The sequence below is a fragment of the Dendropsophus ebraccatus genome, chromosome 5 (assembly GCF_027789765.1).
Source record: "Dendropsophus ebraccatus isolate aDenEbr1 chromosome 5, aDenEbr1.pat, whole genome shotgun sequence".
NCBI lineage: Eukaryota > Metazoa > Chordata > Amphibia > Anura > Hylidae > Dendropsophus > Dendropsophus ebraccatus.
In genome coordinates this window covers 54314210-54386298 of record NC_091458.1, presented here as the reverse complement: position 1 = coordinate 54386298, position 72089 = coordinate 54314210, and the positions used below count along the sequence as shown (strand labels likewise).

General features: G+C 40.5%; 1 long non-coding RNA gene across 3 annotated transcripts; it reads right to left on the bottom strand.

Moving 5' to 3' along the window:
* Nucleotides 1-28114: 28114 nt before the first annotated feature.
* LOC138793570 (uncharacterized) lies at nt 28115-59685 on the bottom strand. 3 transcript variants are annotated; one of them, XR_011363301.1, is made up of 3 exons: nt 59590-59685; nt 51513-51577; nt 28115-28804 (listed from the first exon to the last, which is right to left on the bottom strand). It is a non-coding gene; the product is annotated as an uncharacterized lncRNA (long non-coding RNA). The 3 variants fall into 3 exon arrangements; XR_011363300.1 differs by having other exon boundaries at nt 59516-59601; XR_011363299.1 differs by lacking the exon at nt 59590-59685 and adding an exon at nt 59318-59373.
* Between the last annotated feature and the right edge of the window lie 12404 nt (nt 59686-72089).

Here is a 72089-nt window from a genome sequence, read left to right as displayed (position 1 = left end):
TTTTTTGACTGGATTTTGCTCAATGTGAGCTTAGAGGTCTGCACTAGCAACTAAAAGGAAACCTCAAAGGAAACTACAAGAATGGAGGCCAAAATGACACTTTTGTGGACTCCATGAAAGGGTACGGGGAAGGGTCTGTCAATATCTTTGCCATATTTAGTTTAGAAAAAAGACGTCTTAGGGGCGATCTGATTACAACGTACATATATATTAATGGGCAGTACAGAGATGTTTGTAGCGGTCTTTTTACTGCTAGGTCTGTAACCATGACAAGGGGGCATCCTAGAGAAAAGAAGATTTCATTATCAGCACAGACGCGGATTCTTTACTGTCAGAGCAGTGAGACTGTGGAACTCTCTGCACACGATGTTGTCATGGCTGATTCCTTAATAATATGTAAGTTCAAGGGAGGCGTGGATGCTTTTCTTGAAAAATATAATATTTGCAAGTTATGGGCATTAGAATTCTGGTGATACGTTGATCCAGGGATTATTCTGATTGCCATTGGAGTCAGGCAGGAAATTTCTCCCTCTGATAGGGCATCTGCCTCATAGGGGTTTTTGCCTTCCTCTGGATCTACAAAGTAGGGTTTCTCTAGGTTGAACCTGATGGTCTCTTGTCTTCTTTCAACTATGTTACTATGTGTTGGGTGGTTTCCCGATGCATACAACAACAATAAACCCCAAAATGGGGTGAAAAGATAGTGACCTTCACTGTTACTCCAAAATACACATATACCCCTTAAAGGGGAACTCCAGGTAGAGGTTAAAAAAATGAAACTTCTGCAGAAGCATAACGCATTACTTACCTGTCTATCACAGTTTTGAAACTACCAAAAATCCATTTGTTTGGGGGGGGGGGGGGGGGGTGTTTGCTCTGTTTTGTGTTTCAGTTTTTCATGTGATCATCACAGCCTCCACCCATTATAATCAGTAAAATTAGTGCAGCAGCTGCTTCTGTTCGGTCAGAGATGGTGAATCAGTCAGGGGATTGGGTTATCCAGCCAAGTCTCCTGTGAGATCACACCCTGCCCCCTGTCTGCATCATCAGCAAACACCCACAATGTGAGACAGAGGCATGGAAGATTTTTCTCCTAAGGTGGGATAGCAGAAGGAGCAGGAGACAATGTGAATTGGCCATTTTTTTCACTTCCTGGATTTCTATCAGCTACCAGTGTGGCAGAACCGCACAGATATAGTAATACATTATATAGATACATCTATATAACTTTTAATGTACTTTTAATAGAAAACGGAGTTTTCCTTTAAGGACATCATAGGATCTAAGTACAATAAGCACCAGTTTAAGCAGCTCTTTGGAAGATTCATCACTATGAATTTCTCATAAATTCCCATTACCCTGATGTTCTTGGTTGAAGAGGGAAACTCATTTAATTGTATGTCACATGTTTAATGCTCGATCAGAACGATCAATGGAAATCCTGCCAGCAGCTCTTGGTATAATATCTCTAATAAATATGCACTTGTCTTGAGCTGCCAAGCTTTTTATTGCATTTCTATTTTTAATTTCTAAAGTCTCATTAGTCATAATATGTCATGTAACAATAGCAATGTACAGATTACATTTTAGTAACATTATAAATGATGCTACTAACAAACTTTCACCTAAAGGGGTTTTCCAGAATTAGAATAGGAAGACTTCTTTTTTCTAAAAACAGTGTCATGCTTGTCCATAGGCTGTGCATAGTACATCTTATTCTTATTAAGGATGTGTCATATGATGTGTAGTTTGCTTATAGATAGATCTTAATATTTCCAAAATCTGACAAATGGCAACAAGTTTAAGTCGAATGACAATGAATACTTTTTTGTTCGCCAAGATGTGTTGCAAGAGGATGCTGACTCAGAACCCGTCTGAGCTCCTCATCTTGGCAAAGATCTTGGATTTTTATACTTTGGTAATCAATCTGTCATCAGCCCAAATAACCACAGCAGGGATTCAAGGCACCCAGTCCTTGGCTAACCGTCACGGAGAATGGATTTCACATGGCAGAGAGTATCTCCCGTTTAACCCCTGGCAAAATAAAAAGTTGTTCAGTGAGTTAATGGATGACATTAGCGCTGCTACTGAATGCTTAGCAACCTGGGTCACAAAGCTTAAAAAAAATAAAACTAGAGAAATATGAACCATGTTTTATCATTTAGAGGTAATTTTTAATATTCCGTAACAGTAGCTGCTATTTCTTGCATTTCTGCTCACAGAGCTCCTTGCAGAGGCATTTCCACCTCCACATGCCACCTATAGTAGTTTACTGTTCAGTGCATGGCATACTGGGAGGGACTTTGGGGAAATGCATCAAGCATTCTTAAAGTAAGCAACCAATCACAGTTCTTCTTTTAACCCTTAGAGCACCGGGCCAATTAAAATGTTTGCGTCTTCGTTTTTTCCTCTTTGTGCTTAAAAGGCTATAGCATTTGCATTTTTTCACCTAGAAACCCACATGAGCCCTCATTTTTTGCACCACTAATTGTACTTTGCAATGACAGGCTGAATGTTTTCACAAAGTACACTGCGAAACCAGAAAAAAATTTAATGTGTGGTGCAATTGAAAAAGAAAATGCATTTCTTTTATTTAGGGGCAATTTGCTTTTATGCCGTTCGCTCTGGGGTAAAACTGACTTTTTATATATGTTCCTCAAGTCATTATGATTACAATGATATATAACATGTATAACTTTTATTTTATTTGATGGCTTGTAAAAAATTCAAACCATTGTTAACAAATATATGTTCCTTAAAATCGCTCTATTACCAGGCTTATAGCGCTTTTATCCTTTGGTCTATGGGGCTGTTTGAGGTGTCATTGTTTGCGCCATGATGTGTTCTTTCTATCGGTACCTTGATTGCGCATATGTGACGTTTTGATCGCTTTTTATTACAATTTTTCTGGATTTGATGCAACCAAAAATGCGCAACTTTCCACTTTGTTTTTTTTTTACGCTCACGGCGTTTACCGTACGGGATCAAGAATGTGATAATTTAATATTTTGGGCGATTACGCACACGGTGATACCAAACATGTTTATTTATTTATTTATTTTATTTGTTTATTTATTTATAATATTTGAAAAGGGGGTGATTCACACTTTTATTTGGGGAGGGGGCTTTTTATTAACAACAACACTTTTTTTACACATACTAGAAGACTGCATAGATCAATGAGATAGGCACCGGATTGCTTTCGGCTGCCGCAGCCGAAAGCAATCGAGTGCCGAGCCAGGATCAGTGCCATTACGGCGCTGACCTCGGCCAGTGAGAGATGTGTGGATCGCTGCTCCGGGACAACATCCCGGGGGGGGGGGGGGGGCGATTCAACCCCACTAGACACCAGGGATGGCTCACAGCAAGCAATCAGATGCAGCTGTCAATTTTGACAGCTGCATCTGATTACTTAATTAGCGGGCACGGCGATTGGACGGTGCCCCTAATAGCTGAGGTACGGGGCTACATGCGGCACCCGGGACAGCGGCGGTTCCGCTCTGAACACCTGTAGACGATCCTGGACGTACAGGTACGCCCAGGGTCGTCTAGGGGTTAATTCACCTAGGCTCATAAATGTTTGAAAGCTGAGCTGTGATTGGTTGCTATAAGCATTAAAGAACATCTCTACTGTAAGACTGCTTGATAAATCTTACTGATTCTGTGATTTTTAATAGAAATGTCATACATACACCATGAGTAAGGAATCCATATAGCCGCCAGGTCTGGGTTGTTAAAAGACAAAAAGACATATAAACCAAAAAATCATATAAAGTCAAACATTCTCGAAGCACATGCACAACAGCTCTGGGCCAAGAATAAATTCCTTTTACTTTCATCACAACACATTGCCATCACTAGTAAGGAGGAATAAAATATATAGAATTTTTGTATTGGTTGCCTTATTGGGGCAACTTTACCATTTCTATCTTTAACCTTATCTCTTAAAAGGGGTTGGCCACTTGCTTTTTGATTATTGTGGTTCAAAACCATTTTCTCTATATGTCTCTTTTTGCTTAGTTTTGTTTCCACAGCCTTATCTTTTTTCTGAGATAAATGGTAGGAAAATTTTTAATGAAGACTGTTTAGAAAGTTGCTTTACTTAGCATTCAAGAAATAAATGAACAATAAAAAAAGTTAGTTCAAAGGTGTCCATAGCCTTTAACCCCTTCACGTCAGCCATCTGTATATATACGTTCCTATTGCACATACCCCGTGCAGTAAGAATGTAAATATACGTTCCTGCTCTGACGGGGCTTCATGATGAGAGCGGGATCGCTGCAGAGATAGTGATCCCGCTCTCATCTGAGTGAAGCACTGGAGATAATAAGAATCAGCTGCAATCCCGCAGCTGACCCCCATTAACCCCTTAGTGACCGCCAATACGGTCCGCACCGCCGCACCGGCCCATCTGAGTGCCAGTGTGCGTTTGCAGCGCCCCTGTAATGTCTACAGAATAGAACCCCCATAATATGTTGGTTTAGTTTGAAATTTCTAAATTTCACAAGGAACAGGAGAAAAAATGTCCCCCAAAATCTGTAACGCAGGTTCTCCTGAGTACAACGGTATTCCATATGTGGGCATAAACCACTGTATGGGCACACAGCAGGGCTCAGAAGGGAAGGAGCGCCAATTTGCTGGAGCAAAATCGCAGCTAGTAATAGTTATTAGAATAGCGCAGTTACTAAAATAAAATAAAAAAAATGAGATTACAGGTAATCTGGAGGTGGTTACAGACAGTCTGGGGTGGTTACGGGTAATCTGGAGGTGGTTACGGGCAGTCTGAGGTGGTTCCGGGTAATCTGGAGGTGGTTACGGGCAGTCTGAGGTGGTTCTGGGTAATCTGGAGGTGGTAACGGGCAACCTGGGGTGGTTACGGGTAATCTAGGGTGGATACAGTCAACATGGGGTGGTCACGGGCAACCTGCTGTGGTTACGGCAACCTGGGGTGCTTACAGGCAACCTGGGGTGGTTAGAGGCAACCTGGGGTGGTTACGGGCAACGTGGGGTGGATAAGGACAACCTGCTGTGGTTACAGACAATCTAGGGTGGTTACAGGTAACCTGCTGTGGTTACAGGCAACGTGGGGTGGTTACAGACAATCTGGGGTGGTTACTGACAATCTGGCGGCCGGTGCCGCCGCTGTATTTCATCTCCCCCCACCGTGAATCCACGGTAGGGGGGAGATGAAATAAGTAAAATCAGACCCCAGATTAGCCCCCCTAGTGCCCCGGTAACTAACCCCCCCTCCCCGCGGTGGCCATCTAATGTCTGTTCACAGTGATCTAACAGTAAAATGAATGAAACACCCATGCTCTCCGCCACCGGAGGTAGCGGAGAGCATGGGGCAGTGATCGGGGAGTTCCCTGTGGGGTCCCGGTACAAGCGATCAGCGATATATACTATATACCGCTGATCGCTTGTACAATGTGCTTCCCAGCACTTTTTATCCCCTGTCACCATGAATGATGGTGACCCACCTCAGATTACCTATAAGCACTTCAGTTTATCCGTAACCACCCCAGATTGTCTGTAACCACCCCAGATTGTCCATAACCACCCCAGATTGTCCATAACCACCCCAAATTGTCAGTAACCACCCCAGATTGTCTGTAACCACCCCACGTTGCCCGTAACCACCCCACGTTGCCCGTGACCACAGCAGGTTGCCTGTAACCACCCTAGATTGTCTGTAACCACAGCAGGTTGTCCGTATCCACCCCACGTTGCCCGTAACCACCCCAGGTTGCCTGTAACCACCCCAGGTTGCCTGTAACCACCCCAGGTTGCCGTAACCACAGCAGGTTGCCCGTGACCACCCCATGTTGACTGTATCCACCCCAGATTACCCGTAACCACCCCAGGTTGCCCGTTACCACCTCCAGATTACCCAGAACCACCTCAGACTGCCCGTAACCACCTCCAGATTACCCAGAACCACCTCAGACTGCCCGTAACCACCTCCAGATTACCCGTAACCACCACAGACTGTCCGTAACCACCTCCAGATTACCTGTAATCTAATTTTTTTATTTTATTTTAGTAACTGCGCTATTCTAATAACTATTACTAGCTGCGGTTTTGCTCCAGCAAATTGGCGCTCCTTCCCTTCTGAGCCCTGCTGTGTGCCCATACAGTGGTTTATGCCCACATATGGAATACCGTTGTACTCAGGAGAACCTGCTTTACAAATTTTGGTGTACTTTTTTCTCTTGTTCCTCGTGAAATTGAGAAATTTCAAACTAAACGAACATATTATTGGAAAAATTAGAGTTTTTCATTTTTACTGTCTAATTTTGAATACTTTCCTCTAACACCTGTGGGGAAAAAATGCTCATCCTACCCCAAGATGAATTCTTTGAGGGGTGCACTTTCCAAAATGGGGTGACTTATGGGGGATTTTCTTTCTACTGACACTACAGGGGCTATGCAAATGCACCTGGCGCTCGGAAACTTCTTCAGCAAAATCTGCAATGGAAAAGCTAATTGGCACTCCCTTCCTTCTGAGCCCTGCTGTGTGCCCATACAGTGGTTTACGCCCACATATGGGGTACCGTTGTACTCAAGAGAACCTGCGTTACAAATTTTGGGGTGCTTTTTCTCTCATGTTCCTTTTTCAAAATGAGAAACTTTAATCTAAACGTATATATTATTGGAAAATTTAAATTTTTAATTTTTTTTACGGCCTAATGGGGAATACTTTCCTTCAGCCCCTGTAGGGTTAAAATGCTCATTATACCACTAGATTAATTCTTTAAGCTGTGTAGTTTCCAAAATGGGGTCACTTATGGGGGTTTCCAGTATACAAACCTCCTAAATCAGCTTAAAAAAAAGAACTGGTCCCTAAAAAAATCAGTTTTGGAAACTTTCACGAAAATGTTGTAATTTGCTGATAAATTTCTAAGCCCCGTAACACCCTAAAAAAGTAAAATATGTTTATGAAATGAAGCCAGAATAAAGAGGACATATCGGTAATGTGACTTAGTAACTAATTTATGTGATACGACTTTCTTTTTTTTAGAAGCAGAGAATTTCAAAGTTCATAAAATGCAAATTTTTAAAATTTTTCATGATATTTTGATGTTTTTCACAGAAAAAACACAAAGTAGTGACCAAATTTTGCCACTAATATAAAGTGCCATATGTGACGAAAAGACATTCTCAGAATCGCTAGCATACGTTAAAGCATCACTGAGCTATAAGCGCATAAAGTGAGACAGGTCAGATTTTGAAAAATGAGCCTGGTCTTTTAGGTGCAAATAGGCTTGGTCTTGAAGGGGTTACTATTTGTAATCATGCGAAAGTGCTATTTGTCATTATTTCATCCTATTTCCTCATAGATTGTAAGCTCTTGTGAGCTAGGCCCTCACTGTTATTGTATGAAAATTTATAACCTGGTTGCTATGCCTGATTTTATCTGTATACATAGCCTCTGAATTGTAAAGTGCTGTGGAATATTATTATTATACTGATAATAAAATTGTTTTAAATGCATACCACAATGCACCCTATTGTGTGCCCTGGTTGTACTCTCTATTGGTAGTATGGGTAGTTCACTTTGGCAGCGGAAGGTCTGTATTGTCCCTGGGGACCCAATGTTGTTATACCCATTTACTGGGGACACAAAGTTATTGTTTTCAATTGTTTTACATCCCTCATGGATAGTGGCCCAGATTTATCAGTCTGTATAAAACAAACATAACGTAACAGCATACCAAGGCGGATTCAAATTAAAATATACTCCTTTATTCTAGCTTGGCACAATACACAGTAGCGATGTTTCAATCCTTGAGGTTTTTTCCAAGCTTCAAGGGTTGAAATGTCGCCACTATGTATTATGCCATGCTGGAATAAGGTGTTTATTTTCATTTAAATCTGCCTTGGTATGCTGTTATGTTTGTTTTCCACGGTTTTGTCCCATTAGGACACTGGGACAGGTAACTCTGTATGAAATGAAACATGGTATAATTTGCCCACAGTAACTATTCACAGCTCATTTGAGAAATGTAAGCCAAAAGACTTAGAGCTATATTGTAAGTTCTTCTTAGTACGAAACTGCATATATTAAGAGAATTTGCTTTAGATGCTTGTACCGCCACCCTCACATCACTAGTTCTGACTTTGTTAATTGTTTATACTTCACTGGATTGTGTCAAGGTACATATCTCGTAATGTTTGTCCCGCATTCCAGTAGCTACCTTGTAGTAAAACTATACAATTATAGGTGTGTGCAATATTTATAGATCTATGAAATTATTATAAATGCAGTAGGCAATACTATAAATATGTCATCAGCTAAATAGTAAAATATCTTCATGGAGCCATTTATTATGCAAATGTCTTAGTTAAAACAATGGGAATTAACAAATAAGAGTTATTTTATTTATTTCTTGCCAAAATATATTTTACAGCATTGTACAGCTTGTCTCTGGTGCGATTGGGGTTCATAGGCTAATTTTTTTATCACAGACACACATAAACTAGTCAACTCCCCTGTCAGTATTTTTATCCTTACAGCTACAATGAAGCAGAATTCCTTGTTGCCTTATGCGTTTATATATATATTTTTTTACATTTTAATCAACCAAGCACTTTGCAATATTTTATGTAACATCATTCATTAAGTATCCTCAGTATTTAACGATATGCATTAACAACTTTTTATAAAACGTTTTGAGCTTTTTGAGTTTACAGAATTATAGTTATGGTGATGTAAAATGTTATTTAAAAATAAAGCTAATCACTGCCTTTGCATAATACTAGCACATTGTTATGATGATGAAGATTAAATATTAACCTGGCTTCTGCAACATGATAACATGAAATGGCTGGTCAGCATAGACAGTATAGACTCTATGCTGATCGGCCCTTTTCTATGGGAACGACTTGTTGAAGCGGCACAGAGTGGGCGGCCCGGGAACTGGCAGCTGTGGTGGAGTGGGACAGGTAATTATGTGGCACTGTCATGTTGCCCACATCCCTGGCAGCATGGCAAATTAAAGGTAATGTACCACTTTGCTTACTGAAATGGTCAGCGCTGATGCATACACCATGGTGGCGAGGGCCATTTAAAAAAAAAATGCTGTGGGTTCTCATGATGGACAACAGTTTCTTTATGTGAACTTTGGCCCTACCTATGCACTGGAAGCGGGCCCAGCTCCCTCAGTCTAAAGTGGCCAGATTTAATTCTAAAGAAGGCGCATCACTGAGGGGAGGGGATATTGTTACACTGTGACTGGGGCCAATCGTGAGAACTGGGCAGCACTTTGATACATGCATGCACATGTACACACACAAATAGGCACACTACATACAGTAGATACACACATGCAAATGTACACACACAAATAAGCACAGTACATACAGTAGATACTCACATGCACACACACACAAATAGGCACACTACAGACAGTAGATACTTACATGCACATGTACACACACAAATAGGCACACTACATACACTAGATACACACATGCACATGTACACACACAAATAGACACACTACATACAGTAAATACATCCACATATACAGACAAAAATAGGCACACTACATACAGTAGATACTTACATGCACATGTACACACACATAGGCATACTACATACAGTAGATACACACGTGCACATGTACACACACAAATAGGCACAATACATACAGTAGATACACACATGCACATGTACACACACACAAATACGCACACTACATACAGTAGATGCACACATGCACATGTACACACACACACACACACACAAATAGGCACACTACATACAGTAGATACACACATGCACATGTACACACACAAAAATAGGCACAATACATACAGTAGATACACACATGCACATGTACACACACAAAAATAGGCACACTACATACAGTAGATACGCACATGCACATGTACACACACAAAAATAGGCACAATACATACAGTAGATACACACATGCACATGTACACACACAAAAATAGGCACAATACATACAGTAGATACACACGTGCACATGTACACACACACACAAATAAGCACACTACATACAGTAGATACTTACATGCACATGTACACACACAAATAAGCAAACTACATACAGTAGATGCACACATGTACATACACATAGGCACTTTACATACAGTAGATACACACATGCACGTGTATACACACACAGATAGCCACCCTACATAGACACATACACATATACACACACACACACACACACACACACGTACACTCGCTTGTTATGAAGGGAAGCTCCAGGGTTGTTCAGGTTTGTTAAAGCCACTCCTCTTCCCCTGCAGCAGTAGCTGTCAGTGTGCAGCTTCTCCCACCCCTCCTCCTCTGTTCGGACATCAGAGGGGAGCAGGAAGCAGCTGGAGCTCATATTGAGGAGGTGGGGGAGGGGCCTGGGGGTGCGGAGGAGGGGGCCCTGCATCTCTACACCTTCCTGCCTGTCATAATGACTGTCTCTATATAGTAAGATGGTAGTTATCCAGATTATTGTATAGAGCCCGTGACTGGGATGAGAAACAGGAGTATACTGAGTGGCCGGGCCCTGGAACTTCTAAACTGGGAAGCCAGCCTCACCTGGCCCCTGATGCCGTGGGCCCTGTAGCAGCCGCTATGGCACTGGTAGTTACGCCTCTGTGTCTGGGGACAAAACCGATGGTTTTCTTTCATGGAAACCATCATCTCACATCTTAGCTTTCATTTCTCAAACTGTTGTAGGCTAAGTCCTGTCTCTTAAAAACAATGGTATTACTTAAATGAAGTGGCCTCTTTCAGTCGGATAATGCAAATTTTGTTCAGTAATGGTAGGAGCACGACATAGAGGTCAAGATTTTGACTCGTCCTTTAAAATTCCCAGATCTTATTTTAATTGGGCATTTCCTACAATGTACTGTTAAAACAATTCATCAGTAAAGGCCCTACCACTAGTGTTGAGTGGAGAGGCCGAACTGTTCGGGTTCGGCAATTGGCTCCCTGCTGCTGCAAAATTTGGATGTAGCTCTAGGAAAACATTGATACAGAATACGTTTTCCAGGACTCCCTAGTTCTGCATCCAAGCTCTGAACCTGCAGGAGTTAAACGTTGAGAGTTTGGCCTCTCCGCTCAACACTACTCACTAACTTACATTGCACTGAACTAGGGTTTAAAATTAATATTAAAATTAATATTAATATACTAATATTTTAGAATAGAGTTATTATACCAGTTAACTGAAGAAGTAAACTAAAGTAAACTAAACTAAAATCATAATTTAATTATTACATTTTTAAACATGTACCTTAGGTGACTAGTTTTACTGTCAATCATCTGTTGCTTATTACAAAATGTATGTTCCCCCTTTGTTTGTAGGAGAATGTGATATTTACGATCTCTGTTTTTTTATGTTTTTGATGTTTGCCCTATTCTCTTTGCTGAGTTTACTTCTGCACAAAACTATATAAAACAAGTGATCTTGATCAATGCAAAGGATATCGTATTAACTATGTACTTGGTGCTAGGACCTGCGTGTCCTAATTGTAATTATTATTTTTCTGAAAGATGTTCTTTATTTTTTCTTGATCACAATAAAAAAATTTTTGGAAAAAAAAAACATGTAACTTCTATTTACAGAATATTTATGATAAAAATGGACATCATGGAGCAGGAACTGACAGCTGACCATGACATACATTTTTGTCATGGTCAATTGTCAGTTCCTGCTCCATGATGTCCATGTCCAATCCATGCACCAGCAAAAATATGGTAGAACTGGGGCTGTAATTTAGTCTGGCTCCTGCCGCAACAACCACCAGGATTGCAACCACGATTGGTGGTCATAGCAGCTAAGACCTAACAGTGACCTCCAGATGTGCTATAAAATTTCACCGATTAGGTCCTGCCAGAGGGAAGACTTAATACAGTGCCTGTCTGTCTGACAGGCATAAAACATTGAAACACAGAAGTAATGCAGTATATTACAGCATCTTCAAATACTCAAAATAAAGATTGTTACACTGAGCACTGCCTAATGATGAAGCTGCCTACTGGGGAGGAAAACAACTGTGGACCACCTGTAAGCCCCAATCCAGACTAGATACATTACTTATAGCTTCCAGTCCACACCAGTACCTATTGACTCTTGTGTCATCAGTCTTGTATATACTACCCCTGGTATGTTCTTTATGACCCTAGTTATTGGACCAAAAGATTTCAGTATGCAATAGTAGATTGCTGCACTAACCTGTTGATCTCTGATGTTCTGGAGCTGATGGAGACTGTATGGGGCAAAAATAAATAATTTAAAAAGTTTTTAAAATGATTATTACCCCTTTCCCTTATGAACTGCTTTAATATTGTGAAAAAGGAAAATAAGTAAATAAATAAATAAATAAATAAATATAAAAACATAATTAATATTGCTCTATCATGCATGGTCAATGCCAGAAAAAAAGTTAGAAAATAATGACAGAATTGCTGTCTGTTTTTTTCAACACATCTCCCAAAATGTGCAATAAAAAAATCTATAAAAAATGTGTGTGTAACCAGAAATGCTACAAATAAAGATGCCAACTCACCTTGCAAAAATGCCCTCATGTTCAAAATCATACCGCTCAGAAAATGTCTACTCAAAAACAACTACAGAAGTAGTAAAACATGAATAAATTGTGCAAACTGGGTATTGTTACAGTTTATTTAGAATCCTCAGAATCCCTAACATGTTATTTATGCTGTAAATTGAACACCATAAAACAGAACCTACCAAAACTAAATGAAAAATAGTAACATTGGCATTTTTATTTTACCCCCCCCCCCCTAAAAAAGTTAGTAAAATATATTTATTAAATTATTTTAACTCTAAAATTGTGCGATTAAAAATCTAACTTATAATGATAGCATAGAAATGAATTGCGGTACTCACCAGCTTATATTGCAAATCCAAATTTTAATCCATAACAGTCATAGAAGAGGTGATAGAGAATAAGCCATTCTCTATCACATCTTCTATGACTGTTATGGATTAAAATTTGGATTTGTAATATAAGTTGGTGAGTGCCGCAATTCATTTCTACGTTATCATTATCGGATGGACTATTCTGTTTGTATGCTGAGCACCTTTGCTTGGTAAAGTGAGCTTCACTGCAATATGAGCCAGCAGGTGTTCCAGTGATAACACTAATTAGTATCGGAGTGGGACTAGTGCCGAGGATATATTCTTCCTTGCTGATAAAAATATTATTCATCCTTCAAAAAACATCAGCTATATTGATAGGGAAAAAAGTTTGGGGTCTTAGAATGAAAGGATAAAAATAAATAAATAAAAGGTTTTAAAATGGACCCGAATAGGCCTTTCCTTTTCTAAAAATACAGGAGTAACTAGTTGAGTATTTCACACAGTTGTCTGATGTTTTGGGTGGAATATGAAAATAAATCTTATTCGAGGCAACATATAAATCATCCACATGCCAGAAGAGCATCACTTTTTTTAATATTAAAAATAAAATAGCATATAATACATTTTCCTTGAAGATATAAAATATCCACGTGCCAGTTAATCTTACTAGACTTTTTATTTCATAGCCTACATTTGGAGAAAAATATGAATATTACAAAAAAAAACCACAATACTTATAAAGGGTCTGGAATCTATAATGTTAGTAAACTATAATTGCTTCCACGTAAAATATTTTCATATAAAGAATTAATTTGTATGATAAAATATGATTTCCTGATATTGTAATTATCATTCCATTGTCTAGACAATAGCATATTAATCTTGTGGAATTGTTTTTGTTGATAATGATAATTAAATAGGATTATTAATTTTTTTTTATTAGCAGCAGTATATTTTACCAGGATCTAGGTGACTTACATGACCTTTTTATATTGCATATTTTATATTAGGAATATACCTAGATTTCCTTGCACTTTTTTGCTGTAATTTTTTTTTATTGCTTTCCGTGTTTTGTGTTTTACATTACATCACTATGAATATGTTTAAGATTACATAGTATTGTTATTTTCTTTTTAGACACCATTTTAAACTTTATTTTAGCACGTCAAGATATTTCAGCATTATAATTCCACTAACCAAGAGATGAATAAATGACTTGCACATCGACTTCTCATTATACAGGTTCTCTTTCATAATCCTACATATGTTTCCATTCTGTATTGTGTCTCCTTCACCTGATATGATTAAATGTAAGTATATAATGCTGAACACAACAAGTAGATTCCTGTCGTGTAATGAAAGGTTCAAGCTGTTATTTCTTGACGGCACCAGAATTTGACAACCTATTAACTTGCGCCATGTAATGCCTCAGTCTCCCTTTTCAAAAAGAACTTTTTATATGTAATTTTTATACATATAATTTTCTAAGTAGTCTGCAGATTGTAGACATCTATTCAGAACTGTTTGATTCCATTGACATTCAATGGATGACTTTGTGACATTTATTTAATTGCTTACAGTCCATGGTTACTCACAGGTGGTAAAGGTTGTTATAAGCGACAAGCGATAAGGACATTTATTTTGTAAATATTTGTTTCAGGTCTTTACTCTTTTTTAATCAAATTTTTCCACATTGAAGACCATTTAGAACTTATTTATTTGTTTTTTTCTATATTTTAAAAAAGTAACAATGCTGGTTCTGGTTGAAGTTCTACATTAGTATTATGAAGAATTCTGGTGCTTTCAAGCCAAATTATTTGAGCTTTTTAGATACGGGTTTGCTTCATATGTCAAAAATTTGTCCTGAATGTATATGCATATGCACACAAGCAAAAGGGATAGGAAAGACCTTTACAGTATGATTAACCCTATAAGAAGTGTGCATAGGACATGTATGCCTTTTCTTAAAAAGCATATGAAATGAAGTAGATAATTGAATTCTATTTTTTCATATAATTGTTCTGAAATTTCATAAAAATAAATGGACCCTTTAAAAAAGTGTTTTTATTGGCCAAACATTTACTAAATACTGTGATTTAGCTGTGGTGTCCAAACCTTTGTAGCTTTAGTTACTTGTAAGAGATTTTCCCTGATGCTACAATTCAACAGCTTTTAGTATTCTCCATAACAAGGGATCCTTTAAGGGATTACTTCTAATAGGTGGTGGAGGGGAGGGGGGTAAATAAGACATTTATGGCATATCCAGTTGATCAGACTCTTGGAAAATAAATGGAGAACATTTTTTTTTTTTTTACAATCAATTTAACATAGATTTGCCCCTTGGTTTATCTAGTATGGAATCAGAGGAGACTTGCTAGTTTATCACTATTTAATATGCTGAACATAAGAGGTCTTTTAAAGGGTTTGCTTAGAAAGTTGAGTGTGGGCCAATTTGTTATCCTTACAGTAATAAAAGGGGAACTCTGGACATTAACTTTGTTAACTTTATTAATAATATTGAGGATGGAATTTACAGCAATGTTTCTATCTTTGAAGATGACACAGAGCTTTGTAGTACAGTACAGGCTATGGAACATAAGCAGATGTTGCAGGCTGACTTAATCCCTTATTACACAGGGCAATCTCCAGGAGCAAGCAAGTTCCGACCTGTCAGGTCAGTGCTCACTTGCCCCTTGTCCTCTGCTCTCTGACGGCGCCATTATACTTGGCGACAGTGAGGGGGGTAAGTTGGGGGGGGGCAATAAAATAAAACAGGCATGGACTCTTGGCACAGGGATATAATATTACCGCTCTATAAAGCTTTGGTGCGGCCCCATCTGGAGTATGCTGTCCAGTTTTAGAACCTGATTCATAAAAAGGACGTTCTAGAGCTGGAGAGGGTACAAAGACGGGCAACTAAACTAATAAGGGGAATGGAGCATCTTAATTATGAGGATAGAGTAAAAGAATTGTTAATTGTTAAGTCTGGAGAAGAGACGTTTAAGGGGAGATATGATAAATTTGTTAAAATATATAAATGGCTCCTACAAGAGATTTGGGGAAAAGATGTTCTAGGCAAAACCCCCTCAAAGGACAAGAGGGCACGGCCTCCGCCTGGAGAAAAAAAGGTTAAATCTCTGGAGGTGACAAGCCTTCTTTATCATGAGAACAATGAATCTGTGGAACAGTCTACCCCAGGATATTTTTTTTGGTTTTGCTCCATATGTTTAAAGAGGATGTACCACCAGGTACATCCTCTTTAAGCTGAACCCACGGATCGAAGGGCGCCGTCACGGGGAAGCCAGTGCCGCGGTCTGTTTTTCAGACCACGGCCTGGTTCCCGTGCACGGCGCTGTAGAATGCACCTGAAGCAGCCGGTGCTCAAGCCGCCCCCAGTGGGAGGGAATTTCCTCCCCTGTATGATGCGGCTGTGTTAGAATGAATGGAGCAGCATCATCAGGGGAATTCCCTCCCACTGGGGGTGGCCCGGTCCGCCTCCAGTGCTTGAGCACCGGCCGGTTCCAGTGCATAGAACGGCGCCGTGCACGGGAACCGGGTGGTTTTTCAGACCGTTTTTCGGACCGCGGCATCGGTTTCCCCGTGACGGTGGTACATCCTCTTTAAGGTTAAATTACAATTGATTCCACCAAATAATAATAATAATAATAATAATAATGTACAATTGATTCCACCAAAAATAAGCCCTCATTCATCTCTGTACATAGAAAATTAGAAGAGCTATAACTTCCTCAAGCAGAGAGGAGAAATCTTACAATACATATTTATTTTTGACACTTTTTTATCGTCAGCACTAAATTTTTTCACTCATGCAAAATCCTCAGAATTGCAGAACCTCTGGCTATTCCTGTCACTGTACAGCATTCTCCTCTGCAAATATTCAGCTCTTGCCAAACTTTCACAGCACCACAACCTCAAAATTGTTAGCTTAGAATTTTGTTCTGTGTCTGAACGGCATTAAATCAGGTTCTTGTTTTTTTGTTTTGACAGTAATTATACGACGCATTAACATGTGGAACCCAGTGTCACCGATAAATTATGCGGAAAAATGACAGATCCCCGTCTTGTTGATTCTCCTGTCAGCGCTCTTTCCTCTTACATTTTTGTTTCTGTGACTCAAGTAAATTTTGTGGTGTTGAAAGGTAAATGCTCTCAGGGCTGTACGTGAAAAAGGCTAAACTATAGGATATCATGCTGAATAGCAATTTTAATACCATCTTATTTACAGAGAACATCTTCCTTCTTGTGGTGATATGTTTGGTATTAGGGATTTTCCAATGTAATTTTGTCTCTCTTTCTTTTAAGTTGAAGTGTCATAGATCTTCATATGTCAGTATTACTTGTATATTGAAACTGGATAGAAGCCTTCCCCATTATGAAGGATAGTACAGACCTTATTTATCTTATTAGAAAATTCTAAGAACATTAAACGTAGTCTCGTTAGCTCCTGTCTCCTGTCAGCTATATATCATGCTTAGAGATAGACAGTCAAGGAGATGGTGCAGAGCTGCAGCATGCAGGTCTCCCTCCTCCCCCACTACTCTCTTTATTGACTGACTGACATAGCACGTTTTAGCAATGAGCCCTAGATGTCAATGAGTCAAGGTAGGAAGGGGTGAGTGTGGGAGGGAGCTTAATACTGCAGCCTCCTTCACACTTGAGTCCTGAACATGATATAGAACCGATGGAACCCCTTTAAGTACCCTCATCTCTAAACAGAAGGAACCTGACAATAAGTGTCTTTTGCTCTGGAGGACCCAACATATCCATGGATCACATGGACAATCTATTGATGTCAGAGAACTCCAAATATACTCCAAACCTCCAAACATATGGATCATAACACATATAACACACACCAATCTTTATTTAATTGCATAAAAATATACTGCAATGAAAATATATTATGCAATAATAAATATAAATACTTGCGGAGGTAAAACTGACTAGTAGCAGGGGAGAGTAATAAACGGTGAAGAATTGATCACACATATACTGCACACTGACCTGTTCTATAAAGATAAGTGGTAAGTGCATAACACAGTACATATTTGGTCAGCGGCAGTCTGCATATCTATAGTGCGGATAAATAATAACGTCTCAAAACCTACACCTTGCAGTCAATATGTATATACAGATAGGCCTATGTCAGATAAGGAATATTAAGATATACGTGTATCACACATAGACCTGTTACGAATAGATAAAGTGCTTAGAGCAATATTCCCATAAGCTAGCTATAGTGCAATACACGCATATACAAGCAAAAGTAGGAAATTACTGGGCCTGGAGATCCTGATACTTGCAAGTGTATCTGCCATTCAACCCTCACACCTGTGAACACCCCAATGAGAACGCCTCAATGAGAACTGTGTAATGTATTTTCCCTGTAGTGGCACTACAGAAGGAAATGAAACAATTGCTGTCAATTTTCCCCACAGATTATATTTGATTGTTGTTGGTTCTGGCAATGTGACGCCCTATAATCATCTTATAAGACTAAGGACTCATTCACATGTCCGTAGTTCTGTCTGCAATTGTGGACAGAATATGGGGCCAATGCATCTCAATGGCACTGTTCACACGTCCGTGATACATGCCGCAAAAAGAAAAAAAAGAAAGGACTCACAATTGCGGGCTCACAATTGCGACAGGGAGCACTAGCTTCTTTGCAGTGTTGCGGAGCACTACGAATGCGGGTCAGCAATTACACACCCATTACGGATGTGGATATGAGGCCTAAATGCACACATCCGTGTCAGGACTTCTATGGGCTCAACCGTGCTGGAATTCCGGACAAAAATAGGACAGGTTATATAATGAAAATATGAAAATAACCGAAGGGAGTCCATGCCTAATACAACTCTATGGGTTCAGAAATTTATCTGGATTTCCTCATAACAAGTCTGGATAAATTTACAGGGTGTGTTCATGCGGCTTAACTGGGTGACAAATATAGGTTGTCTAAAGTGTGTAAGCCCTTTAATAGAATGATGTAGCTTCCATGGAGGAAGACCAAGCAACAGCTGTGGGGCCCATGCGGCAGGGACGCCCACTTAGCGAAATGTGGTCTGCCTCCATGGTAGCTACGGCTCACAGCAGCCTCTGGTAGTCTCTCTTTAGACTGGAGGTGCAGAGCCCCCTTTTGATGCACACACTCACATGACCCAGCGCAGTCTGGGGCCCTGTATAGTTTCTTGCTATGGGGCCCCATGAATCTTAGCTACACCCCTTCTTTAATATATATCTATTATCAGATGTTTGATAAGAGAACAAAGAAGATGCTCGCCTTTCCTAGAACCTACAGCAGACACAGCCTGATAGAAAACCAGCTACCGTAAATGTCTCTCTGCAAGTTACCAGTAGACATCGATTTACTACCCTGTTCTATTTTTCTAATTTTCATATTTTCCTGATTCTAGGAAATAGTCATATATCAGGACATTGGTGAATATGTAGCAAGCAAGCATAGCTTTTTCATATGAAAATAGTCACTTTTAGGCTCACACGCTGTACAAACAACGTCCATTCCGTGTAAACAGCGGTTGTTTAATGCTACTAAAGCCAAAACTAATTATCATGATCGTTAATTCTGGCCGTAGGTAGAGTTAAACAATGGCTGTTCTGGCGTTGCTGTCCCCTTGTTTGTACAGCGTGTGAACATAGCCTTAACATATACTCTCTTAGCCATGAGAATTGGAAATAAAAGGTTGTCTAGTAAGGGAGCTACATGTATATTCTGAATACTCGTATTATTTCCAAAACATGCAGTTATCCTAATAATCTCATTTAAGGGATCAGGTAGATAATTTTACATGTATGCGTGTATCATTCCTGTGTGTGGTTTTATTCTTTCATATATTTATGTTTTCATTGGATAAGCATGTCAGCAGATGTCAGACAAGTGTGGATTACATTGACAGTGACAATACAAGTATTCTTACACACTGATCTCAGCATGTGGCGTGGAGAGGGTAAATGCAGATGTAATGAAACACCACCCCTATCGAAACATAGACCCAGACGAGTCCCGCCTGTCTCCAACAGTCCAAGAATAAAAAAAAAAGTGTGATTAAAAAAACTCATCAGTCAGTCCAACAAGATATTCCACATTGCACAGCTAGGCCTGAAGGATGCCGACGGCACTGACAAATGACACAGCCAGCTTTATTTGTGTAACAACAAAACGATTGTTAGCATAATACATATAATTAGTGTTATAAAATTAGAATAATGATAGTATGCCTGTCTCTCAATCTCACTCTGGGTGCCATTTTTCATCAGGAGACAGGGCTTTCCCCTTTTCATGACAAATCACTGATTGAGGTAAAAAATACTTGGCAGGGTGACAACTTGGTGGTTGGAATCAGGTCACTTTTAGACAGTTTTAGGACACTTCTGGGTAATATAACCACGGTCTTCTTATGAGGGTCATATTAGATGGGCCGATATTAAATGGGTAGTGCGGCGCTAAAAAATTATTCACAAAATGACACACATTACAAAGTTATACAACTTTGTAATGTATGTTATGTCTGTGAATCGCCCCCTTCCCCGTGTCCCACCACCCCCGCACGTGTACCCGGAAGTGTGTGGTGCATTATACATTACCTGATCCGTGTCGAGGGCCATCCGCCATCTTGTGCCAAATGTCATCTTCGGACGGACGGCCGAATCGCTGCCGCCGTCCCCCCTCAGCTGCGTCGTCAGCCGCTCAGCCGCGATTGGCTAAGCATAACTGTGCTCAGCCAATCGCGGCTGAGCACAGTTATGACGCGGCGGAGGGGGGATGGCGGCAGCGATTTGGCCGTCCGTCCAAAGATGACGTTTGGCACAAGATGGCGGACGGGCTCGACACGGATCAGGTAATGTATAATGCACCACATTATAAATTCATATTAGATTTATTTTGAGCGCAAACTAGATATAGTAGACTAAAAACAGGTGCAATTAGTTTGATAAATGTCCCCCTTTATGTTTTATTTATAGATGTATTATTTCAGGTGGAACACATACGGAGGCAGAAAGGAGTCGGTCCAGATGGAAGAGGTATGGGAAATAGATCACTGATCTCAGGGAGACCAGCCAAAGATAACACTGTCTGCTGCCAGCTAAAGCGCTCAATACAGTGAAATCCTATGTGCAGTGCTCCCTGGGTTGTATGAATATGCAAAAAAGAACCTGTGAAGCCTCATTTAAAGTCTCAAAACACAGGACTAGCCAGATATCCCTCCAAGAAGGGCCCGGCCAAGAGGTGGCTACTGTAGGGAAACCACCGAGTCCACCATATTAAGTGGCCATATAAGTCAATGTAATGACAAGGGAAAAACCAAGGCCAGGTATCCATCCACAGACAGATGTTTTTTGCATATTAAGATGGGAGAGGGACCTGGGACCAGTGGATGAGGGAGCAAGCTGATGAAAGCCATGCCTGGCCGAAATGCGTACTTGTAACATGATGCCTTTTGCACTGAATAAATAAGCTCATATTCATCTGGAGTACAGGGTTCCTTTTATACATACTACTGGATCTCTCCACCTCATGCATCACTGACCAGCGGAGTGCCGTTTACCTACTCTTTACAATTATCTTATAGATGTCTTTCTATCAGGCTGGGTTCACACTGTTACTTTTAGTGAGTCTATTTAAACAAACAGATGTATGCCCTCGATCTATAAAGCTGTATGCCTCAGATGCATAAGAGCTATGCCACTGGTCCCGAATCACGGGGTTCTGTATCTACGCTTTTGTTTCTTCTGGTAAAAATTAGCCTACTGTTTATCATACATACAAATTATTTTCTTATTTGTGAATGTAATTATCTTCAACTTGCATCACATTTTAGTGATTGTTTAATTGCTAAGCAAAACTGGGATAGCAATTACCATGTAAGCAGGTAGCTGTATACTCCCCATTCAATTACTTTACTAATTTCCAGGAAGCTAAAAAGATACATAGAACAGGAACACTTAATTGTGCCATATTGCACTAATATCAACTATTTTAACAGCAAGCAATAGAAAAAGTGGAGACGGCACTCACCAGCTCTTTGTGATCCTTTATGTTTAAAGGGGTTATTCAGCGAAAATCTTTTTCTTCCAAATCAACTGGTTTCATAAAGTTATATAGACTTGTAGTTTACTTCTATTCAAAAATCTCAGGTCTTCCCATACTTATCAGCTGCTGTATGTCCTGCAGGAAATGTTGTTTTATTTTTAGTCTGACACAGTGCTCTGTGCTGACATCTCTGGCCGAGACAGGTTTTCTATGGGGATTTATAGAAAACCGAGACAGAGTTCCTGTCTTGGCCAGAGATGTCAGCAGAGAGCACTGTATCAGACTGATATAAACCAACATTTCCTGTAGGACATACAGCAGCAAATAAGTATGGGAAGACTTGAGATTTTTTAATAGAAGTAAGTTACAAATCTATGTAACTTTGTGAAACCAGTTGATTAGAAAGAAAAAGATTTTCGCTGGACAACTCCTTTAACATAGTGCTACAGAGTTAGCCGCAGTTTGTTGGAATGCCAGCATCCTGAACCTGGTTACAGCTATTTTACATGCGCCTGCATGCGTTCTCAGACCTCATTCACGCACACATGACCCAAGTTAAACAGGGGGTGTATGCAGAATGCTACAAAACAAAAAACTTTATTAAAAACAAACAAGTATGAATCAAGCAGTCTTTCATAAACATTCAATTCAATTCAATTTGCTCATTTAAACCATTCGTTCCTCTAGCTTTAGTCGCAATAATCCACCCCCCTTCCCTTTGATTTTTGTTTACTTTAAGGGTATGTTCACACTATGAAAAAGGCAAAGAATTTAAAGTGGAATCCATGTCAATTCTTTGGGCAGATTGCAGATTACGCTTGAGAAATCCTATTGAATCACTGGATTCTGCTTGAAATTCCTCTAAAAAATAAATGCAAATCTGCCTAATAACACTGTGTGTGAACAGTCCTGAACCCAGCCGCCTCACTGGGTCACCTTAATATCCAAATAGCAGAAAACCAGGACACATAAATATCTTTAGAACAGCTCTTTGTTTGTAGGTATTTTCTTTTGCAATGAAACTTTCACAAAAAATAATCAAAGTAACAGATATCACCACAGTGCTCAGGAGTTAGGAGAATCCGAAGATCACGCCATAGCGCTGGTAAGCTCCATTCCTGTCTGAAGACTCTCACTCTTCACAGGACGTAAGATGACGACCACACGTCTTGCTACGTTTGGGGGGTCCGCCCCCTTTCTCATGCTTGAGAAATTCAGAATGAATGCAGCACTCGTGTAACGATAGATGTGGTGCCAGGCGGTATATACCAGTGACCACCCGGTATAGGTAATATAAATCAGAAGAATACCGCAGCACTCGTGGTATAGAATTCAACACAGCGTGTTTATTTCCCCAAACCGCGACATTTCACTCTCCACACTGAGAGCTTTTTCAAGCAGTATCTATCTATCTATCTATCTATCTATCTATCTATCTATCTATCTATCCGCTTGAAAATGATGATGGAGATCATCGAAACGTCGCGTCACTTCTTATGCTGTGTTATGTTACTTCACTGATGGAATAAATTGCACTAGTTTTTTCAATGAACTTTGTGTGCTGCGGGACATATATCATTGAATTAGCTATCTGGATCCTTGGTCGGGATTACCCGCTGGCACCACATGCTGTTACCGGAGTGGTGCTCTATATTACTATTTTTTTTATATCTATCTATAGAGATAGATTAGAAAGAAAGAGAGACAGAGATGAAACAACTGTGTCTCCTTTCTCCTACTCTGCCCTGAAGGCTGTCACTGTGTTGTTTTCCCACGGCTTGGCCAGATGCTTACTGATTGGTGTGATGTCAGTGGTGGGCATGGTTACAGATGAGGTGTTACAGCTTACCTGGCAGCAGAAGAAACAGAGATCATGTGACTTCGGTCTCAGAAGATAGAGGGAGGAGAGAGCAGTGGAGACCAGGAAGTGGAGTGGACCAGGAAGTGAGGATTTTAAGCAGCTTCAGGGTGTAGGTCAGGATGTTCTGCAGACAAATGGCCCAATTCATGTAATAGAAACCTATTACAAACAAGATTAGATTATGGGTGGAAATTAACCAGGGTTAAACTTTTTTTAAGTGGAGTACCCCTTTAACCCCTAAGGGACCCATGATTTACCATTATGTCGTTGGAGTCTGTCCCTTAAAGGGGAACTCCACATAAGGAAAACTTGTTTTCTATTAAAAGTACATGTGTCTATACAATGTATTACCATATCATTACGGTTCTCCCACACTGGCAGCTGTTTGAAATCCAGGAAGTGAAGAAAAATGGCCTCTGTGCCAATTCACATTGTCTCCTTCTCCCTCTGCTCTCCCACCTTGGGACACAAATATTCCATGCCTCTGTCTCACATTGTGTGTGTGTCTGCTGAGCGCAGGCTGAGGAGGCAGACAGGGGGCAGGGTGTGATGTCACAGGAGGCTTGGCTGGATCCCTCAATCCCCTGACTGATTCACCATCTCTGACCAGCCAGAAGTAGCTGCTGCACTGAATTCACTGAAGTGAAATTAGTGCTGTGTTAACACATGTTGGAGTTTCATTGCAGTACTGCAGCATATTCACGAAAATGATGCAGTAACACAAGTAAATGATGCTAAACAGAAGAGATGATCAAAGCCAGCACTGGAGAAAAAACGAGGCAAAACAGTATATCCCATGTAATATAGTGTTGGATAAACTCCTTATTGTGGGGCTCAACTTCAAAGATAAAAGATGCTTGATCATAATATGTGTGTGCAAATGAAAAGAAAAAAAAATTAAATTAAAAAAGTTCTTTACTTTATCCCAATATCAGCGTTACAGGTAGAGAATACAGTTTGCTGTGTGGTGTTACAGGTAGTAACAGTATGCTGTGTACTGTTACAGATAGAGAATACAGTGTGCTGTTTGGTGGTACAAGTAGAGAATATGGTGTGCTGTGTGGTGTTACAGGTAGAGAATACAGCGTGCTGTGTGGTGTTACAGGTAGAGAATACAGCGTGCTGTGTGGTGTTACAGGTAGAGAATACAGCGTGCTGTGTGGTGTTACAGGTAGAGAATACAGCGTGCTGTGTGGTGTTACAGGTAGAAAATACAGCGTGCTGTGTGGTGTTACAAGTAGAAAATACAGCGTGCTGTGTGGTACAGGTAGAGAATACAGTGTGCTGTTTGGTGTTACAGGTAGAGAATACAAGGCTGTGTGGTGTTACAGGTAGAGAATACAGTGTGCTGTTTGGTGTTACAAGTAGAGAATACAGTGTGCTGTGTGGTGTTACAGGTAGAGAATACAGCGTGCTGTGTGGTGTTACAGGTAGAGAATACAGTGTGCTGTGTGGTGTTACAGGTAGAGAATACAGCATTCTGTGTGGTGTTACAGGTAGAGAATACAGTGCTGTGTTACAGGTAGAGAATACAGTGTGCTGTGTGGTGTTACAGGTAGAGAATACAGTGTGCTGTGTGGTGTTACAGGTAGAGAATACAGTGCTGTGTTACAGGTAGAGAATACAGTGTGCTGTGTGGTGTTACAGGTAGAGAATACAGCGTGCTGTGTGGTGTTACAGGTAGAGAATACAGCGTGCTGTGTGGTGTTACAGGTAGAGAATACAGCGTGCTGTGTGGTGTTACAGGTAGACAATATAGTGTGCTGTGTGGTGTTACAGGTAGAGAATACAGCATGCTGTGTGGTGTTATAGGTATAGAATACAGGGTGCTGTGTGGTGTTACAGGTAGAGAATACAGTGTGCTGTGTGGTGTTACAGGTAAAGAATACAGTGTGCTGTGTGGTGTTACAGGTAGAGAATACAGTGTTGTGTGGTGTTACAGGTAGAGAATACAGCGTGCTGTGTGGTGTTACAGGTAGAGAATACAGTGCTGTGTGGTGTTACAGGTAGAGAATACAGTGTGCTGTGTGGGGTTACAGGTAGAGAATACAGCGTGCTGTGTGGTATTACAGGTAGAGAATACAGCGCTGTCTTGTGTTACAGGTAGAGAATACAGTGTGCTGTGTGGTGTTACAGGTAGAGAATACAGCGTGCTGTGTTATGTTACAGGTGGAGAATACAGTGTGCTGTGTGGTGTTACAGATAGAGAATACAGTGTGCTGTGTGGTGTTACAGGTAGTAACAGCGTGCTGTGTGGTGTTACAGGTAGAGAATACAGCGTGCTGTGTGGTGTTACAGGTAGAGAATACAGTGTGTTGTGTGGTGTTACAGGTAGACAATACAGCGTGCTGTGTGGTGTTACAGGTAGTAACAGTGTGCTGGGTGGGTGGGACAACAATGAAATGATAAAGTACTGCAAATAATTCAGTAACACAATGAAACTGCAATGTGTGAACACAGCCTAGATGGCGGGAAATGGGCAGGGAGGAGGACTGTGATGAACAGCCGAGGGAAAGCATTGCATTCTGGAACCTGTACTGCATTCTGGGAACTGCTCAACCAGGAAGTACAGAAACACATTATAGAACAAACCCCCCAAAACAAATGGATTTTTGGTAATTTCAAAACTGGGATAGATAGGTAAGTAATGCTATATGCTTCTGCAGAAGTTTAATTTTCTTTAACTTCTACATTGGGTTCCCCTTAAAGGACCCATGACGTACCTGTACGGTAGTGGGTCTGGAGCTGAGCTCAATTCATAACACTTCATAACACATGTTAATGACGAGCCGATACGACCATGCGGCGGCCTGCGGCATTTAAAAGACCGTGACAGGAGCTTCACACCTGTCACTGCCCGATCGGGAGCCCCTCAGTGCAATGTTTACATATGAATTTTAGTTCCCAACTTATTATAGCTATAGTAGTCCATGCATATAAGTAAAATTATAATAATATTAAATAGTATAATTGGAAATATTATAACATGCTATACAATAATGCCTTTGCCTTCTTACCTTAGATATGTTTGAAATGGATATGCCTACTATATTTGTTTGGATTTATATTTCATGAAATATTCTTACATGTTTATCATGCTAATATTTTCAATTTGCTTATTTTCTGTGCTTAAATAACTAAAATCTATCATTGTCCATTAACCGCATCATGTGCAAACTGACCTTTATATTTTAGGCCATGTGCAGGCAGCGTATATGACCGGCCGCAGTGTTTTGATGCGGGGGCATCAGTGCGCGCCCACATCAGAAGTCCTCACAGCACACAATGAAGCAAGCGACCGGAGCCGCTTGCTTCATTGTGTGAACTGTCAGAGCTTTCTGTGGCCGCCATTCACTGAATTGCTGACATGTCAGTTGTTTGCGCCGCCGTATAGAAGAGCATTCAGCGTTCCTAGGCGTACAAAGTACGGCCGTTGTTGCCGATTGCAACGACGGCCGTACTTTTGGGTTTGCTATTAAAAGGAAGGTGTTTGCAGGAGGGGTTATCAGTGAGCAAGAGTGCGCATGCGCTCAGAACGCCTCTGCTCTCTGTGGGGTCCCTGCACTATGGCGTTCTACTTGTACCTAATTAAAAAAAAATTTTTACTGTTAAAAGAACAGTAAAACATTAGAAAAGTTATATAAACTGCATATCGATCGGTTTTATTGTAAAGTGCATTACGTAAACACGGACCCCCCCCCCAAAAAAAAAAATAAAAATTAGCGAAATTGTGGAAAGGCGCCATCACAAAGTACACCTGTTCCTAAAAAAACAGCCCTCACATGATCCTGTGGATGGAAAAATAAAAGGGTTATAGCTCATAGAAGGCGAGGAGGAAAAACAAAAAATTGGAGCGGTCCTTAAGGTAATTTTGGGCTCTATCCTTAAAGGGTTAAGGGGATAAACTCTAATATGTATATTATTTCATGATTTTAACGCAAATCAAACATTATTATATTTACAGGATTTTTGTGCTAATGAGTAGTTTATAGTCAAATTTGAAAAGCTGGATCTTTCCGACAACATAGCGTAAGTATTCCACTATGACCATCCAAAGCACGGAAGTATGCACTAATGCCAACTACACAATACCAAACATGCAAGCCGCAAGTGTTTTCCAAGGATTTGATGTTGATTTAAGTTACCAGGCTACTGCTATTTAACATCCATCATTGGAGCTTTACTACTGTCAAATTACTTTACAAATGAAATATGATCTATATTTCTACATTAAAACCCACAGATCACAAGAGGCAACCTGCATGTAAAACTTTAACTGAAACTTTAATGGTATATAAAACTGAGTCACATTAGTAAAGGCAGGTTTCAACTCTAATTCCTCACTCTTGCTTTTATTTTGTCAAATATTTAATAATATTAATGGCTTGGCCAATGGTATAGCTTCCATTTTTACATTTACAGTACATATATATTATAAATACTCATATGTGTTGGTGTTACATGTATACCTATGCATGCATTCATTTAAAATTTCAAATATTTGTGGCTTGCGGAACATTTTTCTTTTTCAGTCTGTAGTGACTATATAGCACTACAATCCATTTTCAACATACCAAACGTAACATCTCTTAAAACTCGTGTCAATACTTCTGATACCTTACAATGACAATCGTACATTTTATCTGACTACTGTGTCTTACTATGCAACTTAAGCATGTCCATGGAGTTAGAAAGGTTCATTTGCTTCATAGCTTTGGGCGCTGTCGTCAACAGAAGTCTGTGCTCTTGCGGTGGAGACGCATACCTTCATCATGACAGAAATAATGGCAATTACACCTTTTGTGCTAGCAATTATATAAACTGCTCCTATAGCTGAATCCAGTTTCTGCATAAGGAACAAGCCTTGCCCTGGGCAGACTTCATCAGCCTTTTTTAACTCTTGTTTCTATAGCCATAGCTTCTATATTCAATTATTGCATTTCCTGTTTTTTTTCCCTTTGGTGAGCATGTAGTCAAGATGCAATAAACACTGTATTTTTTCTATTGAAAAAGAGAAATGGACAAATTATTAATGATGTGATAGGAAAAAAATAATGCAAATAAATGTATCAGCTGCTGTTGGTCTATACAGAAAATAAGTTTATTAGGTCTGCCGGTGGTCTATATGGAATTTACAGAGACTGCAAGAAGTACTAAGGAGACTAAAATATTTTTTAATATACTGCTTTAATAAAGTTACTAATTACTTTGTAATGTAATTTTATTAAAAAAAGTATTTTTTTTATTTACATATATACCTGGGGAAGCAATAAGGGGTGAAATGGAAACCTCTGCTGCCACTGTGTGTTCTGGATCCCCTGCTCTGATCTAGCACTGCTGAGCAGAAGTATATAGAGCAGGGTTCCTTGCCCCCCCTCCCCCATGCACTGTATATTCTTATGCAAAGTACCCCTTGGGGGTGCCTGACCCATTCCTGTGTCCGTTCACTGCTCTTTTTGGTACTGGTCCTAGCACAGTGAAAGGTAATAGCAGAGCGGGCCGTGTCACCCTTTACTGCTGCCAGTCAAAGTGCCATGCCTATCACAGCCAGGATGCCATTAGAGAGACGTTGGAAATTGACAATGGTCACGTCTGGTCCACTTGAAACAGAATGGACTAAACCACTGTGCTAGGCCGGGAGGGGGGGGGGGGATCACCCATCAGTACACACTGCCCCTGAGGACATGTAATCACAGGCTACACAATATCTGACCTAATTACAAGTTATATATAACATTAAGCACCAGATGTTATCCCTAAACAATCTCACATATAACACCAATCACCAGGTGATATCTCTATACCATCTACAGAGAATATTCAGGAAGAGCCCCACGTGGCCAAGGGGGTACCCATACCAGGCGGTTACAATTTTGAAAAATTGTGAGCTCTTAAACCAAAGCACTTTCAATCCAAGTTACTCTTGGATGTATATATATATATATATATATATATATATATATATATATATATATATATAATCTATAGTATTTATGAGTAATAACATGATGTAATTGATCTCTTCTGTTCAATTGCTTCAGTATAAATGTGTTTGTTTTTTTCAGTTGAAGTTAATGGCAGATATATGCCACTGTTTAGACCCATTATTGCACATGCCTGAGCCATAACTTCAGCAGCAGAGTTAGCTGATCGTTTCCAGTTTGTGCAGATTCCTTGCAATTGACAGTCAAAAAAACTTGTTCCCTTTGTTTTAATACTAGATTGTGCATCTAAAACATACATTCAAAATTCACAAAAATGTTTACTTGTCTTGTAAATTACTTTACAAGTCTATAACTTTTGCAGGGTATACTCAGTACTGCCAATCTATCTGGCACATATTAACCTATAAACAATAAAATGAAAGTCATCTCTGAGTACCAGGATGTAATAAGTTTTTGTAAAGGCTCTGCTAAACATCTAATGTCAGTCCTATCTGCCTCTCTCCAATGATTTAGCAGGAACTTCTAAGCCTCTTTAAAGTTTATCCTTCTGTTTTTTCTTTGTTATTTGTAGGCCTGATCCAGATGGCAGAATACTATACCTAAAAATCAGTACATGGAGGCTATATGGTTAACTTGTACACATCTGCATGTCCTCTGTTTGATATACTGTATGTACAGAGAAATCCTCCTTTTGAAGATATGCTTTTAGAGGGAAAAACTGTGTATAAATTGCACCCATCCTTTACAAAATAGTTTGTATAAAATGATGTAACACTAATAAACTAAGGTTGAGTTCACATATCTCCATCATCTCGCATATTTGCCATCCAGTGTGCAGGTGCCGGAACAATAAACCCTGCATGCAGGTTTTTTTGATCCGGCACATATGCACCATGACCCAAATGTCTAATTCTCTGCCCCATATCAGCCAATGGGGAAAGCATGGGACAACAGATATAAAAGATCCAGCTTATGGCATCCCATGTGCCAATCCGTTCCCACCATGGACGGTGCCAGATCGTCGGACATGTGTGTACCCAGCCTTAAATTTAAAAGCAACGTGATGACAGGTCCCCATCTCAAAAGGAACATAATAGACATAATAAAAAAAGACATAGACATAATAAAAAAAAAAAAACTACATGGCAAGCAGAAAAAAACACCTTGTGCACTTGTGATTTTTAGAGGCATTTGTGATTTTGTTATATATATGTAACTTGCTTTTTTCCCCTTAAAGGGGTAGTGCGGCGTTCAGAAATTATTCACAGAATAACACACATTACAAAGTTATACAACTTTGTAATGTATGTTATGTCTGTGAATCGCTCCGTTCCCCGTGTCCCCCCACCCCCACCCGTGTACCCGGAAGTGTGGTGCATTATACATTACCTGATCCGTGTCGAGGGCCGTCCGCCATCTTGTGCCAAACGTCATCTTCGGACGGATGGCCGAGTCGCTGCCGCCCGCTCCCCCCTCCGCCGCGTCACAACTCTGCTCAGCCTCGATTGGCTGAGCACAGTTATGCTCAGCCAATCACGGCTAAGCATCGGATGACGCTGCAGAGGGCGGCCGTCATTCGGAACAGTCGGAGCTGTTCGCCGTCCGCCCGAAGAAGACGTCGCTGAATGAAGATAGAAGACTGGTGTTGGCACGTGACAGGTGAGTATAGCACACCACACGGGTGGGGGTGGTGGGACACGGGGAAGGGGGCCATTCACAGACATAACATACATTACAAAGTTGTATAACTTTGTAATGTGTGTTAGTCTGTGAATAATTTTTTACCGCCGCACTACCCCTTTAAATTGAATCCTCTGGCAGCCCCCCCTTCCCCCAAAAAAGAAGAAAAAAGAACTAATTTTTGCTGTGTATTGTAGCCAAAAAGGGATATTCCGCTCAGATTAAGCCTTTAATATGTTACTGCTCTAGGGGAGAACATAAAAGCCTATTCCTATCTTTTCACGCTCCCCAGGTCTCCTTCAATGTGATCTTCAGGTTCCAGCTGAAAGATCCAGCCTCTACATACAAGAAAGACTCCTCATCAGCCAACCCGGGGGGACACCGCTGTGGTTAGCGATTGGCTGAGCAGGTTGTCACTCAGGGTCTGTCCCAGAAGTAGAGGTGAGATTGTTTAGCTGGGACCCAAAAGGTAAGAGTAGGCTGTTTGTTATATTCACCCCAAGGGTAGCAACATATTAAACGCTTAGTTTTAGTGGAATGCCCCTAAATAATTTGATAGGCATAGACTTTTCTGTAAAATTTTACTGCACCATTTTCAACAAAAAGAAACAAAAAAGCCAATGAAAGCAACAAAAGAATCTGCAAAACAATGTGTGTGAATCCATTTTTAAAGCTGTGTGTACATCAATTCATAAACTTAGCTTTAAGAATAGTAATCTCTTAAAATAAAAGCCCCATAAAAATTAAAGCTCCATTAGTCACATTAAAAATATAGAGGTCAAATAGACATTCATAAAACAGACCTAAAATCTAAATGATAGAAATATTTTCAGTCACTGCACAGATTTACAAGCATTTAACACAAGGCCGTATGGATATTATACATACAGCGCTGTTTTACATCACCTTTATAGAGGCTTTTTTTTTGTTGGAAAGAAAAAGCTAATGAAAATGTTATTAAGCAGGATAAGAAAGGAAAAATACAATAAAATAATTTATTTCAGTTTTGTTTTCAGCCAAAACTAAGATACGGGGAGGGGTAAAAAAAAATAATTGCCCAGAACCCCCCCGCTCCCAGAAAAAAAAAAATAAATAACATGATGACAAAGACATTTCCTGAAACTATAGAGAGGTCCCTGGGCCTACAGTAATTTCAAAAAATGGTCCCAACACTAGCTAAAATTATAAGTAGAAGCTGACGTAAAAAAACATTTTACAACAAAATACTACTTATTGCCCAGCAAACTGGTGTTATCCAAAAGGAAGCCTAATTCTGGCCATACATTTCCCCTTCAGATGCTTCTGCAGTGAAAATGCAGTGTTACATGAAAACTGGCCAAAATATGATTTTGTTGTAATATGAGTCTGCATTGTAATTTATGGGGAAATCAATCAATCATGTTATGTGACTTGGCTGCACATCATATGTGGTTAAGTAACATGGTGCCAGGGAATTCCTGCCTTTTCTTCCTTGCTGTTGTTAGGCATGGGGAGTCCCCATTTGGTAAAAGCTCAATGATGCATATGTAGGCATACACCTTAGGAGGCATTCAGATGTTGCATGCTAAGTCCGTAAATACGGACGATGCGCTACGTAACTGAGTTTGGATCTCCTGCCATTATCATTCATGATGATGCCAGGAGCTCTGAAACAGTTTAAAGTGTCCCTGTCGTTATAACTTCCAAAATCTATATCAATAGTAGGTGTATAGCAAGTTTGCCATATTATTCATTATTTTTTTGTTGTTATCATGCTGTAAAACAAAGCTGAACTCACCAGAAATTCAGGTCCAGTCTCCTGAAGGCAGATTTTCTGACTTGTGCTGGTTGAAAAAAACAGACTAAACCCAGGAATTCCAGCCAGTAAAGAGTCACGGCTCAATATGTCCATCAATCACATGACTGCCTTCTCTCTGTGAGCGCTCACATGGCCTGGGATACATAGGGCTTCCTGTTTTCTGACTCTTTGAGAAAAAACTGTCAGAAAATAGTAAGTGCTGTGTTTTCCATGATTAGTAAAAAAATAATAATAAAATAATGAATGTATATTGCAAACTTGCTTTATATCACATCTACTGTTCATTTAGCTTTTTAAAGTTATAACGACACTGACTTTAATTAAATCTTTACACTACAGTACTGACATCTTAAGGTGGCATACACCATCAATAACTGTCAGCTGAATAATAGTTTGGCAAACAGTTATCCTGTCTCCTGTCCTGCCCATACAAGTAAATGTTCTTGTGTTCTCTATAGGCAGGGGTAATCCGCAGCCAGATTGCTCTGGTGGTGGCTTTTTTCTCAGAGAAGGAAGGGGTTCTCCATCAACATTATCTGTTTACGGAACCTTGGAAGACCTTCATACACTTTGTACAAATTTCTGAACCTGCCACAAGTGACGGACGAAATAAGTATAAGGCTATGTTCCCTTAATGTCTTTTTTAGGCAGAAAAATACCTTTTCTTAATAATGATGTCCGTTAATAATAATCAAGATCATTATTTACAGTAGTCGTTATAAAATAATGGTGGTTATTTGGCCTAAAAAGTATGAGAACCTTTATTCTCGTAACCAACTAACCTTCCCCTTAATTAACTTCACTGTTGAAGCCATAAAAATGTTGATAACTTTTATATCGGTGCTTTGCAACTTGATCTAGCTGCTAGAGATGTCTATTGCAGACCAGTGATATAAAAGCCTCACATGAACATTAAATAACCTTTAGACAGGTAATGATAGGTGAAACAGTGAAATGCAAAACATACCAAGAAAAATCTAGGCTTTTGGTCCCCTGGTGGGGAAAATCAGTTTTGCGCCTCTGCCCTATAATGTAATAGGATAGTGCATTACTAGTGCATAGTGCAAAGTGCTAGTACATTACCATGCATATAAAAAATTGTAGTGGCTCAGTTATAAGTATTAGGTGGTGATCCCCCCTCCTGACAAGTAAAGTGAGTCTGCAGTCAAAGTAGTATGCTTTCCTATTATTATTTCCAACTTTATTATATTCGCTTGCTTCTGATACAATACCCCCACACCACACCCAGAAAGTCTGGCCATTTGCCCCAGCAGCCCTCCCTAGCTACACCTCAGACACTTATCTGAAATATAGGGTGCAGTGGTACAACTAAATTATAATTCTTGCTGAACACCAAGTGTTCGCCTGCCTTGACGCCTTCCTGCTTGGCATGCTTGCCTATTAGTTGCACAGTATAGGATTGCTCATCAGCATGTACTTGGCAGACTATCAACCTACACAGATACGGATTTGTCCACATTGCAATTTTGATGTTATTTTAATTTGAGCATTGGTAATTTCACGAAGGATTGTTTAACTCCTTTGAACGTGTTTTGTGCAAATGACGTGAAAAATTGAACTATTGTTCCCTTTGTTTAGAATAGTTTCGTCCATGTGATTGTAATGTTATTACTGGATAGTGTTAGAGCTCTCAAAAGCTTATGTTAGTGCTTCATTCAGTAAACAAATTGAAATCATGTCTCACCTAATACTTACGTGTGTACGTATTTAGACACGTCTGTCACTGGCAGATAATCATACAGACTTACGTCTGGTTATATTTTAGATACTATTATGATTTTTTTTTTTCTAACCTAAGTTACAAATAATACTCAGGCTAAACATTGTGCTGTTCTCCGAGTTAATCTCCTACTGACAGATTAGACAGTGTGCTTCCTCATGTTAAGTAGGGAAGAAGCTTATTGAGCAATTCTCGGAGCCTGGAGAAGTAAAGAATGTGGAAAAGATGTCAGAGTTGTAGATGTGGTAGGTGTGGTCAAGAAATGGCAGCCGCTGTCAGTCCTGTCTGTCACTAGCACCTTGTTAGCAATTGATTTTTTTTTAAAGCAACAAAACAGGGATTCTTCATAAACTAACTACTGTCTGCAGAGGAATTATGCAGTCTGTTAAATGTTCAGACTGATCCTCTAGAGGTAATGGGGCAGTTTATGTTCTTTACACTTGAAGGTTTTTAGTTTATAACAGGTCATGAGTTGGACTGGGTTGTATGTTCTCGTTAATAAAAAACTTTATAATGTTAATAGATGGAGGTGTTTATGGCAAACAGTCCTTGATTTGCCACTTGTAATTTAATCTGGAGAAAATCCATTGTAAATTCTTCTGGCAAGGGTTCCAGAAACAAAGTGTTATCCATCTATAAATGTCAGAATTTGAATCTGATCAAAAATACTTAGACTGTACAAACAGCTCTGCTCTGCCTGCCCTAGGCGAGAATATATCTGTATCCAACAGAACATGCGGTAGGAATTCAACAGAAAAATATTAATTACACTTGTGCGTGAAATTGAATGCATATAAAGCCATAGTAATAATTAAAGGGGTTATCTACACTTGGGGTCCTATTAGACAAAGCAATTTTTTAACGATTAACGATCGCAATCGCAAACGAGAACTACCTGAAATTGCTCATGATATTTAACAGTACGAGAGTCGTTGGTTACGATCGTTACTACAGTCGTTATTATGATTGTTTACTCCATCTGATCCCAGCGAATGAATGATGTAGAATTACACTGAACAATAAGTGAATAGTTAGCAAACGAATGCAAAATTATAGCGAATGATTAACAATGATTTTAGGTTCAGCTCAAAAGATGCGATCAACAACACACAAATGATTTTTCGATCATTGCTTGCATTCACATGAAACGATTATTGTTTAAATTTGAACAATATAATCATTTTCCATCTGATAATCGTCCCGTGTATTAGGGCCCTTAGACAAGCATGGCTGCTTTCTTCCAGTAACAGCACCTGTCTTCTCTCCAGTTTGGGTGTGATTTTGCAGTTGAGCTCCATTCACTTCACTCCATTCCAAGTAATTTTTATACAATCTAACCTGAAAATTTCACTGTTGTTTTAAAAAAAAACGCTTGTACCATCAGATAGCTGCTTCTAATCAAAAATTTGTCCTGCGGTCCGTTCAGCAGGTGATGCAGTTATTGTCCTAAAAAACAACTTTTAAACTGGCAGCCCCGTGCCCTACGGTGTGGCCTAGATTGTGTATGCTGGCACAAGCTCTCTGTCCCTCCTCATCATTAGGAATGCTCCAGGCAGATTGCCTCCTATTCATCAGCTGTGTGAATACTGAACATGGGCTGGATCGTTCAGCATGGGCTGGATCAATCAGCAATGTTCAGCATGGAGAAAATGTTTCAGTGGCATTCCTAATGATGAAGATTGTGGGTACAGAGTCACTTTAACAGGTCAGTGTCAAAAGTTTTGATTGGTCCAGGTCTAAATGTTGAGACCCTTACTGATCTTGAGTATAAGTTGGAAAAAGTCTGTGCTCAGTGAGGTCCTCTCCTATATCTGTGTCACATGAGGAGTCGGACTCATAATGTAAGTCAATGAGCACGGCTCTTTACACTGACACAGAGTGGGGAGTGGACCGTGCGGCAGTGTGGTCTTCTTCTGGCTTATTCTCACGATCAGTAAGTGTCTAAACACTCAGGCCTGGAATGATCAAAACTTTTGACATGTCTCTCTGACCTGTCAAAAGTTTTTCTTTAAAGTGACAGTGACACTTTAAAGCGACTCTGTATCCACAATCTGACCCCCCCAAACCACTTGTACCTTCGGATAGCTGCTTTTAATCCAAGATCTGTCCTGGGGTCCGTTCGGCAGGGGATGCAGTTATTGTCATAAAAATAACTTTTAATCCAGCAGCGCTGTGTCTAACGGCCAGGGCTTACATTTGTATATGCATTAGGCTGGCACACCCTCTCTGTCCTTCCTTTCCACCCTCCTCAACATTTACTGCTGTTTGAGCTTTGCACAGGTGTATTAACGATCCAGCCCATGTTCATTATACAAACAGGTGGGGAATAGGGAGCAATCTGCCTGGAGCATTCCTAATGATGAGGAGGGTAGGGAGGAAGGACAGAGAGGTTGTGCCAGCCTAATGCATATACAAATGTAAGCCCCAGCCATTAGACACAGCGCTGCTGGATTAAAAGTAATTTTTAGGACAATAACTGCATCCCCTGCTGAATGGACCCCAGGACAGATCTTGGATTAAAAGCAGCTATCTAAAGGTACAAGTGGTTTGGAGGGGTCAGATTGTGGGTACAGAGTTGCTTTAAATAAAAATCTGATTTATCATAGCGACTGTGACTGTTATTGACTGTCTAGTCCTAGTTTAGACCAACTCTTACATGGCTTAAACTGTACCAGGAATTTTGTGCTAGAAGGTGCATTTTTGGCAGCACACCATTTAAACCATGACCACACTCAATATAAGATCAGTAGTGGTCCAACTTTAGCACTTTTATTAATCAGTTATTTTGAAGGGGTGCTAAAAGTTGGAACACCACCAACCTAATAATGATTGCTTATCCTGTGAATATGTTTAATTTAAATTAGTCTTATGGCTTGAAGTTCCCTTTTGTAGTCATATACAGTGCATTAAATCGTACCTTTCACAAAGTCCAGTGACCCAATGTTCAGTAAATTCCTCTGCGCGGCCAGAAGTTCTCATATCCATGGATATTAACACGTCGTGACAGTAATGGTCGTGACCCCAATTGGATTAGAATGGGGGTTGTGCACATTACCATGATGGCGTGTTTGTATCCCTGGATACCTGAATTACACCAATACCTGATACCACCAATTGGATCAGTGGACTAATGAATGTAAATTAATAGTCTCTTGTGGATTTACATGGGCACAGATTGTCCTATCTACTTTTGAGCCTCATTCACACACCGTATGGTTTAGTTAAACAAAGGTCGTTGTTACCTAGCAATGCTTAATTACATTACAATAACCAGAACACCGGCCGTGGTGTATGCACGCCGGTGTTCTATGCAGCTGCAAAAAATACTGACATGTCTATTCAGTGAACAGTGGCCTTACAAAATAGACTGTGCACACAATGTAAAGTACGGCTCCTGGCCATACTTTACATTGTATTCTATGGCTAATTGAAGTCCGTTACACCCGAATGTGCTCACTGTTAACAACGGCCACTTTTTGTTGGCAAACAATGGCCGCTATTTTTGCCAGGTGTTAACATGGCCTTATAGTTTGATTACAGATGGGAAATTTGATTTTGGGAATTAATGGAGAATAAAAGTCTATAGGTATTATGGGGTATTTGAAAATTAATAATAATTTATCAAATATGTATTCCAGTAGGATGCTATACAGTAGTTACGTATTGTTTTACTCAGTTTATGTAACTCAAAAAACTGATTGGAGATACATAACAAGCATATCATGGCAACAGGTAGGAATAAACAGTGTAACACATCATGGCACCCTGACCACCCTTCAACCACAAGCAGGCTGGATGTGACTACTGAGTTGCCCTCATTCTTGGGGTGGGACCCACATCTATCAGACATTTGCGGCCTATCCTGTGGATATATTATAAATATTTCAGATGGGAATGGTCCTTTAAATGTATCTTTTTTGCATCATTAGTATACAGGGAAAAACAACAAAGCTGACAAAAAGACTGCAGATTTCTATGGCATTTGGGGTACCTAACATCTCCATGTTACCAGCACAGCAAAAATAAAAAAAGTTTTTTTTTTTAGGGGACGTGCTCATACAGTAGTACAAAATGATTGCCTTATATCATATAATTAATTAGGGCCAAGTTAATTGAGTTAATTGAGGCAAATGATTAGTTTACATACAGGAGAAGAGAAGTAGGTCCAGCATGAAATGGGTCAGACTGACTCACAGGTGCAAAATTGAGCTTCAAAAGCACATTGCAGGCCTGATATCTTATAATGTACTGTGTGCCCCTTGTAACAAACATAAATCACAAAAAAAAAATTGAAAAATATAACAAAGCTTTATTGAATCCATCACAAAGAAACAAGACATGGGAGGTGGGAGACCCCACTAGTGGGGCACAAATTTCTGGCAATCTAAAGTGCATGTGCATATATTATGTAGACATGTTATTAACTCCTTCAGCATAAATGCATGTTCTATCAGTAAAGTGCAAGTGCTATACCTCAATTCTTCAGTACGCTGAAAAGAGTAAAGTATACAATTTAAACCCATACAAATGCAGACATTAGTGTTACCAAAGGAAAGCAAAGGGAGCGAGTATGCAAACAGACCAATCAGGGAGATGCATGATGGAAAATGTAGTTTCCTATCTTGGATATAGATCGGCTTTTAGAAAAACTTGTAATTCAAGAACGGCAGCAGCTAGAAAGACAGAAGCTACTCAGGGGGACTTGGTGAGCAAGACCAGCTAACAATTCATTTTTTAGTTCTTAGGTGGATAACCCCTTTAAGCATAGTAGTGAGAATGAAAACTGCAAGATTTTAGGATTATTTTAAAATGTTGATGTATAATATAAAATTAGAGAAAAAAAATCTTTAAAAAGGTTTAACAAAACAAACTTTCTATATTTATATCTGAGCTTGTATTTACAGTTACTTAAGTCAGTGAAGAATCATTTTATATTATCATTCATCACTGATTGTTCATTTACATGGGTTGATATGTATTCAGTTAAATATAATAATGTGTTTATATGAATAGGCCTTTTCCTATGGCAAATTCCCATGATAAATTGGTGTGATCGATTACCAGCCGAACAGACCAATCATCACCCTGGGTAATAGAGCCAGTAATCAGTTAATGGAATAAGCAAACATTTGTTTAAACACATTACCCTTTGTAATAGGGTATGTAAAGCGGATGAAATACAGAAATAAAGCAATCATTTGCACGACCCTGCCCACCTGATACCAAGCTGTGTAATAGACTTGATAAATGTATCAGATGAGGGTCAGGCTTCGTAATACATCGCTTAATCTTTACTCTTGTGAAGTCTTTCTAATTAGGGATTGTCCGAACGCTCCGAGGTTCGGGTTCGTATGAACCCGAACACTCGACATCAGATTCCCGTTGTCTTCCCACTCCGTGGAGCGGGTGGATACAGCAGGAGGACCGCCTGGAAAACTGGCATACAACCTATGGCTGTATCCCAGTTCTCCAGGCGGTCCTACCGCTGGATCCGCCCGCTGCACGGAGCGGGCAGACAGCGGGAATCATTACCGAGAGTTCGGGTTCGTATGAACTCGGACCGAGCTCGGTTCGGACCATCCCTATTTCTAATGTTAGAAAATGCAATATATATCTGCTTCAGGCAGATGTAAATCTGTGTCCACATTTAAGTAATTTTTTGGCTTTAGTAATAAAAGAGAGGTCCGGCGAAAAATTTTATTAAAGTATTGTATTGCCCCCAAAAAGTTATACAAATTACCAATATACACTTATTACAGGAAATGCTTTAAAGTTCTTTTTTCCTTGCACTTACTACTGCATCAAGGCTTCACTTCCTGGATAACATGGTGATGTCACCACCCGACTCCCAGGGTTGGTTCTATTTACTCCAAACACTGATGCAAAGTACTTAAAGGGGTTGTCCAACGAAGCAAAGTTGGTAAGTTGTGTGCAACATACTATACATATATGTAGAGGAGTACAAATGTGCTGTTTTTAGTAAAGCAGCTTACATTAGTATACTATTTTTACTGTGTATTTGATCACTTCCTGGTTTTCTCTCTGATCTCTGTGACCTTGTTGTTGCCATGCAACAGTGCAGACACTTTCCCACAATCCCCCTTGCTTGCATGTGAAGTGAAAACCAATTGCTAGTACTAATTGGACAGATCAGGAGACCACAGTTAAACATGAGTGACCCAATTTGTACCAAAAGGCGGGTTGTAACTAAGGGCAACAGGTTATCAAAACAAAGCAGCACATGGGGAATTAGTAAGTCTATGTTGCTCAAATAATACATGTTAAGAAATGCCTGTACATATGCAATATGTTTTATTCACCATAATGCATTACTATAGACCTAGTTGTTAAATATGTTTGGATCTATGTGTTCTGAAAGTCAGATAGAAGATAAACATCAGAGAAACTCTTGTCTAAACATTACTACCAGACTAGCCCAAGTATGTAAATTCAATAGGTAGACTGGGTAATCTCCATAGATCCTAAGGGGTTAATAAGTCATATTGCCATTTATGCGATGGCACATACAGGTATTCCCAGCGCCATCGTCTGGCTCTCTCATGGTTTCTTCAAAGCTTAAGCTGGAGATTAAGAAAACAGCCTTTGTTCCGTGACAAAGCAGAGACACGCCAGGGACCCACCCTGCTCTGCCTTTTCTTAGCTGGCTGCATTAATTATACTCTGGAAAGCCAGCTAATAGCTCTGATTCTGCCACCTACTTGAGCATGAGTCATCTAATTGAACACCATTGTCTTCTATGCTACAAGTGAATATTATGCTCTTGTGATATAGAGGTGCAATTGGAAAATGGGGGGGGGGGGGTATTGACAGTGATCCAGTCATCGCTTCTAATACTATGGAAAGTTAGACAGATGATTATTTAAAGGAATAGGCTGAACACTTGCAAGCACAATGTGACAAATTGCTTAGTCAATGTACATTAGAATGCAGGAAGAATACTGCATTTATATACAGTGGTACCGTGGTTTAAGAGTAACTTGGATTGAGAGCATATTGCAAGAAGAGCTCACAGTTTTTCAAAATTGTAACTTGGTTTAAGAGCATCGCTTTGGTTTAAGAGCTCCCTGTACTGGGTGGGAGGGGAAGTGGGGAAGGAGCATGGTCCGCATGGTTCCTACTTCATGCTCCCGGCAGTCTCTGTCAGCCCTTGCGTCTCCCATGCTCTCCATTCCTGCTATAATGTGCCTGCACTCACACAGCTATTCACTCTGCTCCTATAATGTGCCTGCACTTACACTCAGCCATTCACACTGCTGTATAAAAAAGTTTCTGTCACCGTCCTCCTGCACAGCTTACTTCCTGATTGGTCCATGCTGAACCCCTGTCATGCTGTCCACACAGACCTCTGACAGCTGCCCTGCTTCTCTATTCTAGCCTGTTGTACTACGATACAGCATTATGGGGATCTGCAGTTCCATCCTGTATCTATAAACTGCTGCTCTGTTATCAGGTGTATGCCCTTACTATACATTATACACCACATGCTGATTGTTATACTGGACAGTAACTTATAATATGACATATTCAGCTGTTTCTAAATGTTTGTTCCATTTGTTTTACATGTTATTCAGAATAAAAAATCATTATTTTTGGGGTGTAGAACCAATTGTTTGCATATCAGTGATTTCTTATGGGAAAATTTACTTTGTATAAGAGTGGATTTGGATTAAAAGCTTGTTCCCGGAACGAATTATGTTCGTAATCCAAGGCACCACTGTATTTATCCCATATCTTGTGAGATCATTGCTCTACAGCTACTGGAGTATGAATAGACTTCATCCTGCTGCTCAATACAACTGTGTTATATACAAATAACCAAAAACTGCAAAGAAAACAAACATGTAGAATTTAATAAAAAAATGACAAATAAAAGTCATATAGCACTAGCACTTACACTTGTATAGTCATCCACAGAAGAATTTGAAAAATTACTACTCATTGGTGGCATTGATCAATCTGCCTGAAAATAAAAGAGCTTGGTTTATGAAAGCTGAGCAGTGATTGGTTCCACCTCCTCCAGAATGATTGACAGCCATCTCACACTAAAATCCATTCCCTTCCATCTGAAGACTAGGCAGCCGTCAATCATTCTGGAGGAGGCAGGGGTGGTCGAGAGGAGGCGGCCTGAAGACAGGGCGGCCACTAGAGAGTGGGACAGGCGTAGATTGTGTCAGACTACAGACCTCAGACCCCAGATCTCTGTGACACTGTTAGCCTGAAACAGGGCCGGGACAAGGAGCTTTGGTGCCCTAGGCAGAGAAAGCAAATGGCGCCCACGACCCAGTCTATAGCCCCCACATACAGTATAGCCTCCTGGCTGCCCCCACATAGTGTATAGCAGGGGTCCCCAAACTTTTTACACAGGGGGCGAGTTCACTGTCCCTTAGAGTGATGGAGGGCCGGACTATATGCTGCTGCTATATCGGCCGCTGGAGGATGACACTGTCTCTGCCCATGAGGAGGAGGTGGAGTGGAGGATCATACTGCTCATCTGTCTCTGGTCCAAAGGAGGAGCATTGGGGATGGCTTAGGATGGTGGAGTTGTAGTTCTATCACAGCCACACAGGAGCATGCTGGGAGTTGTAGCTCTACCTCTGCCACGCAGGTCATGCTGGGAGCTGTAGTTCTACCTCTGCCACACAGGAACATGCTGGGAGCTGTAGTTCTACCTCTGCCACACAGGTCATGCTGGGAGCTGTAGTTCTACCTCTACCACACAGGTCTTGCTGGGAGTACTTTAGCCACACATGAGAATGCTGGGAGCTGTAGTTCTACCTCTGCCACAAAAGTCATGCTGGGAGTACCTCAGCCACACACACACACACACACACACACACACACACACTCACCCACAAAGCAGTAGCTGTGGAAGAGGACACTGTCTGGGAGTGGAGGATACTCCTCATCTGTCTCTGTCAGGGGGGGGGGGGGGGGTCACTACTATCTGTCACTACAGTTTCACTTCTCCCCTTTCCTGATTGGCTCCGAAGGTCATGTGACATTGGACAGAAGATTTTTTTTCAGCTCCGTAGCCAAAGAGAAGAGAGGAGGAGCCACCGCGGGGCTGGAGCCTTCAGCAGCTGTAGGGCAGAGCGGGGGAAGGGATGCTGCCATGGGTAAGGTCAGGTGGGGGGATTTTTACTTGAACCTACATTCTGTCCCCTGTAATTCACCAGGAAATGGCACCCTAGGCCATCGCCTATCCTGGCCTATCCTTTGTCCCGGCCCTGGCCTGAAAGATTGTTTTTCACAAAGATGCCAGATTATAGAACACCTATGTGATAGGCTACTAGAAGTTGGCAGCTTGGATATATGCATATCTATGCTGTAAGTTTGCCAGTTAGCGTGGGGAGATTTATATTAAAGGGGTTATCCAGAGAAAACTTTATATTGTTGCAAGTACATATAAAACAATAAAGAAGAAATGCTTACCTCTCTGTGCTCCCCTGGTGTCCTCATATGAGTCTCCAGTGTGACCTGGAGATGATCCACTTCCCAGATGGTCTTGCATTGAGGGTGACAGTCTGCTCAGCCAATCATTGAACAACACCATGGCCAGTGATTGGCTGAGTGGGCTATCACCCCGAGACGAGACCATCTGGGAAGTGTAGGCGGGATCATCACTGGGGGACACCAGAGACCCATAAGAGGATACTGGGGAAGTGCGGAGAGGTAAGCATTGCTTCTTTATTGTTTTCTATTTACTTGCAAGAATATAGATAAAGTTTTCTCTATCCGGATAACTTCTTTAGGAGCAATGCTCCGATGGGAAAAAAAAGCTGTTTAATGAGAAAATGTATCCCCACCCACACCGTACAAGGATACATAGTTCAGAGGTCATCTGGGGCCAATGAGGAAACACAATGTGAAATCATATAATGTAATATTATATACTATGAGGCAATATAATGCGAAATAATATAATGTTATGATAACATAATAGAGTGTATGCCAAAAGTATTACTAAGGACTGTGCATTTAATCCTTTAGGTTGTCATGAAAAGAGCAATAATAGCAGGGCAAACTTTCCAAGTCAGTTGCATCAGTTTGTAAATCTTTTTTTTATTACATCCTCATTAAACGCTTCCAAAAAAGAAAGGCTACTGTGGAAACACAATAGTGGAACGTGGGTGGATGTAGAAAGGCAATCCATAAATATTCTTCAAAAGCTGAGATGTTTATGACATACTGTTTAATATTGCCAAGCTGGAGGAAGTAGATATAAAATACATCTAAAAGTCATACCCTAGGGCTAAAAATAGAGCGTAAACATTATAAATGTAAATGGTAGGATATAATGGTTTAGTAGGTAAAAGCTTCTGGTATTCCATAACTTGCATTTATGTCTAGGCATTCTGAGCTCACCAAGTCAGTGAGAAGCCAGGCTCAGAAAAAATGGTGGAACATTCCCCTAATACGTGTGGTCATACAAACAAAACAGAAATATGGGAGTCACCTGTATATTATATGGGCTTGGAGTTAGAGTTTAGATTGGAGGTTTAGATTTAGATTTAGGTTGGAGCTTAGCTTCATTTTCTGTGTAGGCAGTAGTAGGCAGGGGCATAGCTAAAGGCTCTTGGGCCCTAGTGCAAGATTTCATCTGCCCCCCCCCCTCCCCAAATCTGGTCCAGGTTCCATTGTCTCCTAGTGTACTTTGCAACCATGCCCAAATGATCTATGCCACTGTCCCCTAATGATGTACCACCATGTCCAAATGCTATACCACTGCCCCCCCAATGTACTGTGTTACTGTTCACAAATCATTGTTTCCCCAATGTGTGCCCCCCCAGCTGCAAAACTACAACTCCCATCATGAACTGTCAGCAAGATATGATGGGAGTTGTATTTCTGCCAGATGAAGAGCCGCATGTTGCAAAATTACAACCCCCATCATGAACTGTCAGTAGGACTTGATGAGGGTTGTAGTTCTGCAAACTGGAGAGTCCCCCTCCTGTTCCGGTGATCTGCCCTCTTCTGGTACAGTTCGGATTCTGTGTAATGGGGTGTTGTCTCTTTTAGTTTATATGGATAGTGATAGCGCCTATGGCTTTCATCTATAAACAAAAAGGATAGTGCAAAAGCCTCAAAGCCAGTATAGTAATTCATAGCCAAGAGAAAATAACATCAATTTATTACTATGAAAAGAAACACTATCTATGTACAAAGCGATTTCCAATAAGGTCACAGTGGATGTCTAGGCAATAGTCTAACTCTATCTAGGCATGTGCCGTCATGTCCTCAAATAGGGATTTTACCATTTCAGTGATACGTTGTCTCGGGGGGGGGGGGGGGGGGATGTTGGGGGCAGATATAATACCCCCAGATATAGGTAGCTCCACGGAAAGGCTATAGCTGCAGCCGTGAAGGCCCATCCTAGGTAGGGGTTAGTCTAATTAGACTGTCCCTCTAATTCATCCATAACCTGTAGCAATAGTAATCTAATGTATATGTTCTTCAGAGAACAGGTTCAGTTGGAGATCATTTCATTGCTATATTCAGTATACCTGCTATTGCAGCAGTGATTAAAGGGACAGTGATTAAGAAAAGTTTTTCTGAAGCTTAAAATCTGTGTAACATCTTCATGACTGTATTTCCTGTATATTCTAAATAGGTTTACTACGTTGAGTAAAATTTGTTCAAGTTGTTTCCTGGAATTTCTGAGTCAGAAGTCATTCACTTGCACACTGCATTATGAAAATAAGTAGGATGAAAAAAAAAAGGTGTGGGACACAGGGACATTGGCTGGCACACCACTCTGGCTCATGACACACCCATGACACTACAACACCCAGTTAGCCTTACATTACGCTAGCCATTGATTACCACACTGGCAGATGTCTGAACACAACTGGACTATCACCTAGATATCTGCTGTGTCACCAATGGAAATTATTTAAAACATTTGTAGTGTATCAATAAAAGTTAGATAGAGTGATGGTAATAAATTTCTATGTTTTCTATGTTATAAATGCAGAGGATACAACACTGCAACACCCTTTTTGAATCCCCCTGTATTATTCATGGTGGTTGCAGGTCTCATTTATTGGGCCATCTATTGCACCCCACCAGGAAGGGCTTCTATTGTAAAAGTGGAACAATTTTTAATGTCTTCTGTTTGTCTTCTAATACTAAAGAATGATAATTGCTGTTGATCTTCAAAAATGAGCATATTCAGAAATTGAGTACTCATGTAAGAGATTTGTGCTCAGTGTCCACTGTAGAATAGGGGCCTATTCTACAAAGCGATAATCGGCTGAATCGGCTCGATTCGGCCGATTATCGCTCGGTGGAATAGAGAAAACGATCAGCTGATGATCATGTCATGAGCTGATTCTTTATTTGGACCCAAACCTAAAATCATCGGTCACCCATCGCGCATCGCTGCGTGGAATAGCGATGCGCAGTGGGCGGCCGATGATTCAAGCAGCACACATCACCTAGCAGGGCTTCTCCCCGTCTTCATCCCGCTCCCACGCGCAGCAGCAACTTCGTTGCCGCCTGACTGAGCTGTTAGACACGGTCAGTGATTGGCTGAGCGGTCTGACAGCTCAGTCAGGCCGCTCCGGAGTTGATGCTGCGAGCGGGACCGGGATGAAGAGGGAGCGGAGGAGAAGCCCTGGTAGAGGAAAGACATCGGTAATGATGTCCCTGCATCCCTCGCTAAACGATCATCAGGCCGTGGAATAGGCCCAGTAAACATTTTCACACGTTTACATTATTGATCGGCCCATGGAATAGGGCCCTTACTCTAGGCTTAGTTAATGTATAACCTGCTAAAGCTCATACAGGGAAAAATATAATTGGGGAAGTGGGGAACATTAAAATTTTATATTGATGTGCAAATGACCTTTTAGAATTCTGAAGGACAAACCCTTAATCCTAAATTATATCTGTATTAGTGATACTATGGTATTCTACACATGCTGCACATCAAACTATGTTTATGTGTTTAGCAGCAGCAAAACTGTGATATTACGGAAAAGGCAAAAGAAAAAGCTCGTAATGACTACATAAAGCTGCATACACCCATTAGAAGCACATAACTCCTGTAATGATGCTCTAGTCTCCCATCCTCCACACAGAAATTCACTATTAATGTATGATGCACCTGCTGGCACATTGTGAATACTGTATGAGTATATACCATTGGGTGCTATAGTACCCAGTGCATTTATGATAACATTCACACTGCAAATTAAATATGCATACTTGAGTAAATAGACATGAAAATATATGAAAACATGAAAGTGTGTTTCATTTTTAACATATGTGGACACACCAACATTTGGTATTCGCTGAACAGCATATGCACAGGGCAATATAACTGAACAAATAACTAGAAAATTGCCTTTGAAATTATTTTATTCTGTAAAAAAAGTAAATCCTCCTTGGACTCCTATAGCAGATATTGCCTCCTTTAGCAGAAACAAGCTCTAGCAGGCATTTCTAATAAATGTTTAGTAGTCCCTAAATTGTCGGAAGCATTTCTCTTTTACTTTTTACTGGAAAATATTTTAGCTGTATAATTTTGCACAGAATTTCAGATATCCCCACACAATCTCAATGGGATCCAGGCTTTCATTTGGCTGTTCCAAAACATAATTTCTTTTCCTTGGTGGATTAGCTGGTATGTTTTGGGTCATTGTTACATTATCAGGCCATGTTCACACAACATATGTTTAGCATAAATTACGGCCGTTGTTGCAATTTGCAATAGGAGGGTATACACAAAGGGGAGATTTATCAAACATGATGTAAATTGAAACTGGCTCAGTTGCCCCTAGCAACCAATCAGATTCCACCTTTCATTCCTCATACACTCTTTAAAAAATGAAAAGTGGGATCTGATTGGTTGCTAGGGGCAACTGAGCCAGTTTCACTTTACACCATAATTGATAAATCTCCCCCATAGTATATGCTCTGGCTCGGATTCCATTTGGCCGCACGAAAAACTGACATGTCAGTTTTCTATGGGCGCTATTGATTGAATAGCGGCCACACAGAACATGTCAGTTCACACAATGGAGCTTGCGGGTTCAGTCGCACGTACCATTGTATGCAGCAGTGAATTGGATGCGCCCGCATCCGCATTCACAAGATATGAAGATCATCCGACCAGTAATGCAGTACTGGCCGGGATGATCTTCAGTAACACCGGCCGTTCTTTGACCCAGCTAGGTCACAGAATGACCGGTGTTATACGCCATGTGAACATGGGCTCATGGTCATGTTGTACTCTAAACTTTCGGCTAAGCTTCCATTGTTTTACTATTGATCTCACATTATCCTCGAGCAACGTCTAGTTCCATAAATAATTCATAGTAGATTGTATGATAAGCATCATCATCAGTTAAGCATCCTATTTCTACCACCATGCTTTATATGGTTAATATATGTTTAACTCCTGAAATGCTGACTAGTTTTCAACAAATTGATCTTCTACAAAATCTGAGTTAATAACAATATTTTTTGTAAAAGACTGGTATAAACTGGTATAAACTGTTAACCGCAATCAATCACAGCTCAGTTTTCATCTCTGGTAAAATTAAAGCTGAGCTGTGATTGGTTACTATGGGCAGTTTACTCCAGTTTCTATTTTACACACTCTGAAAAATCTGCAACCTGGTATATATTAAAATAAAAATATTTAAATCAGTACTGTCATTACTAATAAAGAATTCTTAATCAGTGATATACTACTTTTTTTTTTGCTTGTTTTCTATATGACACACAAGGCTATAAGTTTGGCCACTAGGTGTCTCACTGACTAGAAATCTACAGTCGAGGCACCGTCCCTCAGGCCATTTGGTCTTAAATAATAGCAGAAAAGAGACTAAATGCAGGAAGTGATGTCAGTTTTCCCTCTGCTCTGCATAGACTGGCCCAATAACGATAAATGCTGATTAGCCAGTGATGGTGATCGCCCCTGTACAAATCTTTGTACACTGCAGCAGCTGAGTAAACTAAAGAAAATTTTACTTGTGAAGTAAAATGTGTGAAGCAATGGCTGTTGTTTTCATTGACTTCTATGACAATCATTGCATGTTGAAAAGAACGGCTGTTGTTTTTAATTTACACAGTGGCCGTTCTTTCCAATATTTTCATAAAAAGTATGTTGTGTGAACATATCCCAATGCTGTATCAGTTTCTATATGAGTACCGATAAAAATTGGTTCACCAAGTTGGTACCAATAAAAATTGTATCACAGTGTAAAGTTTGCCCTCATACAGCTTCATAAGTAGAGAATAAAAAGGTTATAGGGGTGATAATATTATATTTTTTAAACAATTCAAATGGGATATAGTTGAATATGTACTGACTTGAAGAATACAGACTACACTAAGAGGATAAAATAAAAAATGCAAAAAATGGAAATTGGCCTCAACCAGGGTTATCCATGATTAGAAAAACATGGCTGCTTTCTTCCAGAAAGAGCACCACTCATGTCCAATTTAGGTGTGGTTTATAATTAGGCTCCATTCACTTCAATGGAACAAAGCTGAAAAAACACACACAAACTGGAGACAAAAGTGATGCTGTTTCTAAAAGAAAGAACATAATTTTTTTTCTAATCCTGAAAACCCCAAATTGATCTCTTGCCTTAATGTGGAACTATAAATGGAACTACCTATAATCGTGACTATACATCATCCTATTATTGAACTTTTAAAATGTATGCTTTAACATCATAAGCACCTCTTACAATACAGGATACCCCCATGGCTATACCTAAAGTTATTGTGCTGTATTGTGCTGTATACTATATGGATTAATGCAAACCCTTATACCAGGCAATAGTGTCTGTATCACAAATGCATAAAACTATTGTCATTTGTAAGACACCTCAATGTAAGGAAAATTTTGAATATGTAAATTTTTGTTCTAAATTATACTCTATGTTGATTTAATAAAAACCAAAAAACAACAACTAGACTTCATGTTTTCCCTTTCTTTATTTAATAAACAGGATTTAATATTTCCAGCTGGTGTTTTCCCATTTCATAATATTCAGATGTTTAGTGTCTTTGTTCAACAAGAATTATTTTATGGGTAATGAAAAGCATGGCTATGCTTACAAAGGATCATTACATTGGCCGTGTACAGAGACGCTACATTGACACATTATGGCACAGGTTTATTGTTATGGTGGAATAAATGTTATGTTTTCTCTTCTGTGTCTCTTGTAACAGAATAATGGGAGCAGTAAAGGTCTGCTACGGGAACAAGTAACAAATAATTCCATTGCTTGACCACTCACTATAGTGTGCTATTCAGTCTATAGCTGAGGCTTCTTCTATTCTATCTTCTTCTTATTTTACTTTCAACACATCAAGCCATTCAGAAATCTCAGACTTCGAAGATTTGTCTATAGTAGGATAAATACCAAGAAACCAACCAACCAAATCATTATATTTGAACATTTTTTTAAGCTAGAGATATATTTTTAAACAATGAATAAAATGCAAATAAAATACAAATGATAAAATACAATCAGTCAAAAAAGAAACAGAGTTTCAGCTCACCCTTAACCAGCTGTGCTTTTTCTTGTGTGGTTCCCCTGTTCAGGAGCGCGTGGAGCAGTACGAAGCTTTTAATGAATTGGAAATAAAGTTTACAATTTTTAAGGAGCTGTGGAATCCCAATATTTGATTTATAAAATACAATACTTAAAAGTACAGTGTCACTTTAAGGTGGCAGAGCCAATTTCAATTTTTGCACTTCCGTTTTTTCCTCCTTGTGCTTAAAAGGCCATAACAGTTGCATTTTTTTCACCTGGAAAAAAACCCACGTGAGCCCTTATTTTTTGCACCACTAATTGTACTTTGCAATGATGGGCTGAATTTTTTCATAAAAAAAACACTGCAAAACCAGAAAAAAAATAAATGTGTGGTGAAATTAAAAACAAAACACATTTTGTTAATTTGGGGGGTATTTGTTTTTATGCCGTTCGCCCTGGGGTAAAACTGACTTGTTATGTTATGTTCCTCAAGTCGTTACGATTACAACAATATGTAACATGTATAACTTTTCTTTTATCTGATGGCTTGTAAAAAATTCAAATCATTGTTAACATAAATTTCCCTTACGTCCTCAGCAGCAGCACAAATGGGGAAGATCCTATCTTCCTGCAATGGTAGGACAGATGGTACTAATAAAAGAAGATTGATTAAGAGCCCAATAAGAAGGCCATACAGACCCCTCCTCCTTGTGTTTTTTTCTGTCCTCCTGTGGGACAGGTGGTAGGAGAGGGAAGCAGGCTCAGGCCTATGTTTGTGTCTGGCTTTCCTTTCCAATGATTCTTCCTTTCCACATGGTCGTGTGGAGAGGGGGAGTTTATAAAAAATGTTGTTTTTTCCTGCTCTGCTGTATCAGAGAGGAGATTTACTTTTTAGTAGAGCTATCACTCAGCTTCTCTGCTGTATGAAGCCGCTGTGTGAGGGAAGCCATGAAGCTGCTGTAGTAAGTATCATGGTGCTGCCAGATCTGTGTCCTCACCTAGGCGGCTGCTGCAGTAAGTATCATGGTGCTGCCAGATCTGTGTCCTCACCTGGGCCGCTGCTGATGTTTCTTTATACTTCAGCAAGGTAAGATATGCTGCTTTTTCTTTTTGAGCTGGAAGCCTGGCCTGTGTGTCAGGAGGATAGTTGGATATATATGTAGGTTGTATGAGGCTTTTACGCCTCAAATGTTTCGTTTCAATATCTTTCACTTTTTTAACATTTGTTGTGCAAGTCCTGTTAGACTGCTTCACTATATGAGTGACCTATGTAACTATAATGTGTGTACATGAACACAGCTTTAGAGCTGCTAGTTGTGTATTTAGTACACCTGCTGTCTCATTATTTTCTCCAGTACTGCTACAATGAAGCTATGAAACTGTGTGTGTGTGTGTGAACACAGCCCTAGAGCTGCTAATTGTGTACACCTGTTGCCTCATTTCTTTCTATAGTACTGCCATCGGATGATGTGGTGAAGCTATAAAACTGTGTGTTTGTGTGTGCACACAACCCTAGAGCTGCTATTTGTGCATTGTGAACACCTGCAGCCTGATTACTTTCTATAGTACTGCTACCAGATGATGCAGTGAAGCTATGTAATTGTGTGTGAACACAGCCTTAGAATTGTAGTTGTGTACTGTGTTTACCTGCTCTCTGATTACTTTTCCAGTATTGCTATCAGATGATACAGTGATCATGTGGAGCTTCTGTGTGCTGACATTTTAAGAATGCAGTGAAGCTTCTGTGTGTGAACACTGTCTTAGAATTAAGTTGTGTACTATGTACACCTGCTGTTTAATTACCTTCACTAATACTGCTATCAGATGATGGTTATCATGTGGACCTTCTGTGTGCTGCTATTTAAGAATGCAGTGAAGTTATGAAGCCACTATGTGTGAACACTGCCTTAGAATTGTAGTGTATTGTGTACACTTGCTGTCTGATTTCTTTCACTATACTGCTATCAGATGATGCAGTGCCCTATGAAGCTACTGTGTGTGTGAACACAGCCTTGGAGTCTGAAGTTGTGTACTTTGTAACACCTGCTGTCTCATTACTTCCACTAATACTGCTATCAGATGATGCAGTAGACATACAAGACTACTGTGTGTGAACACAGCCTTAGAGCTGCTGGATGTGTACTGTGTAACACCTGCTGTCTCATTACTTCCACTAATACTGCTATCACATGATAATACTGCTATCATATGATACAGTAACCATATAGAGATATATGTGTGAGCAGATGCTTAGAGCTAATGAATGTGTACTGGATACACCTGCTATCTGATTATTTTGCCTAATACTGCCATCAGATGACGCAGTGATTCTATGGAGCTTTTTGCGCTGTTCCAGTGCTGCTATTTAAGAATGCAGTAAAGCTACTGTGTGTGAACATGGCCTTAGTACACAGATGTACACATCTACAATCCTATCTGATTACTTTAGTACTGTTATCAGATAATGCAGTGACCTATGAAGCTACATCCTTAGAGATGCTGGATGTGTACTGTGTATACCTGCAGTCTAATTACTCTGTAATAATGTGTACACCTGCTATCTAGTTACACTCTGTAATACTGATATCAGATGATGCAGTGACCCTATGGAGCTTCTGTGTACTGAAGGATGCAGTAAAGCTATGAAGCTGCTATGTGTGAACACCGCCTTAGGATTGCTGGTTGCATATTCAGTGCACCTGTGTGTCTGATTCCAGGCACTCTGCACTAGTCTGTTAGTCGGCCGGTCAGTCTGGCACAATTTCCATCCTTGGATGTAGCAGGATTCTGGTGACAGAACTTCTGGAGGGGAAGAAGCTTTCTTGGCGTACAAATCCTGCAAGATTCCACTTTCAGGTGGCAGAGAATTTATTTGTGGATTGCAACTTGTTCTCAGAAGAGACAATGACTGCTTAATATTTTACATCTGAATGATAATCTACAGGCTGAACTGGATGGAGTCAGAGGTCATGGCTCCTTCAGATGAACAAAGACCTTGTTAAAAAAAAATAAAAAAAAATTCTTAATTTTCAAAATAAATAAATAAATAAATAAAAAATTGTCTCTTACTACAGTTGAGCAGTATAATTGGCTGCCCGATCCCTGCAGTTTGGAGACTGGTCCTTCGTTGTAAGGGGGCAGATGTTCACTCCAATATAAAGATAGTTGGATCTGTATTGGACATTCTCATAAAAGTCGTTTTTTTCTTATGATCAGGTCCATTATCTGCCCCAGTCTAATAAGAGGAGAAGGAACTTCTACTTTTGTTCCCCATTCCGTAGGAATTCTAGTACGGAAGGTAAAGGAAAGAATTCTGCACAAGAAGGACCAGACATCTCGGAGGCCTTGGGGATGGGGACAAGAACTTGTGACTACGTCTTTTCTGACTATTTATTTCCATAATGAGAGAGGTATGTACCAGTGTTATATGATAGGAAAGGCTACCATATTGAATTTCACAATCTGAGGAAGGTGCTGTATGTGGGATCTATGATCTGTGGGTCCCTCCTAGAGGGATGTTATCTGACCGTGTATACCTGTATACGGCCTCCTCTGAGGAGGGTGCTGTATGTGGGATCTATGACCTGTGGGTCCCTCCTAGAGAGGGATGTTATGTGACCAGGTATACCTGCATTTACCTGTATACAGCCTTCTCTGAGAAGGTGGTTGTATGGAGGATTTATGCTCTGTAGTTCCCTCCTAGAAGAAGGACGTTATCTGGCCATGTATACCCACATGTACCTGTCTACAGACAAAAGCTGCATATTCCTTTACATCAAGACCTTTTGTACAAGGCAATTGGAATTCTTTTCAATTTACAGCCCTTCTGTTTGGAATCATCTTGGCTCCATCTACATTCACCACGTAATGTCTATTGTACTTTTGACTGTTTGAGAAAATTGAACCTCGTTTCTGGCATGGGCCAATTCCTAGAGAAGAGAATAGATCCCCAGTCTGTGACACTCTCTCTTCCTCCAGAGAGATTACAGAAGTTGACACAAGTCGGGGTTCTCAGTACTCCCCAGTTGCTGTCACTTCATCTGATACCCTTGGGTCTTAGGTCTGCTCTGGAAATTACACCCAGAGACAAGGATAGCTTTTCCTGCTCAATGGCAACAGTCTCCCAATGAAGTGGGTAGAGAAAACCATTGATGTATCAAGCAGTGTGGCGCTTGTATGCAGGAGCAACGAGCAAAGGAGCCTTAATCCCCATTAGAGATGTTGCTGGCATCCAACATATGAAGGGAATACTAGTCCACTCCAGCACACCAATCTATGGAAAGCTATCAGTATAAGATCAAAACCGCATCTAGGATGGCGCATATCGATCTTTATAGGGGCACTAAATCAGTAGCATTACTACTGGAGGCAGGGGCATTTTGTCAGCAATCTATGCTGCGATGTAACCCTGTCGGAAGAACGGTCTCTGGACCAGAAGCCTTCTGGTAAATCGCATGGAGGATAGACCTATTTCTATTGAAGGTTCAAATTGGAAACCCTTTTTTCTCACTCCTATAAAGCCCAGAGTCTTGCAGAATCGGAGACAAGATTGGCCCTTGGTCAGCCTCATTTGCCCCTATTGACCCAAGAGGGCATGGTTCACAATGGTGAGCCCCCTGCCTAAGAATCTTCTGGGAAGTCTCCCAGTCTCCCCAGCTACTGACTCACAGTAGCAGAGATTACTCCCAGTGTCCCTGCCAGGTGGGGGCAGAGTCTAAAAATCTTGCAAGTAGCAAGTCTCTGGTTTCATGATGACCTTTATTATCTAAAAGCATGGCGTTCTCTCCTGATGCTAATTCCATAGGAATAATCTGGAGGCTTCTGTATACCCTCAGTTAATAACTTAAGAGGGTAGGCCTGTTCGAAGCTTGACTACCATCAACAAGATGGAAATTGATATGCTGTCAAAGTGGCGACCACTCTTCTGCAGTCCAGAGCCGCAACTGCCTACAGAATCTACCTGAAGGTAAAGAAGAAGTTTGAAGCCTGGTGGGTGAAAGTCTCTTCCACATTTACATTGTTACAATCCATTATTCCTGCCAACACGGGAGAGGAGGAGCTTCATCCCTTAGATGTGGGACGGGCTTGGAGCATGTATATTGAACGGACAAACTCCTTCATGTAATCTAACCACTTGTTTTTATCCTTTGCAGGGAAAAACAAAGGATGCAGGTCATCCAAAGCTTCTCTGTCCATATGGATAAGGGAAGTCATCTCCATATGCTACCAAGAAGCTGGATTAAAAGTACCTGATGCAATCAAGGCACATTCAATGAGGGCAATATCATCCACATGGGCTGAAAAAAGATCTGTACCCTTGGAACAAATATGCAGGACTGCTTCATGGTCGTCCGTCAATACCTTTTGTCAAGCACTATAGACTAGATATTCACGAGTCTGATCAACCAGTTTTTGGCTCAGCCATTCTGTCCTCTGTAATGTAATGGCCCTCCCTAGTCTGTTTTCATAGCTTGCTATATCCCCATTTGTGCTGCTGCTGAGGACGTAAGGGAAAGGATAATTTTTTACTCACCGTAAATTTTCTTTCCTGTAGTCCGAAGCAGCAGCACAGACTTTCCGCCCTGATTTAAACAAACTATTATTTATGCAGCATAACTTGATTGTTTCAATGCCTTATTAACTAAGATTTTATGAGTTTTAAATTTTTTGGTCATTAGAATTGACACAAGGAGGAGGGGTCTGTATGGCCTTCTTATAGGGCTCCTAATCAATCTTCTTTTATTAGTACCATCTTTCCTACCATTGCAGGAAGATAGGATCTTCCCCATTTGTGCTGCTGCTTCGGACTACAGGAAAGAAAATTTACGGTGAGTAAAAAATTATCCTATATTCCTTAAAATCGCTCTATTCCCATGCTTATAGCGCTTTTATCCTTTGGTCTATGGGGCTGTGTTAGGTGTCATTTTTTGCGCCATGATGTGTTCTTTCTATCGGTACCTTGATTGCGCACATGCAACTTTTTGATCACTTTTTTATTACAATTTTTCTGGATTTGATGCAACCAAAAATGCGTAATTTTCCACTTTGGGATTCTTTTATGCTTACGCTGTTTACTGTGCGAGATCAGGAATGTGATAAATTATTAATATGGGCAATTACGCACGCGGCGATACCAAACATGTTTGTTTGTTTATTTATTTTTATTTATAACATGGGAAAAGGGGGGTGATTCAAACTTTTATTAGGGGAGTTTTCTTTTAATCAATAATAACACTTTATTTATTTATTTCATATACTAGAAGCCCCCCTGGGGGACTTCTAGTATATGCACACTGATCTCTCATTGAGATCTATGCTGTATAGTTATACAGCATAGATCAATGAGATAGGCACTCAATTGCTTCTGGCTGCTGGAGCCAAAAACAACCGAGTGCCCAGCTTGGATCAGCGCCATTACGGAGCAGACCCCGGCTGGCAGAGGATATGTGGGTGTGGATCGCTCTTCCGGGACAATGTCCCGGGGGGAAGGGCGATCCACCCCACTAGACCACCAGGTATGAGGGACAGCAAGCAATCAGATGCAGCTCTCAACTAATAGCCGCGGTCCCGGGCTACATGCCGCTTCCAGGACCATGGCGGTTCAGAGCGGGGTCGCCGCACGGCCCCCTCTGAAGTCCCCGAGGCGACCACAGGGCGTAAATATAAGCCCTGTGTCGTTAAGGGGTTAAAGGGACTGTCACCTCCAATCCACCCTCCTCAAAACCCTAAACTAAAGTCATCTGTAAGTAGGATAAAGGATGCCGATCCAAATCTGTAATTTGTAGCTTTCTACTCCCATTTATGTCACCGCTATAAGCCTACACATGTTTCTGCATAGAGAGGACTACTTAGCTCTAGAATATAATAGAGAGGACTACTTAGACGCCTTCATTTGTGGATTATAGCAAAGGAATGCAAGTAAATAGAAAGATAAAAATTATAAACTACTGATAACTTAAGTTTAGCGGGTGTTTTGGATGCCTACCCCTAAATACCATTCAGTTGTTTTTTGTGTTATCTTTACTGTGTTCAGAGTTTTTTTTCTCCTGATACAGTACTACATATCCCCTGAATGTACATAAATGTAATCCCTTTCTGTTTAACCCTTTTCCCGTTTCAACACAACCAGAGCATTGGAGCTATTAGACACAGTAGGGAGGGCCTCAATCAATCAATCAATCACAATTGTGGGGTTGTCTGGGGTGAAGACTTGCCATGTCCCAAGTCTGCCATGTTAATATACCCTGCTGGGGGTATACTGAGGGATCAATGAATAAACAATGTTTATTTCGCTGTCATCTTTTTGGATGGCTATCATTTTGATGCCAAAAGACGGCAGAACATAAAGATCATGATGAAGTGTTTGGTATTTGATTACCAGTGGCTAAAGAAGTTGGATGCCGCCCAAGTATTGGCTCACTTATTGTTAAAGTAAGGGGAGATAGTACATACAAGTTTACATTCCTATTCTCAGCTTTTCTTATTGTTAAGCTCACATTATATAACTATTATTTTTCATCCTTGCTTTAAAACAAACAGCATACAATATGCAGTTAATAACAGAGTATACTTTTTTTAGCTATTTGTTCATTATTTATAACATTGTTTTTTCAGATGTTGGCTTTCAGAAAAAGACCAACAATTCATAATGACATTTGCAATATGTTGCTGTGTGATTTGTGATGAGGATGAGGATGGTCTGACCACAGCACAACCTTAGGTGAGGTGCAGCACTGCAAGCGTCAGGCAATGAGCACAACTATATCCACTTCATGAACCTAAACTCCCCCAGGGCCTATACATAAACGGATCCTGTGCTGAGGCACTCACTATATTTCCAGATGACAGGCCTAAAGCAGAGTTGCCATGGAGACTACTGAAATGCTCATCGACTTGGTTTTATGTGAAAAATCTTCATTTTCTGCAGCATCTACATGATACTGGGTATTATTCAGTAGCGGCATAGTAATGTGTGTCAGCCATAGCTTGTCTCTCCATATACTGTTGCTTGGATTTATAAAACCTTACTTTGTTTCGGGTGTAATGATGATGTCATATATCTCAGTCCCCAGGAGGGTTTTTCTTGACAAATTCTAGCTTACCACCACTCGGCACCAGCCAACTCATGCAGTGAATTAGATGTGGCATATTGACTTCAGTGCTCTGCACATGAATTACTGTGTGCACAGATGCTTAGGGCTGTTGTACTGAATACTATGCATAAGCTCCCAGTCAGTATAAGCAGCTCTTAAACTGCCTGTAAATAGGATCACATAGCAATAGCAATTTGTTTGTCTGGACCAGATGTCAATATTTTTAACTCATTTCCAGGTAATAGCTGAGAATGTGACATTATAGTCCATATTGTAAAATCACTGCTGATGCGGAATATTTTTGCATTTAATATACTAAGGAACTCTCGTTCTTTGGTATATTTTTTATATTTAGTATATTAGTCCCTTTAACATGTAGTTTCAAGGGAATTTTTAGGATCCTGTCCTGTTTGTTTACGTGAGGAGTAGCAACCTATCTGGCCATTATTTATTTTGTATATTGCTTTTTTTTTTCTGTTCTGCAAATTGTATTTTAGCTCTCTCTCTCTCTCTCTCTCTCTCTCTCTCTCTCTCTCTCTCTCTCTCTCTCTCTCTCTCTCTCTAGCTCTTGTGTGTTCTCAGATACTCCCCTTTCCAATTCTCTCCCTCCCCCCATAGACTTGCATTGCTCGCAATCTGATCCCCGTACTAGCTACAAGTTGTAAGCGGAAAAGAAAAGTTATTGCTGATCTGATTTTCATAGTGGATGACAGTTTAGCAGGAAGGAGAGAAAAGGTACTTGATGACAGGAAAAGGTTGTATTATTGGTCCATGCAAAGTTGACTGAGATCAGTGCTTATTTATTTCTTATACACACGGTCGTATGACAGCTTTCCGTAGGCCTTTGAAAGGGTCTCCATAAATCAAAATCTATGTATGGCTGAGTTGTCTGTTGGATTTTGTTCGAATCATGGCATGCTACTTAAAATGGCATATTACATGTAAATCTGCAATCCATTCTACTGCTCTTCCTAAACTGTTACCTTCTCCATATGCCATGTGCTCCATGCTCCCTCTAACTGCAGTATCCATCCCTCTGTTGTTGCTACCTTTCTCTGTCCATAGGGTAAGCATGCACAGCCAAACTACTCCCCAGCCAATCAGCACAGGTCACAGCATATATAGAGCAGTCATTTCCACTCCAACCTACCCGAGCAATAAGTCTCCTATATACTGTATATAAACATACATATCACTGTAATCAGATCTATAGAATAAAGATATTATGTCAGTTTTAGCGTAAAGTGCCCCGCCCTAAAAAATAAATAAATTGCGGAATTGTATTTTTTCCAGAATTTCCCCCCATAAATAATATCTTGGGGGTTTACGACATTAATTTTATGGTAGATTGAAAGGCACCATTACAAAGTACACTTATTTCTAAAAAAACAAAAACAAAAAAACAAGCCATTACATGGCCCTGTAGATGGACAAATAAAAAGTTATGAACCAGCACACCCAATATAGTATATCAAAAGAATCAAGTTTATTAGAGTACAGACACAAACATAAAAACATTTAAAAACAGGTACATATAGTGCATACCATAATAAGTAACACTAAAATCCTCGTCCACTGAATGGCAGCCAGTAAGCTGCCCAACTCCCACAATAAGGGAGAAAGAGGGATAATCAGTTGCTGTATGTAGAGGCAAAGTGCAGACAGTGCAAAATAAGGTTCACAAATGCATGATGAACTGCCACCTTCCCCTATAAACAGACAGGCTAAAGTACAAACATGTGCCAGCCCCGCTAAAGAGGGGACTAAAAAATACAACCTGTACCGCAGCCAATGCCGAGTGGACCAGGAAAAAGAAATGCCCAACGCGTTGGGCATTTCTTTTTCCTGGTCCACTCGGCATTAGCTGCGGTACAGGTTGTATTTTTTAGTCCCCTCTTTAGCGGGGCTGGCACATGTTTGTACTTTAGCCTGTCTGTTTATAGGGGAAGGTGGCAGTTCATCATGCATTTGTGAACCTTATTTTGCACTGTCTGCACTTTGCCTCTACATACAGCAACTGATTATCCCTCTTTCTCCCTTATTGTGGGAGTTGGGCAGCTTACTGGCTGCCATTCAGTGGACGAGGATTTTAGTGTTACTTATTATGGTATGCACTATATGTACCTGTTTTTAAATGTTTTTATGTTTGTGTCTGTACTCTAATAAACTTGATTCTTTTGATATACTATATTGGGTGTGCTGGTTCAGTACTTTCTTCTTTTTTTCTTCGACATTTATAGCTTAGCATATAGTGCTGTAGCACCCCTGCTTCTTTTGTTATTTTTTCTTTGTGGTGCCCTCCCTTTTTGTCCACTACAAATAAAAAGTTATAACTAGAGATGAGCAAACCTCGAGCATGCTCGAGTCCATCCAAACCCGAACTTTCGGCATTTGATTAGCGGTGGCTGCTGAAGTTGGATAAAGCCCTAACGCTATGTGGAAAACATGGATATAGTCATTGGCTGTATCCATGTTTTCCAGACAACCTTAGAGCTTTATCCAAGTTCAGCAGCCCCCGCTAATCAAATGCCGATTGTTCGAGTTTGGATGGACTCGAACCCGAACCCGGTTCGCTCATCTCTAGTTATAACACTTAGAAGGCGTGGAGGAAAAAACGAAAACACAAAATAGAAAATTGTTGCGGTCCTTAACCTCTTAAGGACATAGGACGTACCGGTACGTCCTATGTCCTCACTTGCACTTCAAAGCGGGGCCGCCGAGTGCCGCGATCCCGGGTGCCGCGTGTAGCCCGGGACCGCCGCTATTAGCGGGCACGGTCTGATCGCCGTGCCCGCTAATTAGCTAATCGGAGGCAGCTGTCAAAGTTGACAGCTGCCTCTGATTACCGGAGGCAACGTTTCCCTGGTGTCTAGTGGGGGAGATCGCTCCTCCGGGACCTTGTCCCGGAGGAGCGATCTCCGTTACTGATGCCGGCCGGGGACGCGTCCAAGATGGCGCCGTCCTCGGCTCGGCACTCGTTTGTTTCCGGCTGCAGCAGCCGAAAGCAAACGAGTGCCGATCTCATGGATCTCTGCAGCATATCTATGCTGCAGAGATCTCAATGAGAGATCACAGTGTATATACTAGAAGTCCCCTAGGGGGGCTTCTAGTATATGTGTAAAAAAAAAAAAAAAGTGTTGTTTATAGTAAAAAGCCCCCTCCCCTAATAAAAGTCTGAATCACCCCCCTTTTCCCAGGTTTTAAATAAAAGTAAACAAATAAATAAATAAATAAACATGTTTGCTATCGCCGTGTGCGTAATCGCCCGAACTATTAATTAATCACATTCCTGATCTCGTACGGTAAACGGCGTCAGCGCAAAAAAATCCCAAAGTGCAAAATTGCGCATTTTTGGTCTCATCAAATCCAGAAAAAATTTAATAAAAAGCGATCAAAAAGACGTATATGGGCAATCAAGGTACCGATAGAAAGATCACATCATGGCGCAAAAAATGACACCTCGCACAGCCCCATAGACCAAAGGATAAAAGCGCTATAAGCCTGGGAATGGAGCGATTTTAAGGAACGTATATTGGTTAACAACGGTTTGAATTTTTTACAGGCCATCAGATACAATATAAGTTATACATGTTATATATCGTTTTAATCGTAACGACTTGAGGAACATGCATAACAAGTCAGTTTTACCCCAGGGTGAATGGCGTAAAAACACATTTCCCCCAAATAAAAGAAATGCGTTTTTTTTTTCAATTTCACCACACTTTGAATTTTTTTCTGGTTTCGCAGTGTACTTTATGCAAAAATTCAGCCTGTAATTGCAAAGTACAATTAGTGACGCAAAAAATAAGGGCTCATGTGGGTTTCTAGGTGGAAAAATGCAAGTGCTATGACCTTTTAAACACAAGGAGGAAAAACCGAAAACGTAAAAAACGAAAATGGGCCATGTCCTTAAAGGGTTAAGGTCATTTTGGGCTCGGTCCTTAAGGGGTTAAACAGCAAGTTTCAATGCCTTCAATTCCAACCCTATATATAGTTTACACCATGGAAGGCAACAGTCAGGAATAATAGGCTCATACAACTAACGGATTGAGGAAAGAGGGTTGTGTCAGAGTGGTCCGGACGTATTCTTTATTCTGAGACTAACGGATTAAGGAAAGAGGGTTGTGCCAGAGTGGTCCGGACGTATTCTTTATTTTTAGACCTGCCTGACCTAATAAAAAACTTATGCTATAAGGCCAGTACCAGTAAATGCTGAGTGCATTTGCAGTGTGTCTTGGCAACAAATACATTTATACTTAGTTAGATTTCATATCGTAAGACTTCACTGATATTTCATGCAAATGGTTTTTGATAAAGCTGGAACATTTCCAGAAAAAATGAGACTGTCCCTAAAGATTAGCCACAGTTGACAAATACTCTGCAGTCGTTCAAGCTTCCTTATTGCTGGAAGGCGCCTTAAGGTCTCTTACCAGCTAAATTACAAGTTATTTTGTCATCAGTTTTGATGTCATTGCTGCTTAATGAGGATTTTAATTGTCTCTTTAATTGTGATGCTGTAGACACAGTGTCAGATAAAGTGGTGTTCGAATTGTTGTGGTGTTATCCCTTGACTTTCTATTAATCCTATATAAAGTACTTCAATTCAACAATTTCAGTCAGATGCAATTTCAGTGTAATTTGATATGAATTCTGGAGGAGCAAGGGAGGTGGCATTCACACTGATGTAATGAAGCAAAGACAGTGGATTAGCGACAACACCTCAGAATTAAGCAAATCAATGTTTGATAGACAATCCAGTGTCCTTGTGGGAAACCAGACAGTGACTGAAAATGTTAATTTTGTTGCAACTGCTATATCCACTTTGTATAATCCCATGTCATAATATAGGTCCCTCTGCTTTAGTACCACTCCATCAGAAATAGGAGGAAGATATGGAGCCTGTAACTTATAAAGAGTGGCTTAGGCTTCTAGTCTCTTCTAGAGCTTTCTCTAGAGATGAGCAAAGCGAATCCAGCAAAAAATTTGCTTTTTTAAAAAAAAGTTTGCTCACCTGTCTGCACTCTTCCAGCCTTTGCCCACTCAGGCATACACTGACTGAGTGACAGCACCACGGCCAGTGATTGGCTGAGTGGGCTGTCACTCTCGAGACACAAGAGGAACAGCCTGCTCAGCCAATCACTGGCTATGGACTGACCGGAGACATAGGGGAAGCGCGGACAGGTAAGTATAGATTTGATAAGGTTCACAAACTGTCCATTACAAATTTGAGAACATTGTGAACCAAATTTTTAAAAGACTCTCTCATCTCTAGCTGTTTCTATTAATTGCAATAACAGACGTATCCACTTATACCCTGTACAGAGAATTATATAGAACTTAGTGGATTTTACCCGGGCTGTTCACGTAAATACAATAATGCCATCTCTCACCAGTTAGAGTTTTTCATAATAATTTGGCATGCTCAAACGTGTTAGGATCAACAGGTTGGACAAATCTAACTTGCTGATAGCTCTCTATTGCGTCTAGGGTGTTGAGAAAGAAGGTAAGTCACTCTTCCACTACACAGCCCTCAAAAAATGTCATTTAAAGGGGTATTCCAGGCATATCCATTTTTTTATATTTAAATTGAGCATCTATAAAAGAAGTGATACTGCCACAGCAGTGCCCCACCCCAGTCAGCGATTGAATGAGCAGGCCACCACTGCTGAAAAAAAGGCCATCTTAGAACTAGTAAACAGCGTGAGGAGCAGATGACTGAATTTTTTCTCATTGGGAGCTGCAGGAGAACCAGGTGGGCCATAAAGCTTTTTTAATTTGTTTAGTGGCCCAAGCAAAATATGAAAAATTGTATATGCCCAGATTACCCTTTGAATTATTCTCCTAGCCTCTACTGTATATACTGATCCCATTAATAATTACTCATCAATCTAGAAGCTGTCCGCCCATCACACTTTTCATGTGAACGTATAGGGGGACATTTATCAAGAGTCCGCCCGAGGCGTATGCCAGGGAGAAGGTGCAGATTTGCCCCTTCTCCTTGGAGTACGCCTGCTGTACGTCCCGCTCGCCCAATGGGCAGGGTTGGGGGAGCGTAAAGAGACGGGGAGGAGGCCTCCTCCCGCGCCTCATTTATCATGATTTACGCCTGCTCAGAGGTGTAAATCATGATCAAAATCTACACCTGCTGAAAGCAGGTGTAGATTTAGTATGCCGGGTGCAGGTTCGGGTGCCAGGCCAGCCGGATTCACTAAGAGGCGTGTGCTTCTTAATAAATCCTGCCAGGAAAAGGGGCGGGGCCTAATGCATACTTGTATGCCGGTCTTCATAAATCCCCCCCATAATCTTCATATGTATATTTTTTCAACTTTAAAAAAATGATATACTTATCATCTTTTTTGCTTTTTCTTTTGTGCTATACTTTGGTGTCATGATATATTTGTATACTTTATAGATGTCTTAATCCATACCCTGCTATATACACATCATTTTTAAATTCCTATATTTTGATATTCTTCGAAGTTCTTGATGTGTAACATATCCTAATGCAAATATATTCACCAAACTCAAGAAAGATAACCTATAAGTCTCCTTTCCAGTGACTGCCTGTTATTATCATCAGAAGAGTGTCACTGTGTCACAGCAGTGAAACTATTCAAATCTATGGCACGCCATTCTTGCAGCAGATCTTCATTCCTTCTCTGGGTTGCCTGCTTAGTGACGGCCTGCACAGCCAATCACGGGACACAGTGATTGGCTGAGTGAGCCAAATGATGAGAAGGCAACCCAGAGACGCAAGCAGGAGTGCGCCGGGAGAGCGCGGTCAGGTAACCATGGTCTGTTTATTATTCTCAACATCACAGTAGACAGCGGTAATTAACTAACTGGTAATTACACCACTATGGCACTATTTTCCCGCTTTTTTTTACAAACGTTAACTGCATAAACTGGCTGCATTTTGGCACCAAAATGACAGCCGTTCAAACAAACGGCCGTCAAACAGCCAAAGAAAGACGTATGGTCAGGCCTATGACTTTTTCCACGTTTTTCAAGCAGCCTTAGGCTGGGTTCACACTACGTTTTTGCAATCCGCTTTTCTCATCTGTTTTTGCAAAAAACTGATGGAAAAATTTATGCATTTGTGTGCATCCGTTCTCATCCGATTTTCCATTGACTTCCATTATAAAAAAAAAAAAAGATCAAAACACAAAGGTACTTGACCTTATTTTTACGTTATTATTTCACGTTAAAAAAAAAAACCTGATGTGTTTTCATTTTATTCTTTTTATAATGAAAGTCAATGGAAAAATGGATCAAAACGTATGCACACAAATACATTCGTTTTCCATCCATTTTTTGCAAAAACAGATTGCAAAAATGTAGTGCAAACCTAGCCTTAGGGCTGCACCCAACTTCTGCAGCCACTGGTAATCAAGTTAGAAGAGATTAAGTGTATCATCTGCTTGGAAAAAAATATCAATTAGAAAAATATGCAAGGAAATTGTGCATAACAAATTGCAGTGTCTGTGCCAAGATCATGGCTTTTCTGCTTCATGGGTTCACACTACGTATATTTCAGTCAGTATTGTGGTCCTCATATTGCAACCAAAACCAGGAGTGGATTGAAAACACAGAAAGGCTCTGTCCACACAATGTTGAAATTGAGTGGATGGCCGCCATATAACAGTAAATAACGGCCATTGTACAGTGCAGTCCAGAATTTATGAATGGTGATCAGGACTAATTCAGTTACCTACCTACCTAAACTCTGTGATGAACTTGAGCCTAATTAACATACTAACCCCCTATCTTTTTTCCTCCTCTGGACTATTTGGATAACTGTCTGTGGCATTAGCCATACCAGGATATGGGCACGGGGTCCGGTTGGTGAGAGCGACAGGACCAGTGTTGAGCTTGGAGGGCTAGGGGGGGGGTGCGAGGGTGGGAGAGGGAGGAAGGAGGTTAAAAGGGGCTTATTGAACTGGACTGAGAATTGGTTATATTTTTCTTGTGTTTTTTTTTTTTTTTTTTTTTTTTGCTTTTTTTTCTGCTGTTTTGGTTATCATACTGATTGAAGGTACCTGTGTATGGGTCCTAAGAGGGCGAGCCCAGGGAAAGCACACATAAAAATTGATAAGTGGTTCAGTCCCCCCAAGATGGCAGGAAAGGGGCGACTGGGTAAGGGGACCAATGAAACTGCACAAGATCGGAGAGAGAGCTGTGGTGTGAAGGAGAAGGTCCCCCAAGAGCAGCCTAGTTGGTTGGGCGAAATCTTAGCGGCAATCAAAAAATGTGATGGGTCCATACTAGAACTAGGGACACAAGTGGGGGCGATTAGCTCCGACATTTCCATCTTGAGATCTGATGTGGCTAAGATCAGAGAGAGATTTACAGAGGTGGAAACCCGAGTCAGCTCCCTTGAAGATGACATGAATATGGTTAAAAAAACGTTAGAGGGAGTAGTTCAGGAAAATCGGGATCTAAAAAGCAAAATAATAGAGGCAGAGGATAGAGCAAGACGGTGTAACATCAGGATAGTTGGTATGCCAGAAGGAGTGGAGGGAAAAGATCCTACAGCATTTGTGCAAAAATGGTTTTTGGAGGTATTGGGTAAGGACAATGTAACAGAATTGTTTTGTGTCGAAAGAGCTCATAGGGTCCCGGCTAGACCTCCACCCCCAGGGAATAGACCTAGGTCAATTGTGGCTAAGTTACTCTGTTACACTGACCGTGAGAAGATTTTGAGGAGAGGCAGAGAGCTGGGGGAACTAAGATGCAGTAATGCGCAGGTTTTCCTTTACCCAGACTATGCCTCTGAAACCCAAAAAAAGAGATTTTCCTTTTTGCAAGTAAAAAAGAGATTGAGGGAAAAAAGGATAAAATATGGTCTTATGTTCCCAGCTCGCCTAAGAATAATTTATGATGGTAAAACTTTTTTCTTTGAGACGCCGCAAGAGGCCGAAAAGTGGATGGAAGGGAAGGGTCTTGTATGATTATGTAATAGCCGGACCTGGCGGAAAATAAGTCTCAAGTTTAGAGGCCTAGATAGTGATACTATGTAGTGTCAGAGAGGGGGATGGGGGGGGGAGGGAGTTCGGGGTGGTAGGGGGGGGGGGTTTTGGGGGATGGAGTGGAGGGGGGAGGTGGGAGGGGGGACTTCGGGGGGGGGACCCCACGCCAAAGGTTTTTTTTTTTTTTTTTTTTCTCTCTCCGTTTTGTTTTGGAAGGGTTCGTATTTAAAGCTTGGGGGAAATGGTTAAGTTAATGATATGGAATATAAGGGGTTTAGCCGATAGATTGAAGAGATTGGCAGTAATGAATTTTCTGAAATGTCAGCTCCCCTGTGTGGTTGGTTTACTGGAGACTCACCTGGTAGAGGATACTACTAGGGTACTTTTGAAGGGATGGTGGCTGTGTCAATATCACTCCGTTTATTCCAACTACGCCAGAGGAGTATCAGTCCTTATTCATAGGAGTATAGAGTGGCAACTATTTGAATGTAAAAAGGATAGGGAGGGGAGATATATATTTTTCCATTGCAGACTGGACAATATGATCTGTGTTCTTGCCTTTATATATATCCCCCCTCCTTTTAAGTCCCAGGTTCTGGAGCAGCTGTTCAACTTCATTAAAAATAGAGATGAATGTCCTGTACTAATGTTGGGGGACCTTAATGCTGTTATGAATGAACAGAATGATAGATTAAGGATGTTGAACCCGAAGGTACAGATTAGAAACTCCCAACTGCCAGATATTATTGCTGAAATGGGGTTAAAGGATCTATGGAGGGAGAGGAACCCTGAATCCAAGGTATTCTCTTGTTGGAATAAAACCTCGCGTACTATGTCCAGAATAGATATGGGATTTGGGAATGAGTTAATGGCACAAAAAATTACTAAAATAGAGTATTTACACCGTTGTGTTTCTGATCATGCACCACTCATTGTTGAAATTCAGAGTAGCGCACTAAAGGAGTTTAGGAGTATTTGTATAAATCCACATTGGTTTCAATTTATCACAGACACTGTAAAAATTGGTTTAGAATTAAAAGAGTTGTGGGAAATCAACTGTAGCTCTGCTAGTAAGGGAATTGTATGGGATACACTAAAGGCTATAATTAGGGGGAAATATCATGGTGTGATATGTAGAATTAAAAAGGGATTTAGGGAAAAGGAAGAGAGATTAATTAAGGGGGTTAAAAAATTAGAAGAGGAATTTAAAAAGGCACAGTCACTAGCACTAGAAAGTGAATTAAAAAACAAACAGGAAGAGTTGGATAAGTACTTAGAGGATAAAGCAAGGAATATTGCGGCATTTAGGGGGGTGAGGACTTTTCTGGGTTCGGGTAGACCAAATAAGGGGCTAATGGCCCTGGTGAAAAATCAGGAGGGGAAAAAAAGTATAAGGGCAATAAGGAGCAACTCTGGGGATATAGTAAATGACCCGAAAGAGATAAATAGGGAGTTCAGGACATACTATGAGAATCTGTATGCGCAGGAAGCTATTTATAAAAGGGAAGATATGGAGGAATACCTGGGGAAAATTGTTTTCCCCCAGATAAGTCAACTGGAGAAGGAAGAACTAGATGCCCCTATCTCCTTAATGGAACTTAATGAGGCCCTAGAGGCAATAGTGGGGAATTCAACCCCGGGTAGAGATGGCATCCCTTATGAGATGTACAGAAGACATAGAGAGGTTTTGTTACCATGCCTTCACCAAACTCTTCTAGAGGCGATGGAGGCTGGGGAACTGCCGGCATCCATGAGGGATGCCTCCATAATTTTGATCCCGAAACCGGGGAAGGACCACCTAAATATAGAATCTTTTCGCCCTATCTCTCTTATTAATAGTGATGCCAAGATTTTCGCTAAAGTTCTTGCAAGGAGACTAGGTAAAATAATAGGCACTATAGTACATGGGGACCAATGTGGATTTATACCTGGTCGTATGCCCAGACACAACATCAGGCGTCTGTTTGTGAATATGCAGATAGGGGGGGGGGGGGGGGGGGGGGCTCCCACTCCATCCTGTCGTTGGACGCAACTAAGGCGTTCGACAGGATGGAGTGGGAGTATTTATGGGAAGTAATGAGGCACTTTGGGATAGGGGAGGGTTTTTTGGGGATGGTCCAATTGTTATATCAGAACCCGAGAGCTGCAATACGTACTGGTGATGTCCTCTCTGAGTTGTTTTCGCTGGGTAGGGGTACGCGGCAGGGATGTCCTCTCTCCCCACTGCTCTTCGCCCTTGGGATTGAGCCCCTTGCAATTAAGGTAAGAACTGATGATAAGATAGAAGGCTTTGGGGCGGGGGGCGGTGGGGACAGAATATCCCTGTACGCAGATGACCTCCTTTTTTTCTTGCGGGACCCTAAAAAGGGGGTACCTCGGGTTATGTCCCTGGTTCAAGAACTGGGGGTTTACTCTGGGCTACTAATAAATTGGGGAAAATCTACCCTTATGTCTCTTGATCAGGAATTGGACTTATCCTTTCCTCCACTGTATAATTTAGAAAAAGGGAAAAGTTTTACATATTTGGGCATTCAGGTGTCCAGGGATTTACGGGGGTTTGATGACCTGAATACCAAGGATGTGGTAAATAATATAGAGAGGAAGGTCTCTGTTTGGTGCAGACTGAGAGTCTCCAGGATAGACAGAATTACATTAATAAAAACAATACTTCTGCCCAAACTTCTTTACCTATTCAGTGCCACACCAGTTGGGGTAGGGAAAAAGTATCTTAAAAGAATTAAAGTGGCATGGAACGCACTGATATGGGGAAGAAAAAGGGTGCGGATGAAAATAGAAGATTTATGTGTGCCAGTTGCAAGAGGAGGGTTGGGAGTTCCCAACGTAGATAAATATTTGTTAGCTTCGGAATGTTTTTGGTTGGCTAGATGGAAACAAGACAATTTGGGTAGATTTCTGTGTGAAAAATTGGGAGAGGGAGTATGGGATGTTTTCCAGATTTTAGAAAGCGGCCACTTGGAGCGGGGTGAATGGAGTAGATGGGTAATGGTAAGGTCCCTAATTAGGGTTTGGAAAAAACTAAAGATAGAGGAAAAAAGAAATGGAATATTGGACTTTTCCCCTTTGTGGCTGCACGAGGGGTTTGGTGGGAGAAGTGGTATGGGAACAGTGAAGGCCTTTGTAGAAGCAGGAATAAGAACAGTGAAAGATGTAATGTTAGGTAATGATATTAAAGATTGGACCACTCTTAGAAGGGAATATAAACTAGAGGAGAAACACTGGTACGATTATGCGAGGTATACAGCGATAGTTCGTGGGAACCTAAAAAGATCCCAGGGCAATATATGCGAACCGGGCCCAATAATAGGAAAACTTAGAAATGGGACAATATTTAAAAATGAGGTTAAAACCCTATATCTACACTTCATGTCGGACTATGAAATAGGTGAGAAGGGGAGGAGGAAATGGGGAATGGAGTTTGGAGAGTTGAGTAACGATCAGTGGGTAAGAATTCTAAAAGGGATTAAGGAAGTTTCCAGGGCAGGCTCCCATAGGGTTGTTCAATTTAATATTGTCCATCAG